The sequence below is a fragment of the Porites lutea genome, chromosome 14 (assembly GCF_958299795.1).
Source record: "Porites lutea chromosome 14, jaPorLute2.1, whole genome shotgun sequence".
NCBI classification, from domain to species: Eukaryota; Metazoa; Cnidaria; class Anthozoa; order Scleractinia; family Poritidae; genus Porites; species Porites lutea.
In genome coordinates this window covers 5,106,321-5,167,435 of record NC_133214.1, presented here as the reverse complement: position 1 = coordinate 5,167,435, position 61,115 = coordinate 5,106,321, and the positions used below count along the sequence as shown (strand labels likewise).

Below are 61,115 nucleotides of genomic sequence, written 5' to 3'. Positions count from 1 at the left end.
ATGAATTAAACGAGATGGAATAAGCGCGATAAAGTTTGAGGCAGCGTTAATTCACTTTTTAAGTGACGTTTTTGTAGCCGTCGCCGTCTTTGTTGTATACTGGTCAAGAACCCATAACTAGGAGCGACTAACTTCCATGCTCTCGCGTCACGGGGTTTTCACGGACCAGTTTATTTTTAGAACGGTTTTGGCGCGAATTTTGAATATCTTTTAAATTCCACAAACCAGTCAGCAAAACCTACAGACCTAAAAATGATATTTTTGCCTTTTAATAACGTTTAGTTTTCCTTTTTGATATCTTATACTTCGAGTGCGCTCATAGACATGGTGGAGAGTTCTATTTTCGCGGGAAAAAGTGTCCTAAAATGTGTCTAAACATAAACTCGTCCGTAAAAACGCCGTGACATAGGCCTAGTATGGGAGTTGCTCGCTCCGAGTTAGGGGCTCCTGACTGGTGTAATATCCTTTGAGGGTAAAAGTAACGGTGTACACGAGCCAACAACCCAAACGGCCGGAGCTTAATTATCCCGGTTTCCTTAGCATGAAGCATGCCTAGGAGGTACGAGTGGTATTAGGTATTATTATATAAACACCAATGAAATACCAAGTGAGCTTTCGCGCGAAAACTTGATATCTTCACATGTGAAAATAACACGTTATATATTTTTTTCTGAGCTTGCGTGGGGGCGGAATCCTCGAAATCCTGCAATCTGATTGGTTCCGAGAGCGGGCAGTTTTTTACAATCTTGCCCGCTAACCCGGGCGGAATCGTTGGCAGCTTCATTCACAAGTTTGTTTGTTGTTGTGAATGAGCAAAACCGGTGATTCAGAACCATTTTTCTTTTAAAACTTGCGCTATTATTAGCGTTAGCTAGGGAAGAGTGAATTTTGTTATTCAGACAAAACAGATTACCGGGGGAACTCGCAAATGGTCTATCGCCTACGGCCTCGGGCGGTACTCAAGACCTCGGGCACAGTTTCTCCCAATACGGACCTCCCAGCCGGTGAATAACATATGACCACATATGTATCTTCACATGTGAAAATATCACCATTGCTATGGCTTCATAATAAACCGCACCTTTCAGACCAAAAAACTTTTTAAGTAAAATGGTTTGGCATTTCATTGGTGTTTATATAATAAATAGAATATTACATGGTCGCTAGGAGATACGAAATTTCTCTTCTCGTGTTAAAAAAAAAAATATTTCACTCCTTCGCTGCGCTCACTCGTGAAATATTTTTCAACACTCGAAGAGAAATTTCGTATCTCCGCGCGGCCATGTAATATCCTCTATGTATGTGGCCGGTGCCCATTTATACACCTGGGTGAAGGGCGACAAAGTGGAGTAAAGTTCCTTGTTTAAGGAAACAACGCGACGAGCGAGGCTTCAACCCCAGATCTCCAGATCTGGAGTTCGAGGTGTTAACCGCTCTGCCACACACGCGCGTCTCCACGCAATAAATGAAACTGCAACAATAGACCATTTGCGAGTTCCCCCGGGCCTCTGGTACAAACCGAGGTTATGTGCTCAGCCTTTGATATGGAAATGATTTTTCATTCTCATACAAATAAAACTCATTTTCACAAGAAAGGTTGCGCACCTAGCCTCATTTTGAAAGTGAGGGTTTTTGGAACTCGGAAGTGGCCTATTCTCCTTGGTATATCCTGTAGCATCTCATATCGGCCATAGAAATAATGTTTAAGTGTTTAAAATGTTTATAACAACTAAGCATAGAGTTCTTTAGGGCTTCACAAATTAAAATAGTTTAAGAGATCTTAAGTTAGATAAATTGGTCGGGCTGGGAATTCCAAAAACGAGAGACAGCGAATTTTAGAGACCGCAAGCCATATTGGGTGGTATTGTCAGAGGATACGTAAAGATTACCAGAGTATGATTGGCGCGTTGCATAGAACAGAAGTAGTAAATTTAAAATACTCATTGAAACGGCTTTGATTTTCAAGGTAAGGTAAGACAAAAAGAGTTCTTGGTTGTAAAAACGATAAGAAAATTTCTTATTTTTTCAGTGATTCATTCATATTAAAAGACGTTATATTTACAACAGTTTAATAAAAGAGATTCATCGTTCTAAGCTTGGTATGTGAAGGGGGTACCATTTCTCAACATACTCAAGAAACTGAGGGGTACCTTTAATTTCAGAAATGGTACTATTTAAAGACCTATAAAAAGGGTTAGAGGTTGGACCTCGGGACGGAGCTTTCCTGTTAATATAAAGAATTCGTTTAGTCCCCCTTCCCCCCTCCCCGAATTTGCATATAAATTTCAAGAGATGTTTGTAGGAAATTTGCTGTTCCATTCTCGTTCTCTTTCTCTGTTTCTGTCTCTTTTGGCTTTGTTTTGGTTTATCTAACTACATGTGGTCCGTTTCTTTTGTGATGGAACCTTTTCTGTTTGTTTTATCTTCGTCTGTTTTTGTCTATCTCTGTTGATATCCGATTGACTGTTAGTTTTTTTTCTTCAATTTAGGTTCCAAGGAGAATGAAAGCTTCACTAAAAAGGAGAAGGCAGCTTTGGGACTGTGGTGGCTGCTTGCTATTCCTATTCTGCCATTCTTCTATCTTTCTGGTCTGCAGGCCAATTGGCGAAAGCCGGTAGATCCTGCGCTGGTAGTCAAGATCCTGTTTTTTCAGTTTTATTTGCCTGCCATAGATGTACTGACGGATTTCTGGACAGGAGCTACTTTTTTCACCAGCTGCCATGTTCTTTTCGGATGGTATACCATCTCTGTAACCTTTCTTCCATTTTTTGGTAAGCTTTTGTCCGAGATTACCCAAATAATAAGAATTAAACGAAAGCAAGGTAACCTGTTTAATGCTATGTGGAAATTTCTGATCAGAGATAAGTTGAAGCAAGTATTGGTGCAGTTGCCATTCATACAGCCTGGCGTCACTTTAAGTCAGATCAGGCAGTTATCTAAACTATCTGCTGAGGACGTCGAAGCAGAGAAGATTCTCTTTCGAATGGCGAGCGACAGGGTCTGGGAACCATTCCTGGAGGCCGGACCTCAACTCACTCTGCAATTACTGATCGTTTGGCAGACGGGAGAGGTAACATCTATACAATGTGTCACAATGCCTGTAAGTTGTTTTGCCTTGTGCTGGGCTGCAGCATCGACATTTTTTAATAATAGAGTCGACCACGGCATCGCCAGTCCTCCAATTATCAGTAACCTGATTGTCACAGCCATAGTCTCTCTGCTTGTTATACCGCGGATTCTCTATTTTTCAATCATGGCATATTTATCAGGATACTGGGTCGCGATTACAATCGTGGGCACTATTGCTGTCGTCTGGATAGCTCTGAAGTTTTTCTCAGTTAAAGAGCCAAAACCTAAGATGAAATACGATCGGGTTAAAAAAGAATACGTTCTGGACCCTTGCAAGGGATTCAAGCCAATAACGGATGAGATTAGACTGAAAAGCACCTTTTTATCTGTGTTTGCACCAACTGTTGTTGGATTCAAAAGATCCAAAATACTTTTGGTTTCTTCAGTTGCGTCCATCACTACGGTACTGTGCTCCCTTGTATCTTTATGGCTTTACTTGTCGTTTGGCAGATGGGGACACGCTAACAGCCCTAGTTTCCAATCCTTGTCTTGCTCCTCAGAAAAGGCATGCCTGAGGTGTCCATTAAATGAAACCGACGTCTTGCGTTGCTCAAAGGTATCGTGGCCAACAGAACACAACATCAGCAAGCAAATCATTCAATACAGTTGGCAGTGTGGAATCAAAATATGCAAAAGTCGATGCTGTGACAGCGGTGAACCCAATGACAACTTGGTATTTGGCTGGTTCCCAACTCTCTTTTGTGTCATGGTTTTGTCTGCTGAGTCTTCACTCATCCTTGAATATATGACCGACTTTGTCAGGCTGGAAAAATGGATCCCTTTAAAACACAACATTTTCCTCAGCTTGGCGATTGACCTTGAGGAGAAAAAAGAGGCTGACAACGAGGCTTTAATGAAGAAGTGTTGCATACTTTGGAAAAACTACATAAAAGATGAAGAAGACGACTCAAAACTACACCTTTACGTCAGGGAAGGACAAAAAATTGATGACCCAATCATCACAGCTCAGCGTAAAGGATGTTCTAGGATAAACTTTGTCACAGCTACAGTGAACGAGATGGTAGATATGCTCAGATATCCGTCACGTCATAAAAAGGCCTTACCGTCACGTCAGACGGAAAACAGTACAAAGGATCACTATGGCGATATGGATTTAAGCAAAAAACAACTTTTGGACGCGTCGAAGATTGGTGATGTAAAACAAGTCTACAAACTGCTGGAAGGAGACGTAGACATTGATGTGCAGTGTCCAGACACAGGCAATACAGCTCTCATGTTTGCCGCTGAAAAAGGCGATAAAGCTATAACAGAATTGCTACTAATGGAGCAGGCCAAGGTGTTTTTACTCAACAATCGTGGCCTGAGCGCACTGACTTTGGCCCACGAAAAGGGTAATGCTGTTATTGTCAATATGATCTGTACAAGACTGACAGAAACTAAAGAATTAAACGCACAAATGCTTGTTGCAAGTGAAAAGGGAGACCTAGCAACCGTTCTGGCGCTACTGAGCTTTGACACGAATCTTTTTTTTGTGGTAGACAAGATACACGAGAAATCAAGCCTGCACCTGGCCGCTGAGAAAGGCCACATTAACGTTGCGCGTTTCCTATGTGAAATGATGCGCCTTAAACCTGAAGCGATTTTGAAGAAGAACAAATACGGAATGAATTACATTCATTCAACTTGTTTGGGTGGTAGCCTTGACCTTCTTCGACTGCTTCTGCCACTAATTGAGAAGATGAATCGTGACGCCATTGCTGAGACAGATGTCAACGGACGCACAGCTTTGTGGTTCGCTGCCCGAAAAGGACACCTGGAAATTGTTCGAGAACTTTTACCCATTTTTTCCAGCATCGATCCTCAGAGCATCATCGCAAGAAAGACAGACGGCTCGAACGCCCTTATGGCTGCAGCATTCTTCGGCCACACGGAGACCGTGCGAGAACTCCTTCCTCGCTTCAAAAAAATCGATCCCTCAAGCCTCTTCGAGACGTACCATGACTGTGAAGACGCCGGCGAAAACCTAATCTCAATCGCAGAACTTAAGGGCCACGTGGAAACCAAACAATTGATTGAAGACTTCATGAAATCAAACAATCTACCGCACCCTAATGCAGGTCGTACGTTCAACAGTAATTACTTGGTCGACATTAATCAGGTACACTTACAAATCGAGACTTGCGTATAGGATAACAGTGTACTGTCTAACCCTAGTGACTTACGACCCCATGTAGTTTAACAATTTTCCTTTACCGCGGGCTGTAGACTGTTCGTAGTCCCCTATTTTCCCTACGATCGTCGAGATCGAGTGCTTTGTGTTACTGGCGGTTATCTCGGACGAGTGTCAAATCTACATAGGGGGGCGGGGGAAAGTTTGGGAGGAAGCGAGAATAACGTATTTCTATTTCCTCCGTTCCCTTAAACCCCGACGTCCACCCCCTCGGTACATATAAAACCAAGATGGCCGCCGTACCAGTAAGCGCTCGATCCTCTGACGTTCTTACGAAAAACAGGGTACTGTGAACAGTCTACGCAGGCTGTGGTGCCTTTTATATCGGCGAGACTAACCGGCAGCTCAACACGAATCCAGGAACACCTTTCGACAGACAAAAATTCTCAGATTTTTCAGCGTCTTAATATTTAACTAATAGTTTTAAATGCAACACATGCGCAATATTTTCAACAAGGTCAACCTGAGACTCAAAAGCAGTTCTTTTTTATTTTTATTTCTACTACCTGTAACATATTTAACATTGGGACGGGTGATAATTCAATTTTGGTCCACCCTCCCCCCCAGGATCTAATTTGGATGTGTAATTGGTTTAAAAAGTTAAACTAATTTAACTATATTATTCATTTGATACTGTGGATCACAATGTTTTACTCAGTCGGCTTCACTCAAAATTTGGTATTTCTGGAACGGCACTGAAATGGCTCCGTTCCTACCTTAATGGAAGATCTCAGCGTGTTATGGTCCAAGGAAATCTATCTCGGAGTTTGAATTTGGACTTCGGAGTACCTCAGGGCTCTTGCCTCGGGCCATTGCTTTTCACGATTTATGCAAGCAAATTGTTTGATGTCATCAAGGTGCACCTTCCCACGGTTCACTGCTACGCTGACGACACGCAGTTGTATGTGTCTTTCAGTCCAAACATAAGCACCGGGCATTTTGAGGCTGTCACTGCTATACAGCACTGTGTGGATGATATACGTAATTGGATGACCAATGATAAACTACTTCTCAATGACGATAAAACAGAATTCCTAATGATTGGTACCAAGCAACAACTAGCCAAAGTTAATATTGATCATATTTTAATTGGAGACTGTGTAATTAGACCAAAAGGGGTAGTTAAGAACTTAGGGACATGGTTAGACTCGACTCTTTCAATGAATTCTCATGTAAATAACTCTTGTTCCAATGCTTTTTATTACTTGTATAATATAAAAAGAATTAGGAAATATCTTTCTAGGCGGTCCACTGAGACGCTCATTCACGCATTTGTCTCAAGTCGTGTCGACTATTGTAACAGCTTGCTCTATGGCCTGCCAGCTTACCAGCTTAATAAGCTACAGAGGGTCCAAAATGCTGCCGCTGGGTTAATTTTCCTGGAATCTAAATACTGCCATGTAAGACCGTTGCTGTATAATCTGCACTGGCTGCCGGTTAAATTCCGAATTGACTTTAAGATATTATTGTTAACGTATAAGGCTATCAATGGCTTAGCGCCTTTTTATCTACAGGAACTTATTAGTCTTAAAGAAGCATGTAAATACAAGTTCTCCGATTGTGATGGGCTGCTACTAAACCCTGTGAAATTCAAGACTTTAACAACGTTAGGAGATCGATCTTTTGCTGCTGCTGCTCCTCAACTATGGAATTCATTGCCCTATTCAATTAGGAGTAGCCTTTCAGTAACATCTTTTAAAAAGACACTCAAGACATTTTTATTTCAGAAAGTTTTTTTTGTGATTTTATGTGCTTTTTAATCTCGTTGTTAGTAGGTTTTATGCATTATTTTAATTGTTTTACTCTTTTTGGCAGGTTCATGCACGTTTTACATGTATACTTTATGCACTTATTATTATTATTATTATTATTTTCATTTTATTTTATTTTTATTTTTTTAATATATTTTTTTTAAGCGCCGATGAAATAGCAATATTGATATCGGCGCTATATAAGTATTATTATTATTACATTACTTTTGTAATGTCTGGTGCAACACCTGGAGCAACACCCTAGAGCACAACCTGAATAGTCTGATTAGGATCCAAGCTGTGCAAGCGGCCCGTATCGTCAGCAACACTAGGAAATAGGTGATGATATTTCCCCTATAGTACCAGTAAGACAGTAGCTCTTATACCGTCTGGCAGTGATGGCTTTTAAGTGTATGACAGGGTGTGCACCTGACTCCTTATTTTCGAAATATATCCAGAGCTACAATGAGGGACAAAAGTGTTGAGACACTTCTATAAAATGGCCCTTTTTTGGACAGTGGACATACCAGTCTCCCACCCTTGTGTAGCCCCACCCCTCCCCCCAAAACCAGTGTTGTGTTTTAGACCTACAAGTCTTTCTTTTACTATAAACAACATTGATTCGGGGGAGGAGGATTACGGCGTTTAAATGGAATGAAATAATAAATTTATGAAATTGTTGATAAAAGCACCCGTTTTAGAAAAGTGTGTCAACTACTTTTGTCCCTGACTGTAGCATTACTAAGCGTACCACGCGGAACTTCCAGCTGTTACATATTTTCAAGTATATACAAAACCTCCACAGGACAAAGAACCTTCTAATTCAGAGCAATTTAATCTTAACCGCAGCCAGAAGCCTATAACTCGGTCGGTACAGCGCTGTGCAGAAGGGGAGGTCGCGGGTTCGATTCCCGGGACCGGACCAATACTCAGGGTCTTAAAATAAGTGATAAATGAAGGTACCCTGTTTGCACTGCAAGAGTATGGTGGCCCAGAAGGGTCACACATGCAAATGAAAAATGTTGCTGCAAACTAACAATTTTACCTGCAAATTAAAAATTGTACATGCAAACTAAAAATATTACCTGCAAATTAAATATAGTACATGCAAACTAACAATTGTGCTGCAAATTGAAAATAGAAAACATATCGATGCAAATTAAAAATGAAAAGTCCTGCGCGCGCAGTATGAGTGATGAGGACCTGGTCCGAGCCGTGCGACCTGGCCTTATTCATGTTTCATGTTTGTAATATTTTTAGTTTGCATGTACAATTTTTGATTTGCATGTTCTATTTTTAATTTGCAGGTAAAATTTTTAGTTTGCAGCAACATTTTTAATTTGTATGTGTGACCGTTCTGGGCTACCGTACAAGCGGCTAGACCTTCGCGTGGCTCGGATGACCGCGTAAAATGGCTGTCCCGTCTCCAGTTGGAGACGTAAAAAACGTGTGTGATCAATTAGTACTTTCGTGCTAAATACATTGACATTCAAATAAAGTGCATTGTTTAAAATTTTTTTAGAGACATAAGTAGGACATTTTTACCCAATTATGAGTGTGTACAGTTTTTACTAGTTTTAGTTTTTAACTTTCGTTGTTCATAGGCTCTGCTTGTATTAGACATTTAAAATTATTAATGTTAATTTGAATTCTAAAAAGCCCTTTTCGGACGAATAAAGTACGTAATGAATTGTGTTATATTGTATTGTAGTGTATTGTATTGCAACTAACCAAAATTGTAGAGGGGGAGAGGCGGTTTGTTATCTTCCCCAGGATTTTAGCAAAGATTGTTGATAGTTAAAGCTTACGACCAAGGGGAATAGATGCAATAATGAGCAGTGTGTCTCTTATAACAATAGAACTGAGGAAACCTGACATCCGACGACTGCGATGGCAACGAGAACGTCGACCGAGAGAATAGGCTCTAGGCCCTTTCAACACTTATCCGGATATTTATAAAAATGGATATTTTTTTCTCCGTTTTCAAAAAATTATGCGAGTCCACATGTAGCGCATTTGAATCGTTTCGCCCGTCCACATGAAAACGCTGAAACGATGGTAATACGATAGCATCCCTTACAGAGCATGCGTAATGTTAGTAGAATATGATGTAAGCCAGCATTACAAAAAATCTCCTCTTGAGAATTGGTTTTGAAAACGCGTTTTGGTGCCCAAAAATGCTCTTTACGTTTGGAAGGTAAGCCGAAACGGAGAAAAAATCTCGCATGCGTTTGGACTGGGCCACAGCAAAACACTTTTTGTACATTTCTTTGCCGTCACGGCACGACTACGACGTGAAATTGCCTAATTTAAGTAGGACGTCAACCAGCGACAAAGAAAATTTCTTTCTCGGATATTTTTTTTTTAGAAATTATTTCGCCCATATTTGACAAAGTTAAAGAATTGGAATAATCGCGATGAAGATTAAAAGAACACAAATTCACTTTCACGGAACGCTTTCGTCGCCGTCGCGCCGTCGTCGGATTTTAGGCCCCGTGCACACGTATCCTTTTTTTTTTTTGATAACGGAGATTTTTTTCTCCAGTTTAATTTGGCCGTTTGTTCCCACGTATCCGGTGAAAACGGTTTCCTCGTGCAACTCAAGCAAACGTCTCCAGGACCCACGGTACGAGTATTCTTTGAGATTTTCCTAATTTGGGACAATGTGTAAACACAGCTGAAACCCTTACAACTAAACAAACTATATTACAGTAAACAGTGCGACTACTCCGCGAATCGGAGTAAAACAACAAAAACATTAAATAACGTCACTTAGCTTTTTTGAGCTTTCTCAATCTCTCTTGTTTGAATTTCCGCCTAAAACCAATTGTGACTAAACTTCTTGCGCCTGTTTACCCGCGCATAATGAAGCCCACAATGCATTTCACGAGTCCAAAATTTCATTCGTAACCTGTGCTGACAGCCACTTGTCTTCAACGGTCATGTCTGTGTTTCGACCTCGCTTTTTTTTTCCTCGGTGGACAGTCCAAATGTTCAGTCTTGTGTTTTCTTTTCTACAAAGGCCTCTTTTTCACTACGGAAACGTCCACTATAGAGAGTTCAGTATCTTTGCGAATGTTTTAGAACAAAAGTAAGCGTTTACTTAATTTAACTCCCACACTACTGGTTTGGAACACCAACATGGCCGCTCTTTCATTGTTTTTGGCGCATCAAAATGGCTGCCGTTACGTCATGTGAAAACGCTTTATAGTGCGGCAAATACAAAATAAGATTGACCTAAATGAGGTTTTGTGAGCCCGCGAGACAAAGCAACCCCCACAAACCCTTGTTTTCACTAAAACCGCTGGACACAAAACCTTCCCCGGGTGGATGTTACTTGTCACAACCCTGTAGTGCGTCCATGCAAGAGCGCACAAAGGACCCCTCTCCCCCTGCTCTCTGGATTTTTTCCAACAGGGTAAGCCTATGAGTTTTGGTCAAAGTTGGATATTTCTTTCAGTTTTGTGTATTGCTTAAATGAGTTCTACGACGTCCGACAGTGTTGTTAAAGTATTTCTAAGGGATAAGGCAATGATTTTGGCTCAAGATCTGAGCTTTAGGTTTTGTTTCTGTTTGGCCACAATTGGGCAAGAAACTTCTTCTATGATTGTGAATAATAAAAACTGAGTAAGTGATATTATGCGGCGGTGCCAAAAGCCTAAAGATCATTAATTAACTAAGCAATATATCCGGCGTTTTCGGCTTCCCTTCACTGAGCATTTTTCCGAGGTGGTTAAATCTTTTGTTTTAACAATATGTTCCTGTTCCTAACGTCTTAAGAGAACGTAAGGAATTTAAGATAAAGTAATCATTTGTAGTCGTCTAACTCCGGTAACACTCTGCTGTTTATCTCTAGCCAATTGCTGTTCTCTAAATTTTCTTTAAAGTTTACAGAAGATGTTAAAGAACAAAAGAAAAACTGAAAACATATAAAAGAAAGACAGAAATGTAGAGAGAAAAAGAAAAGAAAAACACATAGCACACCTTTGGGTTTTAGAGAGTGGTTTGCTTTAAGAAACCAAGGGAATGTGCCTGACGCGGTCTTGGACTTTAATATCTAAATTGCCATTGATCGAAGGCGAAGTTGAAAACAGGAAGAAAATTCGTTCATCCGCGTGATGGAATCTATTGTTTGAATTTAGGAGACCAAAACTAAAAGACATGCCATGAATACAAATAACAGAAGAATACAGCTTTCTCTTTGGTTAATTATTGCTCAAGTTCATTTTCCTGGTTGCAGTAAGGGAACAGTATCTGTATTTTTCGTCCATTCAGCAACAGTCACGTTTGGTTAGAAGACGGGCTAGAACGAACCTTATCTCAAATATCGAAAAAAGGTAATTGTGTAACGTAAGTTATTTCACTGTTGCAACACTATTCAACGAAGCTGTTTCACGGCTGTCTAGTTCAGTGAGTTTAATATTGTCATTAACGCGTCTTAAGCCGTGAGGAACTTAACGTTAGCGAGGAATTTGCTTGTAACTTACAAAATCACAGTTTCGTGTCAAACAAACATCTCTTCCGAAGCGTCGTGTGAAACTGTCACAAACAACAAAAATGAACTTTGGAAAACTGTTAGACTAACCAGGGGCGGATCCAGGATTTTTTTTTAGGAGGGGGTGCACTCGTCTCTTGCTCTACTTCAACACCAATAAACCATATTGTTTTTTTTGGCAGAATACCAGTTGTATTAGAAAACCGCAGGTCATCTCAGGGGGGGGGGGGGGGAGGGGGCTGCGCACCCCCTGCACCCTCCCCCTAGATCCGCCCCTGCTAACAACAAGTTTTTGAAAACCGAAACGTTGTCAGTAATCTTCTTTAAGTTTGTCAATTCCTGCCTCCTTTGATGAATTTTGCATTCGCTGTGTTATTTAGGTTCTTTTAGTTTTGAGCGGTCATTTTTATGTTTCACTCTTCTTTAATATTCTGGTATCCATTTGCTCCGTACCATAAGGCGGATTGGGCAGTCTGGATGCAAACGGCAAAAGCGGAAATTAAAAGCGTGATAGATGATACATCAAATCAGTTGCTTACTCAAGCCGTGGTTCTGCTAACCCATGAAGCCAGTAAGCTTGAGTCAGTTCCTCACTCGCATGCTTTCAATTGAAACATTGGTCGTTCATCGTGCAAAAGAGGCTTTAGTTCTGTTGAAGTTGGACTATGTTACCTATAAGCTACACATCTGAGTGCTATTCTAGGTTTCAGTGGATGGAACTATAATTGAATACGTAAGACATGTAAGAGAAAAGAACCCGGGGGGGTACTTTAGGAATTTCTGGGTAGGGATGTGCCGCTGGGACCCTGGAACCCTTAACCTATACCAGAGCTAGTTCAGCTGAATTTTGTTACCCTATACTAGAGTAAACGCCCCAAATCCCCCTATCCTAGAGTAGCTGTTTCCCTAGTCTAGATAAAATCTTCAACCAACTGATCAGTTTCTTGAAAAATGATACCCTATTCTAGTCCCAAACGCTCTGATTTATACACCCTATCCTAGAGTAAACTGCTTGAAAACCATACCCTTCACAGCGGCACATACCTATATAGCCCATATATGGCATTACTCCCCCCGGGAAAAGAACATTAAGCACATTAGTTCCCCTTAAGGAATTAAGGCTTACGTTAAGAAAAAGGGATATATAAAAATCGGCCATGCCACGAAATTCTTCCAAACAATTTTCAAAAGAATGCATGGAATGTTTTCAATATTTCTCAGTCTACACCTCTGTACAAGATAGCGATTGCGCCAGCACGAAAACCATGTAGGATACAGCCTCTGTTCACACACGAGTAGGCTACGAGTAGTCCCCCATTTTTCCTCACGGATAGTAGAGCGAGAAAAACGCGAGTGCGCGTGAAAATCACCCCACGCGAGAAAAGGCGACACGCGACTCCTCGTAGTCTACACACGAGCTGTAACGAAGCAAAGCGGTGCCACACCGATTTGAAAGTGGATCATCACATATTGGATAGGTCAACAACTCCCGATATTGTTGGGGGTTTTTGCGTCCGTGCACGTAGCTAAAAGTTTGATCGGTTTCAAACTTTGCGCAAGAACATGGAACAGGGTGCCCAAACAGACGCCAGGGGCGTTGCCAGCCCATAGACCTGTAGGCCCGGGCCTACAAATTTTTTGTTTAATCAGTCTACTGCTTATAATAAATTATGCGTTGTGGGGTGAGCTAAAAAGCTTAAGAGCTCAAAGTGTTGGGGAGCACAACGCGGATTAATCATGCGTGCAATTTTCAGGATGTGGGGAAATGAAAGTCAGCCAGGCCTAGAACTAGTCGAAAAGCTGGCTACGCCCGTGGACGCAACATGTAACAGATGTAACATCCAACGATGTTAGGAGTTGTTGGCCAACAACGTTGCGTCCGTTTGCACGGGGCTTGATTGCATGATACTCTTTTGCGTAGTTGATCATGACACACTGATCTTCATACTATATCGGATAGCTTTTCATGTAGACACGAAAATCCATCCGGTAAAGTGTAAACACAGCTTACAAAGTCGTGAAGGATGAAATAATGAGATAAGACTAAGAGGTTTGGTTTAGTGTAGAACGTTTTCACACGACGTCACATCCGGCGTCCCAGAACAATGAAACGGCAGCCATGTTGGTGTCTCAAACCGATGCTGTAAAAGCTTCTTTTTGGTTACAGTGCACAAGGGATATCAATGTGGTCATATAACTTGAACTCGCTAACCTCTGCTGTTAATCTCTGTAGCCAATTCAGAATTGTTATTCTTTTTCGTTTTAACTTTACACAATATTCTGAATAAAGAACAACGAAAACAAAACTGGCGATAAACAACAACAGCAACAACAACAAAAACAGACACCGGGTTCCAGGCGGTGCTTTACTGTAAGAATACTAAGTACATATAGTACATAATGTGCTTGTCGTGCTTTTGGAGACTAAAATCTGAGTTTATTGTCAACGATGGAAGGCGAAGTTGTAAACAGGAAGAACATTCGATCATCCGGGTTAATTATGAATTCTTTGTTTTTTATGTAATAGACAAACAAAAAAGCTTTGTTTAAAATGCATTCCGACGCAGACGTTAATCGGTCTTTGTCACGCGATCCCTGCTGAACTTTCCGCTCACAGAGTTTTCTATTTTCTGGAAAGTCTTGACTTTGACCAACAATCCTTTCATGGAACCGTCGATGATGACATAAAAACAAGGCAAACACTGTTCTCCGCCAAATGTTTTTTTTTTCTGGACCCAGTCACTTCGGAGAAAACTATCAAATCTTTCATAAAATATTATTTACATAAGAAAAGCCGAGCTTATACACAATACACGTTCAGGGGTCAGATTCTACGAAAATGACCTCGGGCGATATCTCCAAAACTGAGCAGCAGATTTACAAAGTTCCGTGAACATGGTTGTTCATTAAAATGTTCCAAATAGTTTGCAATACTCATTCAAAACTTGCATCAGACAAAACCAGCAATGCAACTGTGGAGATCAAAAGTTCCAGCAGGCCTGTCATTCCATTCAGGATTTATATTTATTTTTCTGCACTTAGTATTATAGACCGGAAATTAACTCAGTAGATGTCTATTGCAATTCTTATATTGGTGCACCTCGTGATTGGTTCTAGTACATTTATGTATGTGATACAGTAAGTTGATATTAGTTGTTTTTCACAGAAACATACATTGGCGGAAGTGGCTTACCTGTTAAGCAGACATTCCAGACATTCTTGCGTGACAAGCCTTGGGAGGTGGTGCTTTCATTTTCCTGGTTGCAGAATAAGAACAGCTTGTATCCGCATTTTTCACTCCCTACAGCCATGTTTAGTTAGAAGTTGGGCTAACTCCAGTACCCCAAGCACCAACAATAGGTAATTCTAAGTTGTTTCACTGTTTTAACACTGCTTAATATTCTACTCCTCATTTGCTATGCCGTATTGTGCAGTCTGAATACCAATGCTGACAAAGCGTGATAGATGATACATCAAATCATTCTGCTTACGCAGGGCTTGGCTTTGCCATGATGTTAGTAAGCTTGACTTATTTCTTCGCTCGTATTCCTTACATTGTTTGTGAGTTGTTCGTGCAAAAGGGGCTTAAAGTTGGAACACTGTTAAGCTACACAGCTGAGTGCTATTCTAGGTTTCAATGCGGGATGGAAATGTAAGTGGTCACGCAAGAGAAAAGAAATTTTAGAACTGTAACTTTGATAAAAGATTAGTGAACTCGATTTGAACTGCCGAATAAAACCGAAGATTGAAGCGGATATTACAATTCTCTAAACTTTCTTCCGATGATGCGATTACACTGATTACATTAGCACCCGAACTTTTCGTTGATCGGGTGCCCTGGGGTCTTTAATTGGCTAAAAAATAATGCCTATTGATTTGATGCAGGTCTAATCCAGTGCTACGAATTTCTAGCCATGGATCAACCGAATGTGATAAAGATGTGCAATCAAGAGCGATCACCCGGTAGGGCATTTTGTTGAAATAAATAAATAATTTATATAGCGCTGTATTCACAGTGCGTTTCCGATTTACTGTTGAACCACTCTATAACGTGACCGTAAAAAAAGTGACCGTAAGCGGAGGTTCGACTGTATCTTATTCCGGAATAAGAATACTAAAAATTTGTGACAAATCTCTCCAACCGCAAATTTTCCTACCATTGGAATGCTACATTTATCTTAATTGTGACTGTCCACGAGATCTTTGGATCAATTTTGGCTATGAAAGCCAAAACAAGTGATTTTTAGAGTTTACTCCCTGAATTCTTAGTCCGGAATACATTTAATTGAACGCAACAACACTTTACAATATTGCAATATTTAAATGACAAAACAATTATATAATGCGCTCTCAACTAGAAATACTTTGAAGCAAGAGAGATTGTTTGAAGCGAGGAAGCTACAAGATATCGATAGCGCCAAACAATGTTTACAGTTAAACAAATAAATAATTATATTATATAATTATAAGTCTTGGCTTATATTGGAAAGTAGACTCCTCATATCAGTTTGGAAGAGAGGTCCATTCCGGGGTGGGGGGGAGGGGGGTAGTCCCTTATATAAGCTATATAGGTATGTGCCGCCCCATCGGGTAGGGTTTTTGCGCTGTTTTGGTCTGAAAACGGGTATACACTTTGCCCATTCTAGTCTGGAATCGGGTATGGTTTTTGAGGGAACTACGGGATTGTATGAACGTCTTTATCGTTTCAATTCCAAATGAGTAAGAAAGAAAGAAATATATGCGAATTCGAAATGGATTTGAGTTTTGTTTGCGCTCTAATCTAAGTAATGATAACATAATTTCTGCCTAATGGCCAGGTCTGAAAACGGGTATGGATTTTAGAGGTCTGGTCTGAAAACGGGTGTGGAAAATGACATTTTTTGGTCTGAAATCTGGTCAGGATTTGGAGAACCGGGCGGCACACCCCCACCAAGAATTCTCAGGAGTACCCCCCCGGGGGTCCATAAATTTAATTACACTGGCCAGGAACCCATAACTAAGAGCGAGTAACTTCCATGCGCTCGCGTCATGGGGTTTTTACGGACCAGTTTATTTCTAGAACGGTTTTGGCGCGAATCTTGAATATCTTCTAATCAGCAAAACCTACAGACCTAAAAATGATATTTTTTGCCTTTTAATAACGTTTAGTTTTCCTTTTTGATATCTTATACTTCGAGTGCGCTCACAGACATGGTGGACAGTTCTATTTTCGCGGGAAAAAGTGCCCTAAAATGTGTCTAAAAATAAACTGGTCCGTAAAAACGCCGTGACATAGGCCCAGTATGGGAGTTGCTCGCTGCGAGTTATGGGCTCCTGACTGGTGTAATATCCCTTGAGAGTAAAAGTAACAGTGTACACGAGCCAATAACCCAAACGGCGGGTTTCCTTAGGATGAAGCATGCCTAGGAGATACGAGTGCTGTTAGGTAGTGTGTGGCGGGTGCCCATTTATACACCTGGGTGAAAGGCGACAAAGTGGAGTAAAGTTCCTTGTTTAAGGAAACAACGCGACGAGCGAGGCTTGAACCCCAGATCTCCAGATCCGGAGTTCGAGGTGTTAACCGCTCGGCCACACACGTCTCCACGCAATAAATGAAACTGCAACAATTCTCCATGGTTTATCAGGTAGCATGCATATCGACCCTAGAAATAATGTCAAAGTGTTTAAAATGTTTATAACAACTAAGCATAGAGTTCTTTAGGGCTTCACAAATTAAAATAGTTTAAGAGATCTTAAGTTAGTTAAATTGGTCGGGCTGGGAATTCCAAAAAAGAGAAACAGCGAATTTTAGGGACCGCAAGCCATATTGGGTGGTATTGTCAGAGGATACGTAAAGATTACCAGAGTATGATTGGCGCGTTTCATAGAACAGAAGTCAAGTAAATTTAAAATGCTCATTGAAACGGCTGTGATTTTCAAGGTAAGGTAAGACAAAAAGAGTTCTTGGTTGTAAAAAAGATATGAAAATTTCTTGGGTTTTTAGTAATTCATTCATATTAAAAGACGTTACATTTACAACCGTTTAATAAAAGAGATTCATCATTCTACGCTTGGTATGTGAAAGGGGTACCATTTCTCAACATACTCAGGAAACTGAGGGGTACCTTTAATTCCAGAAATGGTACTATTTAAAGACCTATAAAAAGGGTTAGAGGTTCGACCTCAGAACGGAGCTTTCCTATTAAAGAATTCGTTTAGTTCCCCTCCTCCCCTCCCCGACTTTGCATACTGAAATTTCAAGGGATTTTTGCAGCAAATTTGCTATTCCATTCTCGTTCTCGTTCTCTGTTTCTGTCTCTCTTGGCTTTGTTTTAGTTCATCTAACTACATGTGGTCCGTTTCTTTTGTGATGGAACCTTTTCTGTTTGTTTTATCTTCGTCTATTTTTGTCTATCTCTGTTGATATCCGATTGACTGTTAGTTTTTTTTCTTCAATTTAGGTTCCAAGGAGAATGAAAGCTTCACTAAAAAGGAGAAGGCAGCTTTGGGACTGTGGTGGCTGCTTGCTATTCCTATTCTGCCATTCTTCTATCTTTCTGATCTGCAGGCCAATTGGGTAATACCTATAGATCCTGTGCTGGTAATCAAGACCCTGATATTTCAGTGTTATTTGCCTGCCATAGATGTACTGACGGATTTCTGGACAGGAGCTAGTTTCTTCCTCAGCTGCCACGTTCTTTTTGGATGGTATACCATCTCTGTAACCTTTCTCCCATTTTTTGGTAAGCTTTTGTCCGAGATTACCCAAATAATAAGAATTAAACGAAAGCAAAGAAACCTGTTTAATACCATGTGGAAATTTCTGATCAGAGATAAGTTGAAGCAAGTATTGGTGCAGTTGCCATTCATACAGCCTGGCGTCACTTTAAGTCAGATCAAGCAGTTATCTCAACTATCTGCTGAGGACGTCGAAGCAGAGAAGATTCTCTTTCGAATGGCCAACGACAGAGTCTGGGAGCCATTCCTGGAGGCCGGACCCCAACTTGCTCTGCAATTACTGATCGTTTGGCAGACGGGAGAGGTAACATCTATACAATGTGTCACAATGCCTGTTAGTTGTTTTGCCTTGTGCTGGGCTGCAGCATCGACATTTTTTAATAATAGAGTCGACCACGGAATCGCCAGTCCTTCAGTTATCAGTAACCTGATTGTCACAGCCATAGTCTCTCTACTTGTTATACCGCGGATTCTCTATTTTTCGATCATGGCGTATTTATCAGGATACTGGGCCGCGATTACAATTGTAAGCACGATTGCTGTCGTCTGGATAGCTCTGAAGTTTTTCTCGGTTAAAGAGCCAAAACCTAAGATGAAATACGATCGGGTTAAAGATGAATACGTTCTGGACCCTTGCAAGGGATTCAAGCCAATAATGGACGAGATCAGACTAAAAAGCACCTTTTTATCTGTGTTTGCACCAACTGTTGTTGGATTCAAAAGATCCAAAATACTTTGGGTTTCCTCAGTTGCCTCCATCACTGCACTACTGTGCTCCCTTGGATCTTTATGGCTTTACTCGTCGTTTGGCAATTGGGGACACGCTAACAACCCTTCTTTTCAATCTTTGTCTTGCTCCTCAGAAAAGCCATGCCTTAGGTGTCCTTTAAATGAAACCGACGTCTTGCGTTGCTCAAAAGCATCTTGGCCAACAGAACACAACATGAGCTATCAAATCGTTCGATACAATTGGCAGTGTGGAATCAAAATATGCAAAAGTCGATGCAGTGACAACGGTGAACCCTATGACAACTTGGTATTTGGCTGGTTCCCAGCTCTATTTTGTCTCATGGTTTTATCTGTTGGATCTTCACTCTTCCTTGAATATATGACCGACTTTATCAGGCTGGAAAAATGCATCCCTTTAAAACACAACATTTTCCTCAGCCTAGCGATTGAACTTGAGGAGGAAAAAGAGGCCAACAACGAGGCTTTAATGAGGAAGAAGCGGATACTTTGGAGAGGATACGTAAAAGAAGGAGAGGACGACTCAAAACTATGCCGTTACGTCAGGAAAGGACAAAAAATTGACCAAGCAATCATCACAGCTCAGCGTAAAGGATTTTCCAGGATAAACTTTGTCACAGCTACAGTGAACGAGATGGTAGATATGCTCAGATATCCGTCACGTCATACAAAGGCCTTACCGTCACGTCAGACGGAAAACAGTACAAAGGATCACTATGGCGATATGGATTTAAGCAAAAAACAACTTTTGGACGCGTCGAAGATTGGTGATGTAAAACAAGTCTACAAACTGCTGGAAGGAGACGTAGACATTGATGTGCAGTGTCCAGACACAGGCAATACAGCTCTCATGTTTGCCGCTGAAAAAGGCGATAAAGCTATAACGGAATTGCTACTAATGGAGCAGGCCAAGGTGTTTTTACTCAACAATCGTGGCCTGAGCGCACTGACTTTGGCTCACGAAAAGGGTCATGCTGTTATTGTCAATATGATCTGTACAAGACTGGCAGAAACTAAAGAATTAGACGCACAAATGCTTGATGCAAGTGAAAAGGGAGACCTAGCAACCGTTCTGGCGCTACTGAGCTTTGACACGAATCTTTTTTTTGTGGTAGACAAGATACACGAGAAATCAAGCCTGCACTTCGCCGCTGAGAAAGGCCACTTTAACGTTGCGAGTTTCCTATGTGAAATGATGCGCCTTAAACCTGAAGCGATTATGAAGAAGAACAAATACGGAATGAATTACATTCATTCAACTTGTTTGGGTGGTAGCCTTGACCTCCTTCGACTGCTTCTGCCACTAATTGAAAAGATGAATCGCGACGCCATTGCTGAGGCAGATGTCAACGGTCGCACTGCTTTGTGGTTCGCTGCCCGAAAAGGACACCTGGAGATTGTTCGAGAACTTTTACCCATTTTTTCCAGCATCGATCCTCAGAGTATCATCGCAAGAAAGACAGACGGCTCGAACGCCCTTATGGCCGCAGCATTCTTCGGCCACACGGAGACCGTGCGAGAACTCCTCCCTGTCTTCAAAAACACCGATCCCTCAAGCCTCTTCGAGACTTACCATGACTGTGACGACGCCGGCGAAAACCTAATCTCAATCGCAGAACTTAAGGGCCACGTGGAAACCAAACAAGTGATTGAAGACTTCATGAAATCAAACAATCTACCGCACCCTAATGCAGGTCTTACGATTAACAGTAATTACTTGGTCGACATTAATCAGGTACACTCACAAATGAAGACTTGGGTATAGTATAATAACTTGGGTATACTGTCCTACCCAAGTCACTTACGACCCCTTGTAGTTTAACAATTTTCCTTTGCCGCAGGCTGTAGATTGTTCATAGTCCCCTATTTTTCCTAAGATCGTCGAGATCGAGCGCTTTGTGTTACTGGCGGTTATCTCTGACGAGTGTCAAATCTACGTAGGGGGGCGGGGGAAAGTTTGGAAGGAAGCGAGAATAACGTATTTCTATTTCCCCCACTCCCTTAAACCCCGACGTCCACCCCCTCGGTACATATAAAACCAAGATGGCCGCCGTAACAGTAACCGCTCGATCCTCTGACGATCTTACGCAAAACAGGGGACTGTGATCAGTCTACGCAAGCTGTGGCGCCTGTTATATCGGTGAAACTAACCGGCACCTCAACACGAATCCAGGAACACCTTTTGACGGACAAAAATTCTCAGATTTTTCAGCGTCTTAATATTTAACTAATAGTTTTAAATGCAACGCATGCGCAATATTTTCAACAAGGTCAACCTGAGACTCAAAAGCAGTTTTTTTTATTTTTATTTCTACTACCCATAACATTTAACATTGGGACGGGTGATAATTTAATTTTGGTCCACGCTCCCCCTCTAGGATCTATTTTGGATGTGTAATTGGTTTAAAAAGTTAAACTAATTTGACTATATGAGTCTATTACTTTTGTAATATCTGGAGCAACACTTGGGGCAACACCCTAGAGTGCGAGCGGCCCGTATCGTCAGCAACACTAGGAAATAGATGATGATATTTCCCCTATAGTAACAGTAAGACAGTAGCTCTTCTACCGTCTGGCAGTAATGGCTTTTAAGTGTATGACAGGCAATAATGGTTTTAAGTGTATGACAGGGTGTGCACCTGACTCCTTATTTTCGAAATATATCCAGAGCTACAATGAGGGACAAAAGTGTTGAGACACTTCTATAAAATGGCCCCTTTTTGGACAGTGGACATACCAATCACCCACCCTTGTGTACCCCCACCCCCTCCCCCCAAAACCCGTGTTGTGTTTTAGACGCACAAGTCTTTCTTTTACTACAAACAACATCGATTCGGGGGTTGGAGGGGGGGATTTACGGCGTTTAAATGGAATGAAATAATATATGTATGAAATTGTTCAGTAATAAAAGCACCCGTTTTGTCCCTGATTGTAGCATCACAAAGCGTACCACGCGGAGCTCCCAACTATTACATATTTCCAAGTATATACAAAACCTCCACAGGACAAAGAACCTTCTAATTCAGAGCAATCTAATCTTAACCGCGGCCAGGGCCCGGTTGCATGAAACTTACACATACGTGCCCACTTAAGTAGGTTACTTACGAATCCGTTATGGGTACACTTACGAGTGTTCCCTGGAACGCACTTAGCACTCTCGTAAGTTTCTGTTTTACGTGGTAACTTACGGGCTCACTTAAAGGCACACGTAACTTTGATATAGTACTTCATTAATGACTCAATCTTTTTTTTTTTTTTAAGCTAACCATCGGTGAGTGTAAAGAAAGTTTTTAGTCGTTTCGAACAATTTTACGCCTCTCAAGAAAATGAAATTTGCACGCAGACGTTATTTTTCTTCAATATTTACTAAAAATGATTGTTCTTCTTCTTTTTTCACAACGCCGGCATCAGAGGTTAACAAAGCGTATTAGAACGAATAACGTGAAGAAAAATACTTTTTTTCACTTCTCAGTAAAAGATCTCGTTAAGTTTAGTAAAAACAGTAACGATACGGGACCTACATAGGTCCCGTAAATTTACGTGCTATTTTTCCCGTAAAAAAGGTTTTACGCAATACCCGCAATTTCTGTTGCATAAACGACACTTAAGCGAACACTTACAAAAATCGTAAGTGAAACCACTTAAGTGAATTCCCTAAGTGGACCACTTAAGTAATTTAATGCAACTGACTTAAGTTACGAGTGCACGTACGCGTACCCGTAGATGTTCCGGGCGTTTTATGCAACTGGGCCCAGGAGCCTATAACTCAGTCGGTACAGCGCTGTGCAGAACGGGAGGTCGCGGGTTCGATTCCCGGGACCGGACCCATACTCAGGGTCTTAAAATAAGTGATAAATGAAGGTACTCTGTTTGCACTGCAAGCGGCTAGACCTTCGCGTGGCTCGGATGACCACGTTAAATGGCTGTCCCGTCTTCAGTTGGAGACGTAAAAAACGTGTGTGATCGATTAGTACTTTCGTGCTTATACATTGACATTCAAATAAAGTACATTGTTTAAAATTTTTTTAGAGACATAAATAAGAAATGTTTTACCCAATTATGAGTGTGTACAGCTTTTACTAGTTTTAGTTTTTAACTTTCATCGTTCATAAGCTCTGCTTGTATTGAACATCAATTATTGATTTTAATTTTTATTCTGAGAAGCCTTTTTAGGACGAATAAAGTATATGTATTGTATTGTGTTATATTGTAACTAACCAAAATTGTAGAGAGGGAAAGGCAGTTTGCAACAGTATGCTTTCCCAGGATTTGAGCAAAGATTGTAGATAGCTAAAGCTTACGACTAAGGGGAATAGATGCAATAATGAACAGTGTGTAAAAAAATAGCTGCATTTTCTTTTATAACAATATATCTGAGGAAACCTAACATCCGATGACGGCAACGAGAACGTCTACGGAGAGAATAGGCTCTAGGCCCTGTCAACACTTATCCGGATGCTTATAAAAATAAAGATTTTTTTTCTCTGTTTTCAAAAAATTATGCGAGTCCACATATTTCGCATTTGTATCGTTTCGCCCGTCCACATGAAAACGCTAAAACGATAGATATACGATAGCATCCCTTACAGAGCATGCATAATGTTAGTAGAATATGATGTAAGCCAGCTTTACAAAAAATCTCCACTTGGGAACCGTTTCCGAAAACGCGTTTTGGTGCCCAAAAATGCTGTTGACGTTTGGAAGGTAAGCCGAAACGGAGAAAATAAGCTCGCATACGTGTGGACTGGGCCACAGCAAAACACTTTTTTGTACATTTCTTTGCCGTCACCGCATGACTACGACATGAAATTGCCTAATTTCACGTTTTATGTAGGACGTCAACCAGCGACAACGAAAATTTCTTTCTCTTTCTAAGTAGATCGATATTATTTTTAGAGATGATTTCATTATATTCGACAAAGTTAAAGAACTGGAATAATCGCGATGAAGATTGAAAGAACACAAATTCACTTTTACGGGACGTTTTCGCCGCCGTCGCGCCCTCGTCGGATCTTAGGCCCGGTCTACACGTATCCCTTTTTTGTTTTTGAAAACGGAGATTTTTTTCTCCAGTTTAATTTGACCTTCCGTTCCCACGTGTCCGGTGAAAACAGTTTCCTCGTGCAACTCGAACAAAAGTCTCCAGGACCCAGGATACGAATATTCGATGAGATTTTCCTTGATTTGGGAAGATGTGTAAACACACCTGAAACCACAGCAACTTAACAAACTATATTACAGAAAACATTGCGACTACTCGAACCCGAGGGGGGGGGGGGGGGGGAGGCACTTGGAAGGGGATTATCCAATCACAATGTTTTTTGAAAACAAAAGATACTCAAGTTTATTTATTTGTTTAGTCAAAAAGTGTTGTGATTGGATGATTTTCTTCCAAGTACCCCGGTTCGAGACCGAGTACTTGCACGTTAAGGTAAAGGTAAAGGCGCTCACGAGCCAAAGGCCCACGCCGCCGGAGCTTATTTCCGGTTTCCGTAGTATGAAGCATGCCTAGGAGTATTGCTACTCCCCCCTGGACGGGATGCTAGTCCATCGTATCGCACTTGGAAGGAGATCATCCAATCACAATGTTTTTGAAAACAAAAGCTACTCAAACGGACCAATAAAATTCAAGGTTCATCTATGCAACTGTTGAAAACTTTAAAACCGCTTGAAGTTACCTAACCTCTCAGGTAACAGTCCTTAAATTCGTCAAAGTTATTGGTCCCCGTTTGCAAGAACAGTTGAGAATCTTTTGGTTTTCAAAAACTGTTGTGCTTGGATAATCTTTTTTTAAGTGCCCCAGTTCGAGTAGTTGCACCGTAAGCCAGAGGGAAAATCTTGACAAAAGAGGTTTGAAACGCAAGTAAAATTTATTTGTTTTAGCTTTTGGATCCGATCCTAGTTTAGACATTTTTGGTTTTAGATGAATTATTTTCGGAGAATGGAATTATGCTCTGTTGAGAACACGGTATTCTTAACAGACCCTTGTCTATCAACATTTTAAATGTCCCTAGCGATTTTGATTACATGTCCGGCAATATCTCCGAGTCTGTTAAGTGATTAAAAGTAATATATTTCTCTTTCCGGAATATATAGTTTATAAACAAGTGATTGCTAAGCTGAGTTTATTTTTAAATTTGATTCTCGACAAGAAAAAAACATTGCAATTGTACAATTTTGTGATTTTAAGTTTGAGCCTGTTTAATCATTGACATTTGCTTTTGCTTAATATAAATTCTATTTATTCAGAGGCTTTTTGAAGAGTTCAAAATTGAAAGAAAAAATCCAAATCTATATTTTGTCGTGTCCAAAGTGAAGTTGTGGGAAAAGGCGTTCGAGCAAAAAATCACCACTAAATAAATACTAAAAGTGCCACGCGATGATAATGGCCGAATGAATTAACGTGTTATCGGCTTCAAAACGTTGGACTGTATCACATGTCTCTGTGAATTTGTTAAGGTGAAGAAAAGTTCGACTGTTCGTCATTAATTTAGACATTTCAAAACGAGAAAAAAGTTGAATATATTATTTAAGCACGGCCAAATGCATTTGCACTTAAGCCAGATTCCCCGCGCATTTTGGCATTCAGTTAACGTTAATATCTTACTGTCAATTTATAAACAACTTAATGAGGTCTGCAACAGCCGAACCAATCAAAATATTCCTAAAATGAGAGAATTTCATAAAATAGAATCTAAACGGAAATGTAACTTCGTGAATTACCGGTGTTGTGTCAAAATGATGTTTTTTAGAAATTCAAAATTTTGTTTTTCAAACTTTGCCTCCGGTTTTTTATTTTTGTTCACCGGCAAGCAAACAAGATTGTTTACTAGGAAAATCGCGCTTGCTATAGGACACCTATAGCTTTGTTATTCTTCAAAATATTTTGTTTCTACAGGAGTATCAAATCTAACCAACTTTAATTTTGAAATGACACGTTCTACAATTAATACTTTGGCACCCAGCTACAAAGTGAACATAATTGTCCATCAAATCAAAAAAGAGCGATTCCCAGATGTCGCAAAGTAAATATAGCCTTGTTACAAACCCGTTTATGTCTTGGTTTAAGTAAATAATAGACAGAACAAAAGATTGTGGTAAATTTTTGTCCTTCAAAAGCTTCTTTTTTATAGCGGAGAGATTTACAGAAAAGAGGCTAAACAACCTGGTGAATGAATAACTTTTCGCCAATCTTTAATCTATAACTGTTGACATTTGATCTACACTTAAACACTGGTCAGGTCAGATTGTGTTTACTGTGATACAAACGTCATTTGGATTGCTCAATACTACAACCACACTGTACGTACAACTACTCTGGCAAAAAGCTAACAATGCCCAACAATACAACTATGGGCCTTGGAGCGCAAGTTCGTCTACTCGAAGGTTCCGGATTGACTCTGGTTCTTCTTCTCTCGCTACTGCTAAATCTCTCAGTTTGTGGTATCATTTGGGGGACAAGACAGTTGAGAAACAAGCCAACGAACACGTTTGTAGCAAACTTGTGCATCGCGAATTTGTTGTTAACAGCTTGTGTAATCCCGTTTAGCCTTGCTACTGTTATTCAAGACCAGCATGGAGGCTATACTCACATTCTTTGCCAGGTAACTAAGTACGTTATTTAATCATCTTCTATGACTGAGAATTTTAGTCGCTTGTTACTTGCGTGTACTATCTTGGCTGTACCTTGGATGTGTTAAGCAGTCCTTGATTTGCTTATGGCTTGTAATGCGTGCAAAATTCCTTTTTTTCCTTTCTCCGAGGCTTGCTCTGTTTTCCGTAAGTCTGTCCTTCGCTTATTGTTCTATAGTCAAAGCGATAAACACAAGCATCTATGCTGATTATATTGGCAGTTCCTGGGCACCTTAACCTTGACACTTCACTTCTCGGTGATTTGAGGAAGATTTAACCGCGACTTTGTCTTACTCAGCACACGTTTTTGTTGTTGTCGTTGATGCTGGTTATAGCTTCTTGAGCAGTTGTGAGTTGCTGTTGTTTATGAACAGTTTGAGATGCCCTTTTTGGGCGTGCGTCGCGGCGATCAAAGTGAAAAATGCTTCATGCGAGTGTCAGTATGCAATGAAACAGTTTGGTATTTGTAGCAACAGCCCCTAAACTAAACTTAATTTTAGTCCTCAGGATGAAAAGCAAATAATGACTTGGGAACCGAAATAATGCCTTCTTTTCGCTTTTCATTGATTCTAACTTCACGATTCAATACTAAAAATTACAAGGACCTTGATTAAGGTAATGAAAATTACAGGAAATGTATAGAAACAGCAATTGCACTTGGAAATCGGAAACAGTATTTTGTTTTTCTAAAAGATTTCACACACGCGCATTGCGAGCTGGCCTGGTCCACTCCCAAGTGAGGCTAGACTACGAGTAGCCCCCATTTTTCCTAGCCTGCGAACAGCAGGCGCATTTCCGGTCGTCACTTCTCTCCCTCCGAAAATAGCTATTTTTCGGAGGGAGAGAGGCGACGACCGGAAATACGTCTGCTGTTCGCAGGCTACATTTTTCCAGGGATAGTAGAGCGAGCGAAACAAGAGTGCGTGAAAATCATCCTTCGCGAGAAAGGCGTGGGACTACTCGTAGTCTAAAGTGAGGCTTAGGGGCGAATAACAGGGAAAGCGTGTAGAATGAGGCGAACCAAGCGGGGTCCTCGACTCGCTTCGTTTGTCGAAGTTTTATATTTGTGTGTTTTTTGGCGTTATTCAGCCCATCACGAAGCGGACGTGGAGCGCGAGGCACACGCGACTGACTATATTTTCCCTGCCTTCCCCCGTCGCGCGTGTTTCGCGCTCCACGTCCGCTTCGTACGCGAAGAAATGTATTAATGAAAAAAATGTCAATGACGGGTCAACGTCATCTGAGGTCTATAAAAACGGGTATTCAGTGCTGCTACTAAAATACTTCGTTTTAGAACAACTAATAAGAGGAACCTGGGCAAACGATCGAAGAAGGATGCCTTTGCGCCTGGACTTAATTTTTTGTTTTCTATTTTTGTTTCCAGAGCAACGGTTTCATCAGCGTTGTATCGAGTGTTGCTATAGTGATGACATTGTGTTGCATCAGCTTGGACCGATATATCGCAGTCACCAGACCCACACGTTACAAGACCATTGTCACGGTCAAACGGGCCTGCTACTCCTTGATTGTGGTCTGGGGACAAGGGTTGCTTTACGCCTCTTTACCGCTCTTTGGATGGTCCAGATACCAGTATGACGAAGGAACTTTGCATTGCTCTCCTGTTTGGACTGCGAATTGTTCCCTGTATATTTTCTTAGCTATTGTTGGATTTGGGATTCCTATAATACTCATGATCTTCACGTACATTCGCATATTTTTTGTCATTCGCGGACACACTCGAAAAGTTTCAACGTTGCGCAGAGCAAGAAATTTAGGAAAGAAATCAAGCACTTGCAAATTAATATCGCTGTCGCAAAGACATAGCGTTGATCAAAACCAAAGTCCCAATCTGGAAATGAATGGGAGGTTGTCGTGTTCTACAGACAAAATAATCCACCCAGTAGACGAACAAACGATATTTAATTCCAACATGGAGATTTCATCGTTCAACAATTGCTGCAAAGAATCGGGGTTGAACAAAATACCGTCAGCAAAGGCAGAAGTCCCTTTTGAACACGAAGGAGAGAAATGTGCAATTCAAACTAAGCCTGCATCCGAAAACACCTGCAGTGAATCTTCAAGTAGCGGTAAACGTGGATCGATGCGCTTTGGAGAGGTGCTCAGAAAGTATTTCCCGCGAAAGCCACGAAACCTAAACAAACGATCGCTGTCTAGGGAATACAAAGTCGCTAAGACAGGAGTTCTCTTGCTGGTTCTGTTTATCGTTCTCTGGTTACCGTACATGGTCGTGCACATATGCTCTGCGAGATTCAAAGCGCCGCAAGTTGCTTTTCGTTTCTCGATGTGGCTCGTGTTTATGAACGGAGTTCTCAACCCAATTGCTTATGCTTTCGGCAATTCTACTGTTAAGATGAAATTCGAGCAAATATCTTCTACGATTTTCGCCTTTTGTTGTAAGTGTCGACGAAAGAAAGGACGAGAGCAGCCAAATCTCAGAATTTCGGAAACGATCTGAAGTCTGGTCTCACGTACGGATTTGCAATCGTCATTTCACCATCCAACATCTTCTGACTGTAAAACTAGATATTGTAAACTTTCGTAAAACTGATAACTTTGTTTGACGTCGCTCGGATAGAACCTTCTAATATAACCCCGCCTTGCGCTTGTAACGTCTGCGAAGCCCTGAGATCCTTGCTCTGGGCCGCCAACGGACTCAACGAATTACCGGAAGTGCTTTTCCAATCTTTACTCAACGTTAGTGGCCAACCGAACACTAGCTTTTTTAACAGACCAATCATGGCGCGTACTCAAATCCTGGTGCACAACTGGAGAACCAGAAGAAGGATTTCGGCGCTGGCTCGCAGACCGACTCAACCAGAAGAATTTAAGTTTCGTCTGTGGCGCAGCGTACTCGGGGACAACTCAAGAAAAACAGATTTGCTCAATTAACTGAAGGATCAGAGCCATCTCACTCGTATAACCTAAAGTCAGGAAAGTAAACGCCTTGCACAATATAGATAAACTAACAGATCTCCAGGAAAACTAGTCTTCTACACAGCTGTTTTTAGTGTCGTCAAGCAACGCTCCTCCCCACTGGGGAGGAGCGTTGCGTGACGACTCTACAGTACAAAAATAATACAGTATAAAAAATAATACCACAGGAAAGTACTGTTCAGTAGCTTTCGTTTGAATGGTCACACCATAGGATTTCATCGACAGACTCAAAAGTTAGAACCACCTTGTACAGCATAATAAACAGTACCACAGGAAAGTGCTGCTCAGTAGCTTTTATTTAAATGATCACATCACATAATTTCATCCACAGACTCAAAAGTTGGAGCCACCTTTTACAGCATAATAAACATTACCACAAGAAAGTATTGCTTGTTAGCTTTCATTTGACATTTCACACCAAAGGATTTTCCCCACAGACTAAAGAGTTAGTCCTTCCTTTAACCCTTCACTGCCATAGTGTTTCATGGAGTTTTGTAAGGTGACTCTAACTTTTGAGTCTGTGGACCAAATCCTATGATGTGACCATTCAAATGAAAGCTCTCTGCCTGTACTTACACATGGTGATATTTGTTTGTCAAAATTTTACAAAATGAAATTTGGAAATTTGGTCGAAATTTGCCTTTGGACACATTTGGCAGTGAAAGGGTTAACGTGTCCATAATTGACACATGGAGCTCATGAAAGGGTTAATAGACCCTCTCACGGTATTTTTCAACTTTTGACATAGACAAGTTAGGGAAAATCCGTAGACACCACTAGACTGCAAAACAGTCGGTTTTTTCTCAAAATCAGTGAAGAAATCGGTAAAGCGTGGCGTAAGAGTCCTACGTGCGCGAAGCGCGCGAGCCCCACACGCCCGTCTCTCCCTAGTCTCGTTCTCTGTTTTCAGCCTCGTTCCAGACCTTTTGTTTGACTGCTCGCGCGTACTTGAATACGCAAAAATACTGACTGTTTTGCAGTCTACGACACCACTGGAAAGGGAAAGAGTGCCAAGTTGCCATGTTTGAAAGTGAATGGTTAAAAACTAGCAAAGATATTGCTCTTCAAAGTCACGAAATCTTACAGACGTTTGCATGGCGGAGGCACAAACTTGCCCCCTATCATAAAAAACCTCTGTAAGTTTTATTTCGCAACATTTCGCAGTTATATCTTCGCTCGCCTAAGGCGTATCACTTTAAAATTTAGCGATTTTACTAATTTAAGGCGCTCTTTCCAGTGGTGTCGACAGATTTTCCCAAACTGGTCCATGTCAAAAGCTGAAAAAAACCGTGGAAGGGTCAATTTGTGACGCTAAATAGAAATGAAAAAAGAAAATGTTCTAGAAGATTCTGTCAATCTGATCCACTTGAGCAACAAAGTTATTTTAGTCTAACGCTTTATCAAGAGATCGAAGCATTTCTGAAATCTTTTACTTTTGGATAAGTGACGTTTAAACCTCTTCAAGAAAAATTATCAGTTAACTAATTTATCTGCTTTTCTTAGTTTTTTTTTAGCGCTTTAGGAAATAGCCATAACCTATATATCTTAGAATCAATCTTATAAAATCAATAAACAAGACCCTTTTACCCCATATGCACGTAATCCGCCAGGCATTTTTCGTTTTATCAGTTTGTCTTTTTTCTTTTCGTAATTTCCTTAATTTTATTTTGTAGTTGAAATTCCCTTTCTTACCAGCATCCAAAGTCTTGCTTCAGCTCTGAATGACGAGTTTTACGTTCAATTAAACGAACAAAATTTTCGCTCCTAGTTTTGATTAACCTCGATTTCACGTTGCCTGGTCCCTAGACCACATTATTATATAGCTGGGTCCGCGGACGGGCAAAACGGAACGCACACTGTGTTCTAATTGGCTACCGGTGCGGGGAAAATGCCTGCTCGGGATTTCCCGCTTTGGTCCCGCAGGAAATTAAATAAATCCTTTACTGATCAAGCTGTAAATCCTCCGTCTATAAATCAAAACACTCACAAATTTAAATAGAACCAGCCATCTTGAAATTACGCTCAGTCAATAGACCTATTCGGCTAACTCAATGTTGTGCCCAATTCAAATCCTTCGGGAATAAAACGTTTTGTTTCAGGAATTTCCATATCATTTAAATGTGAATACCACATTATAATGCCAATACAATACACAAAGAATAATCTTATCTCCGGGAGATTTGAATTGGGCACAACACTGAGTTAGTCGAATAGGTCTATCACGCATACATATTTATTCTGCGCGATCTATTCATTTAGTCACGTGGTCGTCTAGGCTACGACACCGATTCACCGAGTGTACAGGTTTCCAAAGAAGAGGGCGAGAAAAGAGAACCTGGAAAGGAGTTAAGGTCATTTGCGAATTCCAAATCGCTCACATTCTAAACGAGGTTAAGTTTGAAACCCCTTGTGAAAATGAGATTTATTTACTCGAGATAAAAAATCTTTTCGATATCAATGGCTTCGCAATTACCCTCGTTTTGAAACCGAGGCTTGGGGCGACTCGGAAATATGGCTTAATGTGAATCATGAAATTGATTAATTTCCACATAGTTTTCTCCAATTACTAATTAAGAAATTTATCATTCGCTTAATACAATAATCTACGTGTCAGTTTATTATCAGCTAGGAAAGGTGGAACTTGTTTATTTTGTTTCACCCTGTTTTGATAACTTCCTTGCAAGATTTCCTTTGCAGTGTAATGGAAAAAAGAATATGTGACGATCTTTGTCTTGACAAGGACTAATACCATCTTTTTTAAATATTAATTTGGTTTTACGTGTGTCGATTTATTTTTCCATTTTTTGCTTTGACTTCCGCTTGCTTAGATATTTTATCCGAAACTTGTCATATTGTTGTTCAAAATCTGAAAGCTGTCATTTAACGGGGTAGATAAACTAAGCCAGAATTTTATCGCCTCAGGATTCCTCGCTATACCTAAACACACATGGTGCAAAAAAAGTTAGCCTGCGTAGCAAGTTAGAGCGAGAGCAATGGCTTGCTACGCAGATACAAAAAAGTGGGCTGGCAAAAAGAAAGCACTGTGTAGACCTGTGTGATATTGAAAACACATTCATGGTCTAATCGGAACAGCTAAACGGATCGTTTAATTTTTTGTAATTTTAGTATGGAATTCTACCATAAAATGAATAATGAAAACGGCTTTAAAACATAAATTCCGAAAGCAACATGTATTAGAGATATCGAAATTATTAGACAGTAACCCATACGAGTTTATTTTTATCAGGGATCGGAGAGCAAACTATATACGTCAGCAAGGCTGGCAAACTCGCGTTTCGCTGGCTATACAGCTGAATCCGAGTGCTCAAGATCAGGGACTACAGTCTTTCACAGTACTTCAGTCTAAATTATAAACCATTTGTGATTACTTCTAAGGGTATATGAATTACAAATGTAATGCTGCCGCACGTAAACAGCTTGATCTAACTAATATTTTCCGCAGGGTAGAATACATGTTTTAATTTCTAAGAACTTTACTTGGAAGGCCAACCCATGAAAGATTTACACTCCGATGTTGACAACTGTTTGACAAATTTTTTACGATCAAACCTTTTCAACTAGCGAACCTGAATCAGTATAGTTCGGCCAAGTCGTTTTACCTTGCGGTGAAAATTAACCCCACTGTCCCTGTAAGCAATTCATTTTGTGAGTTTTTAAAAACAAGATCAGAGCGAAAAAAATGCTTAATCAAATGAGTTGTTGAGTAAAAAGCAAGAAAAGGGATTCATTAATCCTGCGCCTTCAGACTCGGTTAACACGGGTTTGGACACCTTTTTTCACCTTTTTTTTTCAGACCAAAGATTGAAAAATGAAAAAACTGAGATGAAAATTCTAGTACAAAAACTTACACACTGTACTTTGCCGTTCAAAAACTTGCACGATTCCGCGAGTCACACTGTACGAGGGATTCAACAAGGGATTCTGGGTTGCACGTGGATGTAAAGTGGTCGAGCTTCGCCATTGGTCAAAACACGTGAAAACAGACAGCACTTAAAGACAGACCAAGAAGAGCCCTCTTGAATTAAAAGCGCTCTTGGATTCGATAAGGATTTTAAAACGTCGAGCTTAAAGAGAAATTTTGTTTTTGGTTTTATCGTCTGTCTGGGTTTCCGTGATATAAAAAAATCCCCGAGATCACAGATTGTCATGTTTTGGCTGCGACGAGCGCGACAGGTTTTGATACATTTTTTTGTCAGGTTATTTGGTAGTTAAAAATCTCTCGGAAACTGATGTTCGCGGAAGTGATTGACGACTGAAATCAGTAAAGACAGCGACAGGCTACTTACTTGCCGCAACTGTTTGTTTGTTTTTATTTTAACAACTTGTTACTTTGACTGAATAGAACAGTGAAATTAATCTTGTGTGTATTGCAACCGATGTTAAGTGAGAAGTAGGTGTAAAAACAAATTAACTCGGCGTCCGGATAAAATAATATACTAACACAGGCAGCTGATTGGACGATGAAATATTCATGCCTGGAGATTTAACACGTTTTATGAACGATAAATCTTTCTAATGGGAAGTTATTCTAATCGAAATCAATCCGGCTGTAGCTAGCAAAGTGAAACATTTTAACCCAGCGACGCCCTTGGGCAGAAAAGAATTTGTTTCGCTCGATTTGAAACACTTTCCGACCTTATACTTATATACATTTATCCTTTCAAAGAGCTTAGATTATTCAGTTTCACCGAACTAGTACATATTTAATCCTTCGAAAATGAACGCGGAGTATGGAAGTGGACAAACCGAGGAGAGTCTCTTTACTTCCGCAGCCATGAACACATTACAAGAGGTTCTTCTGGTCTTAGTGATAGTTTCGTCCATCGTTCTAAATTTTTCCGTGGTGTTTGTCATATGCAGGAACAAACATTTAAGGATGAGAACTACAAATATTTTCATTCTTAACCTGGTACTTTCTAATGCCTTAATGGCAATATTTGTCATGCCGCTCAGCTTGGCAGCGTTTATTCGGTTGGGGTGGAACGTCGATTCTGTACTCTGTAAGGTAAGTAAATAACATTACGATAAATCCCTGAATTTCTAAATAACTATCTCGTCACTTCCTATACCAAAAGGAAATCTCAAATAGAATTTAAATAACTCGAAATACAGGTGGAAAATTAAATTTTATATCACTCGCAATTCTTAGCAGTCGCATGACGTCCGGTTTACTAGTTACGGCTCTGGTGTGCTTGTCGACTTTTGTTATCATCGAAAATGTCTGTTTGGAAAGCTGAAGACCTGGGAAAAGAATTTTGTTGATGAAAAGAATACTGTACGTGATTTAAAGTGGACAATGCCCTGATGGTTCTGGTGCCAGCCGAGAGCTACACAAATCGAGGGAGAGTCATTTCTTTTCGCCATAGTAACTGAGTCAACGCCTGGCGAGACTTTTACTTTATGACTTACAACATTGTAGAAGGCTTTCTTTATATATTAAGCTCCGTTCTGAATTTTCGCTAGCCGGCAAAACTGTACTTAGACATCAATTCCTTTTACGTGTCAAAATTTGCTCAAAACTGTAATTGACCTTGTTTTTTATAACTCCTACTCTTGAAAACACAGCAAAATTGATCGTATGTTGGAACAATTAACATGTGAGTCTCTTGGAAAAAGCACTTTACACCATTGTTTGAGGTTCAAAAACTCGTCGTGAACATTTATTTGTTTTACCATGGAAAAATAACTTTGATAACTCGCAAATAAGCGCAATCGTTTTTGACGAACCATATCATATTCTAATTACATCAACAGCAAAACTAGTCGACTTCATTTTCACCTTTTTCAAGCAATTGTACTAATATAAGCGCCGAACTGACATCGGCATCGTTTTAAATATGATATATAAGTGGGCAATTTTATTTCATGTTCGTGAATTTAATTTAAATTTGTTTCTTCGAATAAGGCAATTTTAACAAATTGCCCCATATTAAGTGCATTATACAAAGAAAGAAATTAGAAACACAAAAGGAATACAAGAGGAAATGAAAAATGGTTGGTTAATAATAGGCCCATTCATAGGCCGAAAAATAAGACACGTATTCTGAGGCGGGTTTTAAATAAGGCACCCACGCAAACTGTACCATTTTTCTTTCGAGTATATAAGCTGCGTCTTAGCTACCTCGACAAGACTAATTTTTTTGTGCCATTTAAAGGAGAAAATCACGTCTTACTTACAACGACGCGTCCTTTTTTCCTCGTATAAATGGCCCTAATAATATCTTTTTGTAGTGGGGGGTAGATCGTGCAACTATAGTGAAATTATCACTATTCACAAAGACGGCAAAAACTATCACAGTATATTCTTTCATATAAAAATATTCCGAGTGAAAACCGCAGATATTCAGATTTCTTCGTCTAGATAACGTTAGGGTCAGGATCTGCAAAAATATTCATAATTACAAATTTTGTAACAAACGAATTTTATTTTAAGCATCGGCGGTGATGTTTTGATGCATGTGATCAACAGATAACGTGTAAAATGTTTCGCCATCTATTGCCAAGGGAAATGTGAGTGAAGTAGTTTTGTGAAAGATAATTCCAAATCGTAATGACGTTTGCTGCAGGCTTAATAAGACATCAATGGTTAAAATATTTTAATTGAATAATATGGATGGAAATATTGTAGGTTAAGATAACATGCGATCGATTGCAAATGATATGACTCAAGTCACGTTTTCTGAAACGTTGCAAATCTAATTTCACTTACGTCTCTTGCAGAGAAGAATAAATTAAGACTCTGCCGAGTTTGGGGGAAATATAACCAGTGTTTGCTTGAAAATAAAATTAGGCTTGTTCAGTAAAAAGTCCCTCGGATTTACTAAACCGTTCACTACGAAGCATGAAGTTCTGAAAGTTAACTTGCCAAGGTCAGATGACGACGATGGGTTTGGAAGCCATCTTGACGAGTACGCAACCTCTTGAGAAATTAAAGTAATTGTATGAGAATCATATAATGTCGAATAATTTCCGTAAAAACGGCTGTTCTGAAAAAATATGAATTGTAAACTAAAGCTGCACAGTCAAAGATTTTATAAACAAATTTTGGGGGCCGCAACAGTGCTTAAATTTCACCAGACACTTGCTTTAGATTTTCCATATATTTTTCTGCAATTTTTCCCATGAAATTTTAGTTGGCATTGGGAAGAGAAAGTTTTACAGGGAAATGTATAGAAAATTTTAAGAAGTGGTTCTAGTGCATGCACCTGCATGTTACACCCTCAAATTTTTGCAGTAGAACTGTCAGGAGTGAAGCCTTAGTTTACAATTCATATTTTTTTTCAGAACAGCCGAACGAAATTATTCGACATTAGATTCCCACACAAACACAATAATTTCTCACTAGGCTGCCTACTCGCCATGATGTCCATGGTGGCTTTCAAAACTGTGACAAGGTCGGCTGTCAAGGCAGTTCTAGTTTCTAGTTTTTTAGCCTCGACTCAGGCAACGACAAAAACCTATGCAAGGAGGAGGGGTACTGGGAGCAACTTTCAATGCCTTTAAACGTCGACGGTCACGTCGCTTAACCACAATGAATCTTTAATCGATGAACCCTAAACAAACACCTACCTGTAATTCAGCAGCCATAAAAAAGGCATTTGCATGATGGTGTCAAATTACTACTATGAACAGAATCATTTTCGTTGTACCTTTTATATTGCAATTCGGTAATCCAAGCAAAGTTTAAATATCAAAAGTCGTAATTGCAGCAGAATACAAAATCCTGAAAGATTCTGGTCGTAGTAGTAAAATGAAGTAATTGTGCAAGAAGCCTATTGTAGTTTTTGGCAGGAAAAACCGTGAAAACTAAATGAACCATGAAAACCAAACAAATTTCGCGACGCTACCAACGGTTTCCTCGCGAGAAAACGTCTGAGAAACGAGCGCAAAGATTCTATACTGAGGACTTGTCACTACCCAGATCTGGTTAGTGCTTCTGATTGGACGTGCCGCTTGTGAAATTTGCTTCAACCAATCAGAAGATCTGGGTAGTGACCCGTCATCAGTATGGAATTTCTGCGCTCGTTTTTCAGACGTCATTTCGCGGGGAAACCGTTAGTGGCGTCTCAAAACTGTCGTCTGTTTTCTGAGGCTACAAATAAGTCTGATTTGTTATACTTTATCTTTCAGTTCAACGGTATGTCCGGCACAACACTCTGCCTGGCTTCCATTTCAACTCTGTGTTGCATAAGCGCGGACCGTTACTTCGCTGTGGTGCGCCCAATGCGTTACAAACACGTGCTGACACCTAAGAGAGCCCTGTGCATGTTAGCCCTGGTGTGGCTGGTTTCCCTGTGTTTCTCTTGTCTACCACTTACAACAGACTATGAATATCACGTTGGAACAAACAACTGCTCCCCTGCCTGGCGCCGCAGCTGTGGTTTATATGCTTTTATGACTGTCTTTGCGTTTGGAATGCCTTTAGTCATACTACTCTCTGCATATGGAATGATTTTCTCATCCATACGTCGACACACCAAGAAAGTGTCCCACTGGAGAATTTCCTCCAGCGGACATCATGGGACACGGAACAGGGAGGTGAGGGGATCCGATCCCACGTACGACTCGTTTATCTCAAACTCAGCTTTAGGCAAAGAAAATCAAAACCGCGTTGGAGTGAAAGTAGATACACAGTTGTCACCTGACAACACTCCGAATAACTCAATGCAAGATGTAAGAGGATTTGAGAGAGAGGATGAATTTAGAAACCGAAGAAATAATGATAGAAAATACCGCTCGCATTCTGCTGGATGTCCTCATATAAAACCAGACGAAAACTTTCTGCCATTTGTCATCCAGATGAAGGCAGCGGCAAAAACAAAAGATGACGAAGCGAACTCGGAGCCGCGGCCGCGATCGTGTTCGGTTAATCTGGAGTTTTCTGTCAGCGGAATCGTCCCGGGAACTGTGTCGGCGATGTTTAACGGTAGTAACGTGACTGATCATTCTGTTCCGTCGACAGCTAAGGCGTTAAGTCTAAGCTACACTAATGTTAAGTCAACAGAATCGAACGATTTGACGCTAACAGAGTGGCAGGAAATTTCTACCCAGCAGATATTGCGGGGGGAGTCACCGAGCGCGGACTTGAATGGTGAGAGAGTGCGCACGCACTCCATAAACGTAACAGTAACAACCGCCTCTACGCCAGTGAATGAATTAGAAAATAACGTTCCAGGGACGCTGTCATTGAATGGGTTTATATCACCAACGAATGAAGACTCTTCTGATCTATTCCAGCGCATGCGAAAAGCTACTCTGAGCCCTCCACCGCCGACAAACTTTCACCCTCTGTCCTTTTCCAACCATCTAGAGCCTCCAACTATTGCCCTACCTACTCATGCGCAGTTCGTGACAGCGAATTCACCAGCGCCTTCTTCGCAGAAAAACTATCGTTCCCGATCTCGTTCTCTGAGCTTTGAAAGGTCTTCAGAAAAATACAAAAGGAGTAAAAACTCGTTCCAGGCATCTGCCGTGCAAAAAATTGGCTCACCGCTTTTACGACTTCGCGCCATCACTCAGTTCAAAAGGCGCCTACGCGTGAGTGCGCTGCCTCGCGAGTACAAGATTGCTAAAACTGGATTCATATTAGTGCTGGTGTTCTTTTTTTCTTGGGGCCCTTATATGATGGCGCATAATTGCAAGTCTTCTTCCGAGACCCCGTTATGGGTGTACCGGGCCTCTATGTGGCTGGTGTATTTGTCATGCGTGTTGAACCCCATCGTGTATGCTTTGTCAAGTAAGCACATTAGAGTAGCTTTTACTGGTCATATGAAATTCTGTAAGAAGCTTGATTTCCGTAAATCAGAATCGCAGGCTACTTATCCAAATAATCAGATTTATTCGGGAACACTAGGTTAACATGAGTTGTTGCACATAGAACGATTAGCCTCTGCAAGCATTACCCCATCGATGTAGATTAAGGGGGAATTTTCGCAGACTACAATGTCCAAGATGTGCATTGAATTGAGAACAAGAGTACATGAACTTAAAGATAAAGGTTAGACTATGAGACACATCGATGTAAGTGATGTTGCGATCAGTAGTGAGAGCAGTATTGCGTGCACAAGATGGTTTCGATGGTGGAATGGTGCGCGCAATATTCTTTTTCAATATATGACTGGGCGAAGGGATGCGCGTGATGATGTGCGCGATGTTGACCGCAGTGTGATGTGTCATTATGTTGCCATGGTGTTTGCAATATTCTGTGCAATATTACACGCGCGATACTTAGCGTTCTATAGCATGTCATGATGAACGCAGTTGTTGTATGCGATATTGCGCGAATTTATGTGCGTGGTGTTAAGATCAATAGTTTCAACAAGATTCCTGTAGATTGTGTGCGATATTGTTTGCCCTGATTTATGCGATGGTCCACATGAGAATGTACACGTTGCGCGCAAGTTTGTGACGTTTTTGCACGTTTCGATGTCACGATGTTGAACGCAATAATGAGCACAGCGTTAGTTCCCGATCTTGCTCGTTATACAAATGTATTTGTAAGATAAGGTTTCGATACTTGCATTTCTTAATAACTTATAGTCCAACGTTTTTCATAATTTACTGACAAGGTAAACCAATTTATTATCAGTTACACACTCGCAAAAAAGTTGCATTAAAACTTCGGACACTTTTGTACAAAAACTATCTTCATTCGTTTGCTCCCTACAAAATGCTAACAAAAATTTTATTCAGTTACAGGTTGTTTTTTATATCCGTGTTGCTTCTATTCTGTTATAAAAAAGAGGAATAAAACAATCTCAAAAAAACAGTCCCTTCAATGCTTTATGAGTGAAAGTACAATGAACATGTACGTGGAAATTATACCTTCACTTAAAAGAAAAACTGTTAACTTTTGATGTAAATGTACGATCGTCTTGCTACAGGACCACACGTGCAGTCTAACTGGGTAACAAATGCTTATTTTTGTGTTGAATGCCAGAGTTTTAAGTCCTATGTTATACTCTCAGGGTTAAGTCCAACCTTTAGTATTGCCCCTATGTAAGGTAATCAAAATACAGTTTTGAATTCTGGATTCCATGCTTTGGATTCCGGATTCCAGGTACTGCATTCCAGATTTATATCTTGGATTGAGGATTCCTTGTCAGTGGGTTCCAATCGTTAGCGCAATTCCAGATTCCAAACTCCAGGATTCCGGATTCTACAAGGCTAAAATTCTCTGATTCCGGAACCCATATAACCTTACATGGGGCGATTTTGTATCGGAATCCGGAAAATGTTTGCTTGTGGAATCCAGAATCCTGAGCTTTGGAATCCAGAATACAGCTCAAGGAATCCAGAATCCAAGTTCCACTGACAAAGAATCCTGAATCCACGGCATGAAATCCAGAATCAAAGACTGTCTTGGATTCCCTAACGCGGGGCGAAGTATCTATCCATCTTAAGTCTTCCTGAACATTAAACTGCTTTGGTAACGTGAGAGGGGAGAGTGAAACCAAGGTCTCAGTAATCTGTCACGTGGTACTTTGATTGATTTACTGTCCACCATTTTTCGTGGTTCCACATTGTTCAAACGCTCTGTAAGAGAAAAAAAGGTACAGTCAATGCTCTTCTTGCACAGGGGCTACTCTATTGCATCGTGACACCCCCGTCTGAGCTGTGATTCAAATTTAGGGCCTATGTCACACTATTTGCCAACTTTTTAAAAAGCTGAAGTTGTCTTTGCATCAATTGAAAATCCAGGGGGTGGGGGTTTCTAAGTAAAATTCCCTCTGTGGTGGGGGTCTGGATATTTTCTGGAACCATCCACCCATTTGACAAAGCTCTCAAGAGTGTGTCTGCTCTTAATAAGTTTATCATATGGTAGCTTTTTCTCGTAAATGACCAGCTCTAACTGAAACCACTTTTGTGAATTGAGACCCAAGGTGGTCACTTACAAGATCTCTGTCTGTGTTATTCTATAATACAGAGCACTGAGGAGTTACGTTTGACTGTGTCGGTGATTCCAGTTAAAATTATTCATAGCAGGGCTTGCTTAGAGTACCCTGCAAGCAGAGGCAAAATTCGATTTTCCTAGGTAAGCTCCAAGGGCCTCTGCTCGCAGGCTAGCCTTAGAGTGGTCAATGCAAACAAGTTACCAGGCTGGTGAATCATCATCCAAAAACTACATTCAGCAATGACTGTACTCATATCACCTGAAATGCCCTCCCCAGCATTGCCTAGTTTCATATTAAGACAGGCTGCAGGGGTACAAGTCGGTGTGTTATGAGATAAACAACACTCATTGAGGTTATGAAAAATGTTAAGTTTGATGTCAATCAAGCCAATATTGAACAAGATACAGCTATTCAAAAACTTGAAACTTGAGAGAGAGATGTATGTTTTGGATTGTCGAACACATCCTCTGGACGTCCATAAATTATTTCCTTTAGTTAGTAAAATTCATATTATTTTGGAGTTTTTTGAATGGCTGTACCTCGTTCAATGTCGACCCGATAAACGCCAAACTTGAGAATGTTGCTAATTTCAATATGCTGACTTTCTGACAATATGGGTCTCGTGTTGTTTATCCCATAATAAACCAACTAGTACCCAGCCCCTCTCAATATGAAACTAGGAAATGGAGCATCAAACAAGGGCAATTTGTACTGACAGGAATCAAGGTCAAACATAACTCCTCTTTACCCATGGGTTTCTTTGCTATAATTACAGTCAAACCTTGCTTTACAGACAACTGCTTATATGGACACCTTGTTGTTATGATGGACAGTTTTCCTTGTCCCTAGCCTTTAAATTTTCTCTAAATTTGACCTGATTAATATAGGGACACCCCATTAATATACACACTTTCTATGGTCCCCTCAGTGTCTGTATCAACAAAGGTTTGACTGCACTGACAGTAAGGAGAAGAAATTAAACACTGTTTTTTTGAACAGACTTGTAAACCCCCTAAAGGCAAAATATGTGAGATTCTGAACCTAGAGCTGGGAAAAGATTAGTGAGAAATGGATAACAAGTTGTGAGATTTCCCAAATGTCCCAGTGAAAGGACTTTAAGTGGAGATCATGGGTATTGGAAGTCACTATCTCACTTTAAAGCTGGAGCAGTACACAACATGTTCAATTTTATGATTTAGGTTTTTTAATTCTATGTTTTGTTGGTGCCATATCTAACCTGCGCACAGACACTTTAAACCTACATCCACACTATATGCAATACGTGGGCGGCTGCACTGCAGGCTAGGTGCCATCTTGACACATAGAGAAACAGGAAGTCTGCACATTTGGTAGCAGCGGTAAGGCGCAGTAGGCTAAAAGAATTTAATCAAATGTGACTGCTAAGTGTTTTATTTGGGTTGAGCCTGTTATCTATTGATATCTAAACTTGAAAACAAACCCTACAGCTCAAAAATTTTTTGGAGTTTGACTTTTCAAGAAAGTGTGAGAAATCGGTTGCCAACTTGTGAGAGTGTGAGACAGGTGAGACTCAGGACAAAAAAGTGAGACTTGGCAAGTCTGTTTTAAATTAGTTTTTATTATTTATCTGACTTACCTCTGTGAGTCAAATAAATACTTGTATCATGTGGTCCGTATGGATACTTAGAAAGCTTGCAATTCTATAACAGAAAAAAAAAGAAATGAAAGAGGGTGTGAACCAGCTAGTTGATTGTCTGCGGGAGTCTTCTCCCACTTCAATGTTTGAATGTACAAGGAAGATCATCTTGAATTCAATACGGCAGTTACTTGTACTAAATGAGGACTCAAAATTTAATCACAACAAAAACAATAACTTTGTTGAAACTTTCAATTTGCAGCCACTACAACAAAGCTTGTTGGTGGTTGTCAAGCAGTTAGCAGCTCTTCAGATGCTCTGCCAATAATATTATTTTTGTCAGTTTTTATCGAAGTTCTAATAGGCATAAATGTAGGAAATAGATAATCTTGACATTGTATTGGTAGCTTTTACAGCTTCCATGTTTTCTATACACGTAGCTGCACTGATATGATTAACTTCCTTTCATGATTTACAGCTTCAATTTCATTTCTGACCTTGTTTCCAATTCGTTTATTGCACACAGTCTTTTGTATTAAGGAGGCCGAATTGCAGACATCTCTCTCTCTAGCAAAATATCTCTAGTGGCTCTATTGAGTGGAATGAGGAGAGACGGCTGTATTTGCAGGCTAACTGACCGACAGTGATTTAGACAATTTAAACCTTATTCATGCCGCATGTACTACATATATATATGTGGCTGAGCCTATTATCACACTGAACTACAGTCGACTTTCTCTTAAAGGACACCTCTATAAGACAGACACCTCTGTAAAACAGACAACTAGAGTAATTTGACTCTCTATAAGACGGACATCTCTCTTAGATACTAAGTACCGGCCCCAAAGGTGTCCGACTTAGAAAGAGTTGACTGTACTGCCCAAGAGACACACAACGGAGCCAAAACCAACCTCCAAGATAAGGCTTCTGTTTTTCATATCTTGCGTCCATTGTGGTACATATCGCTGTGGGATTTGTGGATGGTGGCGTGACCAGACTGGTATACTATTAAATACAAATAAAAATAACAGTTCAAGGCTTGAACCAAGAGTGGGGATGACAAAGTAATGATAATTGTTTGAAGGTAGTACATGGTAGTAAGCATGCATCATAAAAGCTTGCTTCAGCTGAACAAAACAGAGTGAGATAGATCGTTTAAAAAGTTATGAAACTGGTTTCCATGAAGAGAAAACACAGACAACGATAATGTTAAATGCAGCTCAAAACATCGGCATTTGAGCCAGTAAGTAAACGATAAAGATTACACTACGTGCCTTTGCTAAAATACAGTAAAAATGCGGTTCTTGCTAATGTAAACAAAAACTAATCCCTTGACAACTAATACTCGGGATAACCAAAAACGCGAAAATCGAGCACCAAAGTTACCTGTGTCTTGTTTGAGTGTCTGTTGCCATGTCTTTTTGCCTACCCTTCTTCCCTTTTATAAAAAGTGGGAGGTTTTTTCGGCAAAAACTCTTAGTCGGTCGAGTTTCGACGGACGCTTCTTCGATGCTTCCGATTGGATTTTTCGAGGGACACTGGGTTCAACTTGGGCCCAGGTTACCACCGTTACCGGTTATCAGCCCTTTCCTTGGGGGCGAGGGGAGAGGGGATTTTAGACGGGGGAGGGAGGGTGGAGTGAGTTTCGGGCTTTCGCGACCGTTTAAAAAAGGAATAGTAAACACGATTCCAGAATAATATTTACCAGTTCTGAATTTTTCTTGCCATTTTCCCAAACCGTGAGCCTGTCCATATAATTTATTCAGTGAATGTTAATCAAAGCTGAAAACCCGAAATGTAGTAAACAACTTGTTCTCATACCCACGTGCAGCAGAAAAAGTCCAATCAAGTATTGCCTTTTTAATTATGCAAGAAGTTGCTCCGCGCCACATTCAAAAATTGAAAACTTCAGAAGCGGCTGTTGCGGCGAGAAGGGTAACTTACTCAAAAGAACTAAGCGCTTCACATAAAACAGTCTATCCGTTTTTCTCAGCTTCACCACAAGCAAGAAAGCTAACTATGGACCGAAACAGTCCATTAGAGTTCAGAAGTCAATCCGTGCGATGTCAAAACCAGCACAGAAGGTACGTAAATTACTTGCTACTGAGTTATCGTTAGTTTAGCTGAAATTCGTACTCCGGCGAGTCCAACATATTAAATAAATAAGTTATTTCCTCGCTGACTGTTGTTGTTTAAGGTATATTAACTAATTCGTTTTAAAAGGAGAAATAACCAGTTGAAATGAAACCGTTTGTTCAAGCAAGATTACTCCGTGATTTCTGTGATTTTAACAGCCCCGTTTCGAACACGTGGCAGTCACTAATGAAATACCAGCAAAGAAAAAAACAAAAATGTCTAGGGAAAAACTGTCGGGTGTTCTTCAAAATTCATTTTGGCGACCAAGAAAAGAATTGGTGTACAATAATAAATTTGATATATATTTTTTTCCCGGTTCTAGTTATAAAAACGAGACTTTGAAGCCACACCATTTATCCAACCGAAGGCGTAGAAGTTTGAAATTTTTCATTTTGCATTCGATGTTCTAAAACAAAAATTTACAAGTTTAGCAGAATAGAGGAAAAAAAACTATGCTAATTGTTAAAGATGGGAACATGTGAGCTCACATTTTTTTGTATTGCGAACAACGTTTTGTAAACTGCCTTGCTCGCTTGTCTCTGCAGCAGGACCATTCTCTTTTGATAAAACAAGAAAGACTTGCCTGTAATTTATAGTTTAAAATGATGATAATACGGTATTACTAATGTCTTTGTTCGTTCTATACAATGCATATCAAACGTTACATTAATGATAAAAAAAAGATCAACTAAGGCCTTACAGTAAGAATTTCTCACTGCAAACACAGAGTCGTTTATAATTAATTATTAGTATAGAATTAACAGTTTTATTGTTTATGTTGAGCCCCAAAATGAGTTACATGCGATATTTAAAAGTGAAAGGTAAAATATTGATCAGTTTTTGCATTTCTTTGTGGTTTCTGTTAGTTTTTGCCATGCAGATTCCGGCTGACTAAAACTAAGAAAAAAAGACCTACAGAATTTGGGGACCATTTGCAATCAAAACTTTATTATCAGCGTATTATCACCTCCTGTTGTATAATTCCATTACCTGGAGCTAACTTTCGCCGGAATAGATTGCCACAGAACGTGGGTTCCTACCATTAGGATGGGCAGGGTTATTTACGATACTAAGTAAAAATGGAAACGATTAGAAAAGATCGTGAGCACACCTCTGGTATCAGTTTGGTTGGTTTATAGTCCTTTTTAAAGTTGCAACTGAATCCTAAAGTTTGCGTATTTCAGTATTATTTTGTCTCGTTTCTCTTTGCATAGCTCCTAGTGACGGGCTTGATTTCACATCTCCTTTCCTTCTTTTCAATTTTCAGACCTCAAACAGACCAGACCATCTTCCTCAGACAGACCTACAGATCAGACCAGCAACCAGACAGCCAGACTAGTCGGGCATTGGACCCGACCATCAGATCCGAACCAAGACCAGACCACTACCATCCGAATACCATACCAGACTGGCAGACTCCACTACCTAATCAGCCCCCCAGAGCAGACAGCCACCTTCCAAACCAGACCACAATCATCCTTGATTGCTCAGCTTCAAATCAGCACAGCACGCCCAGTCTACTGAAATGGTACAGGTCAGGTGCTTTCCTTGTGGGTTGGGTCAAGGGGGGTATATAGAGCTCTGGATGAACCTTACAAAGCATACTTTCCACACACCTTCGGCATGAAGTCACCGGACTTCTCATTCGGCTTAACTTAATTAAGTGTAGTTAGATTAGTTAGCGGGGTTCCCCGGGATGGTAAGGGCCTCCCCTTCCCTTTTTCATAAGCTGGGTTCCTTTGCAGGTGTTCGGTCATCGACGAGAGTTCGGCTTTTAGGAATCGGCTCGGCTTTTAGGAATAGGTTCGGCTCCGTCTTTTCATATGAACTTCACCGCCGCCGCCATCGTCGTCATCGTCCTCGTCGTCGTCGTCGTCGTCGTCGTCATCGTCGTCGTCGTCGTCGTCTTCACTTCTCCCGCTTAGCTGCGCCAAATTCAACTTATCAATTACACTTCACCTGATAGTCTATGCGCTGGGCAAGTGAAGCTTTCAATCGTAAGGTTCAACCAGACAGTGATTATTCTAAGATATAACTTAGTGAACTGGAGACCTCAGATCATTCAGCTAGCTAGAGCGAGAAGATCTCATTTGGTCATCTCCTACAAGCTTAATGATCTCTCTGGTTACAAGTAGATAGTTAGCTTAGCCTCGCAAGCTCGAGTCTGCTCCTACCAATTTGACTTTCTATGTTAAACAGTTCGGGTTTGAAGGGAAATTTTCCAATGCGCATTTGCAGACTTCGAACTTTTGAGAGTAGAGATAAGTTGACAGGTTTAGTCTTACAAAGAAGGTAATCTGCGACCAGGCGTTTCTTCCCGAGATGAGTTGCCTTGCTGCAGGTTACTAGGGTAATATGGGACAACCCACACACCATAAGGCTAGATCGTTTACAAATCGTAAGCGTAGGAAGTCTTCGAGATCAATCTACGACGCAGTTTCATCATTGGCGGAGCACGAACAAGCTGATAGGCTTTAAGTAGAGTTGTAGTAGCCAGCGAAGTGGACACAAGAATGCTAATATGCGAAATATTTCGGGGACACTCGCGTGAAGGCCCACTACACCTTTACGTGCGTGCCCCTTGAATGGCATTCATGTGAAAACCTCGTAGGTTATAAATAGTCGTTCAGTAAGTAGCAGGAGAGGATACTCTGGCGAGGCACTGTCGACACTAAGACGATTTGATTTGTCTTCCTGTTAATTTTGCCTTGCTGGAGAGTTTTCTTCTTAGGAAGTCCTGCATTGCACTACGCAGGCACAGATCGTCTACAAATGGTAGGCGTATGAAGTCTTCACGTCGACCGTTCGTGGCTTGGTTTCTTGGCAGTCTTCGCCGGGAGTCGTTTGCACTGTTCTACCTCCAAAGCACGTCTCGACTGGGACAGAACCCTAAGCAGCGCACTGTTTACTTTACTTTTTTCCTGAATCTTGTAACAAAATATTTCTCGATCGAGTAATACTGTTTTGTGCAGTGTTGGAAATGTGAATAAAATGTATTGCATTGTTTTGCGTTGTATTGTTTTGTGGGTCCACTGCTACATCTAGAGAAGAGGCCGGCCGAAGAAAGAAGAACAAAGAACATGGAGACACATAGAGAAAGATAGTCCAGTTACTTAAGTAGGCGAAGTAGCTGCCTTTGCGGCGATGCATGTGGAAGAATCATGTAAAAATAAATCAGATAATGACAGGAGCCGATTGGTAATCGGCTCCTGATAATGATGATGATGATGATGACGACGGATGGTTATGAGGAAACTACTTCATGATTAGGGAAGCAAGGTTAAATCAGAGCAGACAGCATATAGCGATAACTTTAAAGAGCTGTCTTGACTAACATTGATATCCACGACTGTGTCTACTATCCCCCCTCGTTCCAAGTGGGAACGAATTTAACAAATTCCACGCATAATTTGATTTTTATCTTATCTCAGATACCCTTTTCCGCAATTGTTGACGTCACTTTGCTCAATTTTAGTTGAGACAGCTACTGTAATAATTAATTTTAAAAATATACAATTGGCCGGCCGGACTTCATCTTTGGAGCAACTCCAAGTCTCCAAAAGTCATCATGGACATGCAACCACGCCTTTTTTTCTGTTGGATTTTGGGTCCCAGTGTCATTGGTCTTTTGGTGGAGAATTGAAACATCACAGAGTACAGCAGCCCATATAAGGTAGGGCTGATCGATGTTGGTACAAAGTTTGTGTAAAGCAGACTTGCGTGGTCTGGAGTAGAGTATGAAACAAATTAAATTGAATATCCGCGGCAATGTTGTTTCTGTGAGTAGGTACGTTCGTAACTTATGCAAACGTTGCACCACATCAATCAGCCCAAGTCTAAAAACTACGCGTGGGACAAGGTATGTGGATTTTTTCTGTTTTTTGCGCTTAGATTTTCGATCCGGTCCGTTCTGCTTTTTCTGGTTTTCGATTTGATTTTCGATCTGATTCCGGATTCGGTTTCGAAAAATGTGAAGGCTATGGTATCGATGATACTTCGATAGCAGGCCGTTAGACTTCCCTGCGTACCGTCCGGGGGATCCTGGTGTGTTTCATTCGAGGTGTCAATCACATTTATGGACACATGTCACACTCCTCGGTCTCACTCGGACGCCAAATTCTCGTAGGAGCGCACCCCCCATCATACACGACTACTTAATTTGTGTAAATGGAGAACTGAATTCAATAAAACAATTAAACTAATGAGTTGTCTGTGTGATTTTTTTCTAATTTTAAAACTAAAATGGATAGAATACGAATAGTTAATAATAAGTACTAACTAAGAATGATTTGATTTGCAGGGACTATTATGTAATAAAGTCAATACAATAAAAATATACCAAAAAACACTGAGTTGTGAGTGTCATGTTTTTAAACAAATGCGCACATTGGGTGCGCACAATGTGTTCTACTATAAAAACACAACTAACCAATTTTTCATTTCAGGAGCTTCGAAAATAAATTATTTTCATCCGTTTTGGACTTTACCGCCACTTTCTTCTAGACCGAATGGAGAGACATCCTTTTGGGTGCACTCTCTCTAGATCGAACACGGTTTTTTTACCGTAGCGTTGTAGGGCTTTTTTGGATGCGTTCTTGAAGAAACGCATGACACCACCAATTTGGAAGATGGAAAGAGTGAAAGGAAAGAGATATTTTCACTTTTTTTTGGAAGCGTTCTTGAAGAAACGCGCGACAACACGACAACACCTATTTGGAAGACGGAGGTGAGAGAAAGGTGCTGAAGATGAAAGGAAAGAGATGTTTTAATTTTAAGGTTATTGTAATTTCGTTGTACGTAATTAAAAGCCAGTGGAAAATAAAGTTTAACAACAAAAGGTATATCATCTGCGATATTTTTCTTCTAAACCAACAATAAATAATCTTACATTAGTTACTTAGATTTTGTTGTAATGGAGCTGCTTTTCATGATCAGGAATGAAAAATAAAGATTGACCGACACAATTTCGTCACATCAGTGTATTTGTCTTATAAACTGATAACAATTAGCTTAAAAAGTTTTATTTCAGGAACCGCCTTCGAACGTCATCAAATTTTTAATACTTTTTTCACTCGAACGTGGCTTCGAAGACATCTTTTCATCGCGCCCTCTCAAGACCAAGCAACCCAAACTGAATGATTTTTTGATTTTCAAGAAGCACGTTTTGGAAGTACTTCTGGCTGCGTTCCTGAAGAAACGCATAACGGCACTGATTGCAACACAAAACAAATTCGAAGCTCTAAATTATAGGGTAAGGCATTTATTTATTACTTTTTGAAGGTGCTTTTACTGTTCAGTTATCCTGTTGAGTTTCAGGTTTTCCAGTGCAGGTAGATCGACCAGCGGCCTAGCCACAAAGAGGTAAGCCCTACAAGTACAGGAAAGTCTGCGTCTCCTCTTGAGGGATATAGGATGCTGACCTAAACAGTTTCGTTTAAGGAAAGAAGTGAGTACAAAGGCTGTTCAACCTTTCTCTAAGCTCTTGTGAAAAAGAAATTAGAAAACAAAACAAAACAAATCTAACGCTCCAAAAGGAAAAAAACTGACTTATTTAAGTTTTAAACTCAATTGTGTTTCTAATGCATCAATATTCTTTGCTCCATTGCCGGGATGTAAACCCGTGGTTATTTGATCTGATTGCTTCGTCAGTAAGCAAATCAATCTACGTGGAGACAAGCTGCACAGTTTGACGTTGATTTTCAGCTGTCAATTTGAACATTTTGCTGTGATAATCTTTTTAAGAAGCTTTTAATTTAGGTCTGTGCAATTCCAGAAGTTGTGACCAATCAGCGACAGTCGTTTTGACCTGGCGAATTTGAATAAGAGAGACCCTACCCAGCCTCGTCCCTAGGCCAGTTCGCGCCACCCGAGGGAGTGGAGGAGGTTTGGAACCAAGTGCTAATTCTTCTGACAGGATTCAACCGGTGACGTCACATCCGAAATCACCGAGGACGACTGGGAACCAGGTTTGACCCCACCAACAAGATTCAAGGTAAGTACTAGGATTGCGCTCCCAAGTGATCTAAAAAGACTAAGAAAAAAAGTCCTCCGATTATAATTCCAAGCCATGACTTTTACTCGACCTTCCTCCAATGATCATCCTACCGAGCTCTGCAAGTTGAAAGTCTTGTTATAATGGAATGCGAATTCACAAGGTCATTATTGTTACTCTAGACAAAAACTCTAAGGAGGAACAATCATTATGGAAGACAGAATAGAGCGCAGAAATTGTTTGTAATCACCTTAGAACACTTCTGCTTGAATCCTAAATCTCTGTTGTTTAGTACCCTTGCATTTAGGTCACAAAATACTTGATGTCAGGGAGCATGAAATGTAACCCGAAGTCTTCAACTATTACTCGGTGATGTGAACGATCCCGCCAGGTAGATCATAGGTAAGTATCGGAAAAAGGTTGAACAAGTTCAACAAAAGCTTACTAATAAAAATATACCAGAAGAGAAATTAAACTTATACCAAAGACAACTCATGGTCTTGACTCAAGTGTTAGTGAATCGTAAGTGGTCTACTAAACGTTACATAAAAAATTGCAAAAGAAAGGTCAGAACTTGAGGCTTCCTTGGATTTTAAACCCGGAGACTTTGTTTAGCTGTTCATGTTGGTATGCACACTCCACAAAACAATGGAGATGGCCAAGAGACAAATTAGAAGTTTCAGTGCAATGTAAATGCAGGGTGCTTCTTTTCTACAAATGTGTTTCAGATTAGAACACGAGCCCTCCTTCAATGCGGGAATTCTAATCCGTGAACGTTGCTTGATACATACTATAGCAAGCAAGTACGAGGTACTACTGGGACTCGAACCCAGACCCTACTGAGAGGAGAGAAATATGTAACAGATTCTCAGTTGCTGAAGGAAGATATTTTTTTGATATACGGCTTAATGATTTGTTCTTGAGATGTGTTGTATTTTAGATCTGGAAATTCTAGATGCCTTGCCTCAGTCGTCAGAGCTGCAGTCGTAAAGTCCGAGCCGGTGATGTGGAAAGTGATGTGAAGAAAGCTGGTTTACTCAAGAGAGGCAAGTAAAATTAAAATACAGAAAATTGCATATAGCCTATTTTCTACCCAAAACTAAGCTGAAAAAAATCAGGCTCTGATCCAAACCATGAATAAATTCTCAATTGGAATTTTACATAGAAAAAGGAGTGGACATAAATAGGGGGCTCAGCTGTATAGAGCTATATGAACTAAACTGACATTAACTAAGAAAAATACGGAGTACAAGGGTTCCCTCCACTTTTGTATGACAAAACTTTCACTTTTGCTTGCAAGTCTTGATTTCTTTGTCTTGAGAGATTTAAGAGCCGTCTTATGTACAGAGCCAGGAGACTAATATGAGGCCTGATGAATTGATTGTGATGATATTGATGATGACGACCACGATAATGATAATGATGTCAATTGTGAGACGAATCGATCTATGATTTTCATCATAAGGTGGCCCGAAAACATTATGAATTTTCTAATGACCGCGATATCCAGACCCAACTATCTAATTTAAGTCAAATCAGCTATAATGACAAAACAGCAAAGGCAAACGGGACTTGAATTTTGTTGATTTCTCGGACTGTCTAGGCGTTTCTATCTTTCTCAAGGGATTTAAATGCTAGTGGGGGAGAGAACTAAAAATAGTAACATGTAGATGAAGCACATGATGGGATAATTTGAGACAAAAGGAAAAAAATGGCAAAAAAGTTAATAAGTGTAAAAAATGTAACAAAAAAACAAACTTAGAAATAAGCAATAAATAAAAGAAAATAAAAATATCACTAAATAGAAAATAGTACAATAATAATAAATAATAAAATATCGTATAATAGTAACGTGGTAAATAAAGTAAAATAAGTTATAATAATGATAACAATGGTAATAATTGTGATAATGATAATAATAATAATAAAAAAGGAATAATTAAAAGCAACCAAAAATACTTTACTCATTTTTGAAGACGTCGCTGCAAAACCTTTAAAGCAGCGACGTTTCAAAAATTCTGCTAGCAGTATTCTTTATTTTCAAAGTCTTTTTAGTTGCTACTTCTAACACTATTCCTTTTCTATTAATATCATTATAATTCAGTTATTATTATTATTATATTATCATTGTGTGTCATTTATTTTACTTTTATATCATGATTATAAAATATATAATATATACCGTGACGTATAAACATTTTCCTATTTTAAAATTTAGTTCATTGCTTCTATTTATTCATGATTTAAATCAGTTAAAATTGATTTTTTTGTTACATTTTGTTAGAGGTTTATTCACTTTTTTGCCTTTTTTCTCCATTTTTTTGGTACGTATGCCATTATTTTAAGTTTCATCCCTATTGACCCATTTTACCTTCAGTTTTTAAGTTTGTCGTTCAAATTTCCAACTGTTCCTCTTTCGTACTGTACAGTAATTACGGCTTTCCGGTAGTTTCCCGAAGAAAGATAACTTGACCGTCTGAAATATCCGGAAACCTCAAGTCGCTTTTCTCTGAGCTGTTTTGTTGTTATAGTTTATAAAACATGCACTTTGACCGGATCATGGAGTGTGGAAAAACTAAGCTTTGATGAGTGATGATCAGTTAAACACTTGTTCTTAACTTTTTTGAGAGACATCTGGGCCGTGCAGTGAACGTTAACAAGCTCGTGAGTAGCGTGATGAAGCATCGTGATGTGTAGATGGCTGGATGATGATGACGATCCTTACGATGGCGATGATGACAATGACGGCGATGATGATGACGGTGATGATGACGATGATGATGACGGTGATGATGACGATGACGATGATAACGACGGTGATGATGATGACAATGATGATAATGATGACGATAAAGATGATGACAATGATGATGACGTCGACGATGATGACGTCGACGATGACGATGATGATGATGACGACGATGATGATGACGGTGATGCTGATGACGACGATGATGATGATAATGATGGTGTTGACACCATAACGATCAGGATGAAGAGGTTTTTTACCTATATGAAGAAAGCCCACAGCTCAGTAACTGGCCAATTGGCGTCTCCTCTAGGTAAGTAACATCGCACTTCTGTATGTTTTTCTTCAAAAGCGACGCAATGACCCAAAAACTTGAAACGAAGTAGTAGAGGACTGACGGGAGCTACGCATTGTCAACCTTTTGGGTAAACTCGTAGTCTTGAGCTCGCCTCATACCCTCATAAGGGTTGTCCGCTTTGCCTAAAAACTCAATAACTGAAAAGATAGAACAGAAAACGCATTTTAGAATAAGAGTCAATGGGATTCAAATGTCCATGCATTGGATCGATTTTGCTCAATTCCATGGCAAGCAAGACAACATATAACTATGGAAATATGGTATTGATGGGTATCCCGCGTATATGACAAAATTAAGGCCGCTTTATGATCTCAAATCTTCAACGAAACTCACGGCAATAGCGAAATAAAATTAGGGCGTTGAGGAGGCGGGGGGGGGGGGGATTATTTGAAAATGAAAAAGAAATTATAATGATAATAATTAATGTATCTTTTCCAATCCATTTTTGTCCCAACAGCGTCAAGGCAGGAAAAGAGTGTAAACCGGAGTCTCCTGATATACCATGAAGACTAACTGATTACAAGTGGATGCATGCGACACCCGAATCAAGCGAATTTTAACTTTTAAAAAGGGGATAAGCTTTTTTAATATTTCAGTAAGGTACGGCTCAAACGTTGCATTCATGTAAACACGCGTTAATGAAGTTTTAACTTTTGATTCTGTGCATGTTGAATGGTGTCACCATTTCAAGGAAACTTTCATTGCCACAGCGTTCTCTGATAATGAAGCCATAATCATGTGAAGGGAAAAAGGTCTTTTACAAATAGCAAGATATTTTTCTGTGCATTTGTTTTAATGTAAAGTAAAGTTTGTCAATTCGGCTTCATACGAGTGCAGGTCACGAAATTCAACGGACGTTATTACATAAATGTACCTGGAACTTCTGAAATCTCCTTCAGTAATAGATGCCACTGACGCTAACTACTCACAGCTTAACATGTAACATAACCAGCCATAACCTTTTAATGCATGAAGTTTTTCAGAGGTTCTGGGTACAGTTTTTGCGCTGATCTTAATTTGTCTGAACATCAATTGAGGCAGAGGCTAGGTCTAAAGAGAGTTTTTGAGCCGAATTAGAATCCCCCCGCCCTATTCACATTTTATTTGTCACTATCTTTGTTGAAAGGAAAGGTACATATCATAACTTTAAGACCTTTACGTTGGTTCAGTAAACATATGCATTGTATAATGTCTTGCAAGCACACAGCAAAGATCTGTTGCGAGCGTTAAGACGCTTTGCGGTCCTTTGAGCATCGTTGCTCACGAAAACTAAGAAGGTGATAGTTACTTTTTAATCGGCGCGCACCGCTTGATCCGTGGAACAGGAGGGGTCAGCCTCACCGTCTTGACTCCTCGAACAAACGTTTCGTTTCTTTCACTTTGCTTTTAGCTAGCTTATATATGCACTTTTACTCACCTCGAGTTTAATTATTTTCTCGTATTTGTATACGGTTTCAGGCCTTAAAACCCCAAAGGCCAATACCATAGCACTGGTCGGGGGTACACGGTCCCCGTTTTTTTCCAAATTGGTTTTTCGGGGTTTACGTGTCCGGCTATGGTAAATTCGTATATTTTTGATATATGTATTCTTTATTTATGTATTGTTTATCAATAAAGTATACTTGGGCTTGCTGAAATTAAAAACGTGTGATTGTTTCTTCTCTTGTACATTTGAAGTGGGTACACAACTGATAATTTATGCCCATGTCAACTAGATCAAGTATTAAACTATATGGCGGGGTGACTATTGGGGATTCGAAATTGTAACTATTGCAATTGTTTTGCTATAGGTCACACTGATCTTGCGATAGTATTGTGATAATGGAGTTTCTATTGCAATAGTACTGCGATAGTTTTCAGCCTCTCCTTTTTTGTTTGCAACTATACAAAACTGACTGCCATGTTTGAATTTTGAACGAACCTCGGCAATTTATATAACCCCTCTCTAACATTAGACCCAAAGTGGTGCAAAAATCAAGATGCTAAAACATTCTAGATGTAGGTGCAGTAGGACGGCCGATTGTTTTTAGTTTATTTTTTTTACCGTTATCGTTACCTTGAGAATCAAAGATGGGTAAAAAAAGGTATTTCTATTTTCCAAAGAAGTTAAAATGTTAAGAAGTTTAGAAACTACCGAGACTATCGATAGTCACGCTACACTATGGCAATTAGTACGGATGTTTCATTTTTACTATCGATCCATCGCATTCGCAGCGTTGATATGGTGATTCATCGATTTATTCTATGTATATTGTCACAGCTTTAGCTAGTGTGGTAGGGGTCAAAAGGTAGGGAAAAGGGGGAATTTTCCTCGCACTCTCGCGCGCCCGAATTCCCCCTTCTCCTTCCCGTTTTAACACCTGCCTCACAGTTTACGTATGTAATAGAGCTTTAGATTCGAGGACGACTACAGTGCGAGATTTTGTTAATACTAAGTAGCGCACTCCCGTGAGCAGCGGCTTTTGGTGGGAAAACGTGATAGCCGTCGTCATTCTGCAACGGGTTTTAGCGAGAAACGAAAGCCAAATCTCGTACTAGTACTCGTTCACGTCTTCAAATCTAAAGCCTTCTAATAAGTCTAGACATAGTACTAGTAGATAGACACTATAAGTGAAACTGTACTGTCTTTTACTGTATACGTCCAGCATACTAGTCTTTATAAACGATGGCCAAATTTAAGAAGCCCTGTTCAAATAAATATGGACTTCTAACGTGGAAACCGGGGAAACTGTACGAGTTTGAAAAAGTGTGCGTTAATCTGGAGCGACCTTCATCGCATCTCTCTGCAAGCGAGAGAAGTTTGTGAGTTTTTTTCCAACGGAAATATCGAAAACCTGCCTTGATCAACTTCCCGTTCAATTGCGGTCGGGTATAAATAGATTAAGATTTGAAAGTGAATGTTGGTATAAGTAATTGAAGCTCTTGGCTGTGGATAGATTTTGCACACCATCTTGCTTCAGTTGTCACCAAGCTTTTCTCTAACTATTGGTCGTGCCGCGTGGGAAATTTGATTCAACCAACTGGAATTTCTGCGGTCGTTTCTCAGACGTCATTTGGCGGGGAAACCAGTCACGGTATACAAAAATGTGAGGCAAATGTCGGCTGTTTTCTCAGGCTACGATGTGGCTGATTTCTTTATGACGGAGTAAAGTGAACAAACAATATCCCTGTTCCTTTTTTGTTTTAAAATAAAATTGAAAAACGTTTTTGCGCAGTTTTCACCCAAATGACAAAAGCCAATATTTTTGGGACAGGTTTTTAAAATATTGCAAATTAGTCAATCTGACGTCATCTGTGCTCCGCGCATGCGCTATTTGGTATAGTAATAATTCATATTCAGAGTAAGGTCAATCGCACCGGCAGCAACCTAAGTCGTGGTACGTGTTGTGTAAAATGTTTCTGTGCATGTGAGAAATGGCTTGGTGATAGAATGATATAACAATTATCGAACTCGGTTATCGCAAAATATCGTGATTTCTCAGTGTCTCCCAGATCAATTATTTGCTTCAGCCTTCCGTTTTGGCAAGTAATTTATCTACTCGCCACTGACAAATCAAAATATTTGCTCAATATCGTCAAATAAAAGTTAATTATTTGCAGTCTGTCCCCTTGGAATTGATAATTTTACAAAATTACACCAAGGCAAAATGACAAATTGAGAATTCAATAATTGTTGTTATTATTATTATTATTATTATTATTATTACTAGTATAGCAGGAGAGTATATGGAAACCACTGCTACCTTTATTCTTAATTTGTTGTCATTCTTAGACTAAAATATGCATGTGATCGCAGATCTAGCCTGCGTAGCAAGCATTTCCGTTTGGTTTCGGAGCAAAGAAAGACCGAGGAACGGGATTCTCGGTTTTGGCCGCGCGAGAAATGAAACAAGAGCTCTTTTACTTACGCCATTTTTCGCGCGGTCTTTGACTCTCGTTCCTCGTTCTTTGCTCCTAAACCGCACGGAAACGCTTGCTACGCAAGCTATCGCAGATCCGGATGCTCATTAATGCCTGGTTTATAATAAACTATTGGATAAGGTTTGTTTTAGAATCAGTGGTATCCGGAAAAATCAAAATCGACGTAACACCGAGGCTGAAAACATTGTTTTGAAGAAATAAGAACAAATTTACACACCGTTACCTGGAACAAGGTTTTGGCCTACGCAACCTATATATAGATCTGTCATAGCCAGTAATCTGCTATCAGATGACTAACAGATATGTAGATTTCTCTGATTTCTAAAATGAAATGTTGGCTCTTAGCCAGTGATATGGTGAGTACAATGCATAATAATTGACACTACAATTTAGTCACTCAGCCGGTTAGGCGCGGAGAAGCGCGGGCTCATTTCAAGAACAGCGGCTGGTAATCGAGCCTAGTAACCGGTTCCAACTTTGAATAACGTAATATTGTCCTGTAAGACTAAAAATTAAATATGCCAACGAAATAGGAATAAATCACAATTTCAATTGAGAATCCTCTTTACTTTACGAATGGTCTTAAAAACAAATAAATGTCGCGATATTTAGTAAAAATCTACTCGTTGTAATCGCCTCCATCGGAGTCCTTATACTTTCCCTGAGCAATTTTATCTTAGTTAGCGTTATTTCTCATTTCAGGAACAGCGGCTGGTAATCGCGCCTAGTAACCGGTTCTTTATGGAAAAACTTAATAATGAAATACAGCTGCTACCGGACGTTTTATTGCTTTTGTTTGACTTTAAGAGGTGTAGAAGGTTTCATTAGGCCATCAGTTATTTTGATTAATATTTTCAAAACACAGTAGTGAAGCTTCGAGGGTCACAAATAACCAAGATCGATCGGTGAGTTTTATTCCAGTGACTTATTAACAACAAATCGCTCTTTATTTTGCGAGGTAGTTTTGCTTCTGATGTGATTAAGAGTTTCTCGACAAATTATTGCTTACAGGTAATTGCCAAGCTAGTGTAAATTACAATTTAAAGCGTCAGTTTTAAGAGTAGATGTAGATTAACGAGAATTTATCTCAGTTTTTTCTTATAGTCAATGGAAAAAAAAATCTTATTTCAATCGGTGTTCATTGGGGAAAAAGGCGAAAAGATGAACTTGAGCAGGTGTAAATTACTGAGGAGTAAGAATACAACATAAATATTTTTTCTAAAAAATAACCCTGTTTTTTTAGTGTATTAGTTCGTTTCCTTCTTTCTATAAATAATTAAAAAGTGTTTAGCAAATATATCATGTATATTTTGCACCGGAATACGCGATGGTTAAGTTAATTGGACCTCATTGTATTTGTCTTTATGGGCTGAATGAATTAAACCAAGTCAAGTACAAGTCGTTTCGGTCGTTTAGAGTCCATAAGTTCAATACATTCTTACCTTTTCGATCGGAACCCTTTTAACTGATTGACTTTGAATAAAGGAATATAAGTGTTCTATAAGACTAAAAATTAAATAATATGTAAACGAAATAGAACTAAATCGCAATTTCAATTGAGAATCCTCTTTACTGAGTTACGAGTGGTCTTAAAAATAAATAAATTTGTCGCGATATTTAAGTAAAAATTACTCGTTGTAATCGCCTCCATCAGAGTCCTTTTACAGTTCCCTGATCAATTTTAGCTTAGTTAGCGTTATTTCGCAGATCTTCTTGATCTCCTGAGTCTATCATTTCAAAATAGAGGTGATCATCTGATTTGATTGCGAGACGATCAGATAGATAGAGGCGATTAATCGCCTGATATTGCTGAAGTCTCTTTATAGGCTACCATAAAATTCCGAAAATAATCCCCGGGGCTTAAATTTTTCAAAGGCCCTTTCTGAGGGGCTTATTTTTGGAGGGGCTTATATTCGGAAGGGACTTATCTGCGGAGGGAAATTTGCGTTTCAGACTCGATAGGGCTAGCCTTATAGTTGGACGTAAATTTACCATTTTTTCTTTGTTTTACGTTGTATTTGAGGGCAATTTGCCAAGTACAAGCCCCTGGGGATCTTATATTTGGAGGGGCGATTTAACGGAGGGTTTTTTGCGTAACCGGTTTGGGGGGCTTATATTTGGAGGGGCTTATACATGGAGGGGCTTATTTTCGGAATTTTACGGTAACTTCAATCAATAATAATTCTCAAAGTAAATCAGTGGTGTCGATCGTCTTTATCATCCCCATAAATCGGCATCTCCGTATATTGGTCTGATCTTTTCGTTAATTCATCGTAGGAGTTCGTATTCTTTACGATGACTCTTAGTAATGGTGACTTTAAGTTGATCCATCCTCGAAGACACTGCGAACATATGAGGGCCGACCTTCTGCTAGTGTGTATAATTCGTTGCCGGTTACGCACTTGAAGTTAGTTTGTCACAGGTGACATTTAAAAAAAAAAACAGTTTTGGAAGACGGATCGTTTAAAGAAATTTGTTACTAAATGTTTGTAAATTTATTTTATTTATGTATTGTTAAGCGCCGCGAACAATTTAGTGAAGTTGTGCGCTATCGAAAAACATTTATTATTATTTAGTTGTGTAATTATTAATTATTATTATTATTATTATTATTATTATTATTATTATGTTCAAGTTTCACAGTACCTGTGCCTGTTTGCTGCACAGGTCTTTCAGCGCCTTATCGAGGTTGCTTTCTACACATCCTAGCGATCCAACAATGATTGGAATAATTGTTATTATTATTATCATCATTATTATTATTATCATCATCATCATCATTATCATCATCATCATCATCATCATCATCATC

General features: G+C 39.9%; 4 protein-coding genes across 4 annotated transcripts; 3 read left to right on the top strand and 1 right to left on the bottom strand.

Moving 5' to 3' along the window:
• Positions 1-14,394: 14,394 nt before the first annotated feature.
• On the top strand, positions 14,395-23,520 carry LOC140924732 (uncharacterized). The gene is made up of 3 exons (XM_073374741.1): positions 14,395-14,926; positions 15,452-15,529; positions 18,007-23,520. Exons 2-3 carry the CDS (start codon positions 15,481-15,483, stop codon positions 20,793-20,795), a joined length of 2,838 nt encoding a protein of 945 aa, XP_073230842.1. The 5' UTR covers positions 14,395-14,926; positions 15,452-15,480; the 3' UTR covers positions 20,796-23,520.
• Positions 23,521-26,224: 2,704 nt separating this feature from the next.
• LOC140924701 (5-hydroxytryptamine receptor 1E-like) lies at positions 26,225-29,240 on the top strand. Its single transcript, XM_073374723.1, has 2 exons — positions 26,225-26,634; positions 28,047-29,240. The coding sequence occupies exons 1-2, from the start codon at positions 26,365-26,367 to the stop codon at positions 29,136-29,138; spliced, it is 1,362 nt and encodes a 453-aa protein (XP_073230824.1). The 5' UTR covers positions 26,225-26,364; the 3' UTR covers positions 29,139-29,240.
• Positions 29,241-34,245: 5,005 nt separating this feature from the next.
• Positions 34,246-39,496, top strand: LOC140924937 (uncharacterized). The gene is made up of 2 exons (XM_073374918.1): positions 34,246-34,643; positions 37,769-39,496. Exons 1-2 carry the CDS (start codon positions 34,356-34,358, stop codon positions 39,494-39,496), a joined length of 2,016 nt encoding a protein of 671 aa, XP_073231019.1. The 5' UTR covers positions 34,246-34,355.
• A 675-nt stretch (positions 39,497-40,171) lies between these two features.
• Positions 40,172-44,677, bottom strand: LOC140924241 (sperm-associated microtubule inner protein 10-like). The gene is made up of 4 exons (XM_073374271.1): positions 44,534-44,677; positions 44,059-44,152; positions 43,148-43,211; positions 40,172-41,173 (listed from the first exon to the last, which is right to left on the bottom strand). The coding sequence occupies exons 1-4, from the start codon at positions 44,560-44,562 to the stop codon at positions 41,037-41,039; spliced, it is 324 nt and encodes a 107-aa protein (XP_073230372.1). The 5' UTR covers positions 44,563-44,677; the 3' UTR covers positions 40,172-41,036.
• Positions 44,678-61,115: the final 16,438 nt, after the last annotated feature.

Bases quoted from the DNA above. Each gene is read 5' to 3' on its own strand.
- LOC140924732 (XM_073374741.1), top strand. From the start codon at position 15,481: ATGGATCAACCGAATGTGATAAAGATGTGCAATCAAGAGCGATCACCC. The intron at 15,530-18,006 runs GTAGGGCATTTT...TCTTCAATTTAG, and splicing joins CAATCAAGAGCGATCACCCG to GTTCCAAGGAGAATGAAAGC.
- LOC140924701 (XM_073374723.1), top strand. From the start codon at position 26,365: ATGCCCAACAATACAACTATGGGCCTTGGAGCGCAAGTTCGTCTACTC. The intron at 26,635-28,046 runs GTAACTAAGTAC...TTTTGTTTCCAG, and splicing joins ATACTCACATTCTTTGCCAG to AGCAACGGTTTCATCAGCGT.
- LOC140924937 (XM_073374918.1), top strand. From the start codon at position 34,356: ATGAACGCGGAGTATGGAAGTGGACAAACCGAGGAGAGTCTCTTTACT. The intron at 34,644-37,768 runs GTAAGTAAATAA...TTTATCTTTCAG, and splicing joins TCGATTCTGTACTCTGTAAG to TTCAACGGTATGTCCGGCAC.
- LOC140924241 (XM_073374271.1), bottom strand. From the start codon at position 44,562: ATGGCAACAGACACTCAAACAAGACACAG. The intron at 44,153-44,533 runs GTAACTTTGGTG...TGTATTTAATAG, and splicing joins GACACTCAAACAAGACACAG to TATACCAGTCTGGTCACGCC. The intron at 41,174-43,147 runs GTAAGTCAGATA...TTTCTCTTACAG, and splicing joins TATTTATTTGACTCACAGAG to AGCGTTTGAACAATGTGGAA.